The 65,927-nt window shown below is 44.3% G+C and overlaps 3 protein-coding genes across 9 annotated transcripts in view; 1 reads left to right on the plus strand and 2 right to left on the minus strand.

Annotated features, from left to right (window-relative positions):
• mtd (TLD domain-containing protein mustard) overlaps positions 1 to 11,104 on the minus strand; it is a 139,271-nt gene extending 128,167 nt beyond the window's left edge. For both annotated transcript variants that reach the window (XM_025303461.1, XM_025303459.1), the window contains exon 1: positions 9,714 to 11,104. In XM_025303461.1, the coding sequence (XP_025159246.1) occupies positions 9,714 to 9,733 (20 nt within the window). In that variant the 5' untranslated portion in view covers positions 9,734 to 11,104. The remainder of the gene's footprint in view (positions 1 to 9,713) is intronic.
• An 8,057-nt stretch (positions 11,105 to 19,161) lies between these two features.
• On the plus strand, positions 19,162 to 53,787 carry kay (transcription factor kayak). Of its 4 annotated transcripts, none has more exons than XM_011141970.3 (3): positions 19,162 to 19,692; positions 51,520 to 51,936; positions 52,111 to 53,787. In XM_011141970.3, the coding sequence occupies exons 1-3, from the start codon at positions 19,561 to 19,563 to the stop codon at positions 52,678 to 52,680; spliced, it is 1,119 nt and encodes a 372-aa protein (XP_011140272.1). In that variant the 5' UTR covers positions 19,162 to 19,560; the 3' UTR covers positions 52,681 to 53,787. The 4 variants fall into 4 exon arrangements, 3 of the variants coding, with proteins under 3 accessions (XP_011140272.1, XP_011140273.1, XP_011140274.1); XM_011141971.3 differs by lacking the exon at positions 19,162 to 19,692 and adding an exon at positions 27,521 to 27,899; XM_011141972.3 differs by lacking the exon at positions 19,162 to 19,692 and adding an exon at positions 44,875 to 45,405.
• A 250-nt stretch (positions 53,788 to 54,037) lies between these two features.
• mRRF2 (mitochondrial ribosome recycling factor 2) lies at positions 54,038 to 57,733 on the minus strand. Of its 3 annotated transcripts, XM_011141975.3 has the most exons (5): positions 57,605 to 57,733; positions 56,808 to 56,876; positions 54,946 to 56,720; positions 54,538 to 54,684; positions 54,038 to 54,452 (listed from the first exon to the last, which is right to left on the minus strand). In XM_011141975.3, the coding sequence occupies exons 3-5, from the start codon at positions 56,695 to 56,697 to the stop codon at positions 54,291 to 54,293; spliced, it is 2,061 nt and encodes a 686-aa protein (XP_011140277.1). In that variant the 5' UTR covers positions 56,698 to 56,720; positions 56,808 to 56,876; positions 57,605 to 57,733; the 3' UTR covers positions 54,038 to 54,290. The 3 variants fall into 3 exon arrangements, with proteins under 3 accessions (XP_011140277.1, XP_025159248.1, XP_025159249.1); XM_025303463.1 differs by lacking the exon at positions 57,605 to 57,733 and having other exon boundaries at positions 56,808 to 56,955; XM_025303464.1 differs by lacking the exon at positions 57,605 to 57,733 and having other exon boundaries at positions 54,318 to 54,474; positions 56,808 to 57,010.
• Positions 57,734 to 65,927: the final 8,194 nt, after the last annotated feature.

The raw sequence follows: 65,927 nt of genomic DNA on the forward strand, positions 1-65,927 counted from the left end.
TCGAAACACTGTAATGCAGAATCTCTCTATGCGATGCGCGCAGAAAGTAAATTCAATTTAGCGTCGCTAATTCTCCGTAACGTGCGATTACACGAGCAGGTTACCCAGACACGACTCCTCGCATTAGCAGATGCAACGGTCAATCGATAAAACCTCTCGCGCACTAATACAAACGTAAACAATGTACGCCCAAGAAGGCGTCGACGATAAGAACGGCGCCTCGTATCGCGAATGATGCAACGTGCATCGAGGTAAAGTCACTCGTTCCCGACGTGGGTGGTCTCTTATTTCGTTCCTGATAACGCGCAAATCGAGTATACGGATCATCATAACTTTCACGAAGACTGAAGAGGGTCAGACAGTGAGCAGGGAAGGAGACAGCAGAGAGAAGAAAAACGGGAAAGGGAAAACGAGGGAGAGAGGCAGACAGAGACAGAGACAGAGACAGAGACAGAGACAGAGAGAGAGAGAGAGAGAGAGAGAGAGAGAGAGAGAGAGAGAGAGAGGCAGTAAGAGGGCGTAGTAAACGGAGAAGCACTGTATAGACTCGAAAGCAGCAAGAGAAGAGCGGAGGGTTGGTCGATGTCGCAAGGTCGTTCGGTATCGACGGTCTCCCCGAGCCCCTCTCTCTCTCCGGATTTCCCTATCCAATCGACGTTTCGTTACTCCGCCACGATTCATTGAGGGCCGGCGTGTGACAGACGTTTCCAACCGTCGGCATAAATCACACGCGGCCTCCCAAAGTCGTGACTTCGCTCGATACTCGCCATTCGTTTCCAACCTGCCGGATCCGAGGTGTCAATACATTCGACGTCGGGTCAGCCGGGAGTAATCGTGACACCGAGATGTTTCCCGACGAAACGTCGCGACGTGGTATCGTAAGAACGAGCGATATTGATTTGTCAATTACACCGGAAAAACATCGCGACCGTGCATTAATTATTTTTCGTCATACGACTTTGAAAATTCCAATTAAAATATTAAATTGCACATTCCAATTTACTCTTTCAATTAAACGAATATTTGCGAAGAACGAACGAGGAAAGAGAGTGGTACAAGCGCTTACACGAAGAGAGAGAGAGAGAGAGAGAGAGAGAGAGAGAGAGAGAGAGAGAGAGAGAGAGAGAGAAAGGGAGAGAAAGACCGATATACGAATCGATAATTTTGTCCTAAAGCTCCGCGCGAACCTTCAAAATTTCCCTTCGTGTACGTAACGCGACGAATCCCAGTGCCGTAATTACTCTAATTACTCTGGCTCGCAGGAGTTTGCTGGAATCAATGTCAAATCTGTTGTTCCAAGGAGACTCGCTGTGGCGCTGAAAGGTCCATCAGCTGATCAACCGATCGATCAACGTTAAGGGAGAAACGAGAGAGGAGACTGTCGACGAGATGGCCACGCGTGGCTGGATAATCGCGATTAAAAAGTCACATTATCGCGATATCGCTGGCACCGGTACGCAGACGGCCGTCCCGTTACCTATTAATAGCGGAATCCATCGCGGGAATTATTACACTCGCATTATTACCGCGTTCGCGTGCATGCACCTCTGTCAATGTCAGCTTCTTATCCGTAACCTCTCACGAGCCACGAACGCGGAGCATTATTGACGCACAATAATCGGAAAACATGGCGGCGAAGGGGTGAACTGCTCGGTTAATCGAAATCGCACGGATATCTGCGCCTGAACGTAAGTTTATAAGTATATGTAATGCACGTCGGATATCGTATATGTATATATACGTGTATGTATTCATCCATATGGTGCCTATATTATAAATATTATGCTCGTGCGCACACAGATGTTCGTGCAGCGCAAGTGTCTGCGTCCAAACGCGTTTCTCACCAAGTACATATCTATACCTCTGTACCTGGTATCTATACCTACGCTACATGTAACGAAAATAAGCCAACAGATACAAACACGCACACACACACACTCACACATATACACACACCAACACCTGCATATTCCTTGCATCGCTGGCTAAAACGATACATATTTCGTCGTTCAGCGTTGCCGATTGAAAACAGCTGCGCACCGCTATCGATCCATTTATCGGTCTACCATTCGCCGGCGAACGCGACTAATTATAATCGTACTATTGAATATCGCTCATGTAAACGTGCGCCGGGCACTTTATAGAAGACCTTGGACATCGACGTAACTCGAGAATATAACGAAAACGAGAAGCCCCCGACGGACCGAAAAAGGAAAAAGAGAGAAGCGCGGCGCTCGCGGAGATATACGACAAGGCCGCTCTCTAATGAGAACTCAGACGATTTTATCCGTCGCTTTCCCGAGATTGTGCGACTAAGATTTCCAAATAAAACTCGACCCGAAGATACTCTATCGATTATTTTATTTTAAATGCTCCTGAAATCGCTTTTTAATTTCCTCAATAGATTCTACCTTAACGTCAGCCAGCGCCAACGCGATCCTTAAAGCTTTTGTTTCTTCGACGGTGTTTGGAACACAAACTTTCTATATTCTCGTTATCTGTTTGAAAGGCGGCGAAATAAAAATCCCGACAACTCTGACGATTGTTGAGAAACAGAGAGAGAGAGAGAGAGAGAGAGAGAGAGAGAGAGAGAGAGAGAGAGAGAGAGAGAGAGAGAGAGAGAGAGAGAGAGAGAGAGAGAGAGAGAGAGAGAGAGAGAGAGTTAACACACCCCGCCTACATATCCTGCGCCGCGTTTCATGCATTCGCCGCTAATTTATTTGCTCACTTTAACTCGTTTCATAGGATTTCGACTCGTTCACGGTGCGTGAGTTCCAAGTTAGAGTGGATCATACCGGCAATTTATGCGGTCTATCTCAATGTTTCCACGTTTAAAGCGGACCTTGCGAATTACGGACTTGATTCATAGCCTAGCTCCGAACGTCTCGTTCAACGTCGATCGAGCAGTTCCGCCATGAGTCGACCGCACGATGGAAAATCGCGGCTCGTCGCTGTCGTCCCGGTTGCGCGGGTCATTCACGAGATCACCGGATAAAAGAGCCACGGCGAAAAGAAAAAGAGCCCAATTTAGGATGAAAGGCGGACAAATGGTTTATCCGATTAAAAACACCCACTCACACGCAACACGCGCAACTCTTGCGGCTGCACCTAATCAGTGCAAACGCGCATATGTATCCGAGCAAATGAGCCGAGGTCCACTTAACCCGCGCGCGATGGATGTCAAGCAAAACACGTGTCTTATCTTGTTTTTCTTTCTGACTTCCCCCTTTGTCACGAACTTAGCAGCCCTATCACCGTGTTCCTAGCGATAATCTAGCGTTAAAGGCTTTTCAAGGACTGGCGGAGGACTCGCGAAATATAAAAACGGTGTCAATTGCCGAAAAAAGCAGAGAATCGAATTACAGCGGAGAAACGTCTCTAAACAGTCGACAAAAGTAGCGGTTAACTCGAAATGGCCGTCGCGGCGGTTTATCGCCGCGTTTTCATTTCACCACGGCTTCAGTCTTGCGATCCTCCCGCTTTGTTGCACGCTATTTTTATAACTCTAGCTTATCCTCGAAGCTCGAAGGGAGAAGTAAGAACTCCGCGGCAACGAATTTGCTCAGAAGACGAGCACATTTCCGACATATTTTGATAAAGTAAGCTGCCTATAAAACGACGTCAATTTATCGGACGTATATCTTATAGATCGAAAGTTTTAACCATAGAGCGAGCCTTGTTGACGCGAGATTGTTATTCTGGAAGACGAGTAACGTAACCTAGATCACTTTATCACGTTGCATATATCGCAATGACAAGCCCCAGTCTCGCTCGAAAGTCGGGATGGGTTGGCCATCGCTGTGGCCATTCGGGTTAGGTTAGTTCCAGTAACCTAGCATTAATAACTGTTACATGCCGTTGGTATTCGCCGTGCGAAGCACATATGCGATGCACGCCTGCATAAATCAAGCGGAATGGCGCGTAATGAAAAATCGCTTACGCTCGCTCCTACGTATCGATCCCACGTCACTCAGACGTGATAGAAAAAGGCATTTGTCCTCGGATCATTCGTTCATCAGATATGACATTAATCGTGCCGTAGAAAAACCGGCATAATTTCCCTCCCCTAATAACTTCAATTCTTCGACGCCGCGGATACGGAAAATTAAATCTTGTGCGAATTGTTGCGCAATTTTATAGTCGCAGATGAAACATAGATATTACTTTCGTACATTCAGAGCATTAAAACTTGGACTTGTCAAAACGAAAAATATTCACTTGACTTAATTATCACATATATGGTCATAATGATACACGTTAATGATCAGTTATTTTCCCGAGTCGAAATTTCGATACTATATTAATCTTACAAATTCCGACAAATTTGAACGGAAAATTTGTTCTCATGGAGCACTGCTTCACTTTGAACGCGACATGCATAAGAAAACAGATGCGTAGATAATTAAAGATTTAAATTTCGATTCAGGATATCTGCTTATTCTCAATTAGCTTGTCGAATGTCCATTAATATCATGTCTACTAAAGAATCTCACGTACCTGGAGATATTTCAAGTATCTCTGGCCTCGGCTCTGGCCTCCGTCGCAGCTTCCCGCCCCAGCATCGTGTACCTGGCTGCTCCGTACGTGGCATTGACACTAGCACTAACACTCACATCGATACGATTTGCCCGAAGAAACACGTTAAGAACGGGTTAAACGCATGTTAAAGAACCGACGATATCGACGATAGCGCCCGATTACACATCTCAAGAGCCGGCGGAACATTATAATCGCCCGACGGAAGTAATAACGCACCGACGTACGTACATCGTTGTGTACGGACCGCTTGCCGGCTCGAGACAATATGGAAAATCACGCGGAAAATCACGCGACGCACAAGAGTGTGTCCGAGCGCCTTGAAGGTTGCCGATGTTTTGATCAACCGGTCGTTCAATGGTGGGGTGACACACACACACACACAGTGCGCACTGACAGGAAATAACAGAGCCCTTTTTTCATTGTTTGATATACTCGTGCGTCGCGTGTAGACTTTCCTGTGATCGAATGTCGTATATTACGTTACGAGTTACACGCACCGTGGAGCGTACGTATCGGTGTATTGTAGTTGCGATTTCCGATGCGTGATTAAAATATTTCGTTGATTCTTGAAATATTGAGAATCCGACGATCTCGCCGGCATCGCATTAATTAACACGCGTTTTTTCGATCGAACCGTCGTATTTACGCGAGCGTCAGTGCCAGTGTCAATGTCATGAGCGAGTAACCGGAGCGCTACGAAGATGCAGTGGGAAACAGGATGCTGAATTGGGAAGCCAGAACGAAGGATATACGATGCCAGGACGAGGGCAGCGATATATCATGTATCAGCAGATACATAACATTATTTATTGCATATGATGCTTCCAATTTTAACGGACGTTTGACAAATTCACCGAGAACAAAGAGATACCGGAGCTGAAATTTAATATTCCGATAATATATCGAAGATATATGAAAAATAAGATTTAAATAAGTTCTCACATTAACATTCTCCAATATGAAGAAAAAGACACGAGGCGATTTTCTTTCCTTACATCAAATGCACGTTAAATAGACATTCTTAATATGCGCTCCTTTCATCACCGCTCCTAATTAAAAATTGCATAATTTAGACCGCGTTCAGACAAGTGTATGTATGTTATGTACATCATTTCGTTAGTACATACGTTGAAACAATTATTTCACTGGGCATAGCTAAGCGACAAAATATTCATTAGCATGTATCTTCGCTCGACGCATACGCGCGCAAGCAGTAGGCGCACTCGCGTGCTACAGATATATTTAAATATCCATAAAGTCTGTGTCTGTGCCTTCTGTTCACGCCGTGCACGCCGGAGCATGCAGACCGACATGTACGGACGGTGTAATAATTCAGATAAGAAATACAATGTACATCACACACCAGGACAACGTCAAAATTTCAAGATAGCGAATTCTCCGTTTGAATTCTTTTTTTTTCAGGATAGATTCGACTTGATGGAGAATTTTAATCATACTCCCACTAAAAATTATCGCACAATTAATGTCTGGTATAAAGAGTGAAGCACGGAAACGCATTGAAATACGTAACAAAAATCTGATTGCGCTTATTCGGGCCAGCGCTTTAATAATATGTTGTACATCGAATATATTTATTAGCGTGCCGTTATGCTTAAATCGAGTAACTTGTAAACCGAGCTGCCTCGATATCTCATACAAAGCGTGCCAAATTCGGTATTATCATTGGGAGAAGAATGGTGGCACATCCTAAAATTTACTGATAAATGATAGCGGGTATAAAACGGCACCCATAATTAATGTGCTTGCGTTAGCTGCACGCAAATAAGCGGCACGAGCAAAAAAGCTAAATTTGTCGGCGATCTTGACATATTTTCTTTCTGTGATATGCACGTGTAAAATTCTAGGAGAGAGACAACTTGATCTCGCGAACAAAGGCTTTGCTGATAAGGCGATGTCTGCGTAAATAAATATTCCACGAGTAAAACTCTTAAATAAGAAAATCTGAAACGAGAAAACTACTTAAATCTATCAATTAAAATTTACAAAGATAATATCAATAAAAACATGTAGAAAAAATGAAAATAAAAAATCGATTGATATTTAACTATTGATTCACAACAATATAAACGAGCGAAAGTTACAGGCAATTCGAAGATGCAATTCCCGATTAAATAGATCTCAAATTTTTTTTCTTGCATCTATATGAGCAAGTCAATGAAATTAAATGAATTAATATTTTAAAAATTGATATAGCTAAATATAGAAGTCACTACAAGATTACATAGCACATGAATTATGGAATACTAAAAAATATATCGCTAAAGAATTTACGAATATGATTATTCGAGAAATATAGGTTAAAAATGAATTTATATTAATTATGATGAGCCAAGCAAATAATATGTTCGCGATGACAGACTTCTAGATACTGTCCGACCTCTACGACGCAGGAATCGACCACGAAACATCTCTTTGCTTTCAATATTTCATCGTTAGACACTGTATAACACATGTCTTAGTTCCGTATACGTCTTCCGAGGAATCTAGCCCAAATATCGACCGCCGTACAAAATAAGGTCCACACTCGCCAAGTGCGATATGTAACGCAATTCGATACACATCGCAAGACATAACGGCCGTTTGGATACACGAGCAAAAAGTCAAATAAATAAACTAGTCACGCGTGCGGTACGAACAAAATACATATATCGTTCCACGAAAATTCTTATTGATTACCTTACGTCGGTTATTCATGGAGCGAAACGCACCGTTTTTAATCGAATCACTCGAGAAAGAAAAGAAAAAAAACAGGTCGAAATTGGTGGAGTTGTGATGAATGTCACTAATTTTATTCCACTCCTAGCTCAATAAGACATTTAAAGTCATGATATATTTATTGCACATACCTAAAATATATTTGACGGATATATCGCATCGCATCGAATATTTTGAAACATTGTCATGACACTTAATACGTTATGTGCATCACGAAAGAATGTATCAATAGATCCATTCTATATATTCATAGTCAAGCATGCAACATTCGCAAGTGTTAGGAATATTAAAAAAAAGAACTGAGCATTCGTAATGAGTATCGCTTTAGACGCGACATCATCGCGTACGTATGCGAAAATATGCATACATATGTGCCAGTAAAATGCGCATATGCAGTCATGACCGTAGTAAAGATTGGGGGTTTATAGCATGTATATATGCGTGTGTATGTGTGTGTGTGTATGTATGCATTGTATATTTGCGTTAAACTTTTCTATATAATTCTCTCTCTCTCTCTCTCTCTCTCTCTCTCTCTCTCTCTCTCTCTCTCTCTCTCTCTCTCTCTCTCTCTCTCTCTCTCTATATATATATATATATATATATATATATATATATATATATCTATTTCTTACCATTAATGTTATCATAAAATAAAAGAAATAAACCAAAAAAGAGATTACTTAAAAAATGTTTTTCACACTAGCGATAAGTTTGACGATTGTTAAACATATATTTTTTCTGTTTTGTGCATTATTGTCCGGGGCCCGAATTTTTCGCACTCGGCACTGGATACGAATAACTATAATTTCGCGCTCATTACGTAGGCGTAGGAAGACTGTGATCCTCGCGGAGGATCTGCTTCTAACTGGCTTTCAACGAGACGAGTTCTTGAAATCGGCAAATTCGTCATATTTTTATATCGACTTTGAATATACGCGTTCCGTATTTCATAAAAATATGTATGGTAATATCCCATCATCCTAAACTATTTCTAAGCTATTAATTATTACAGACATATGACGTTGTTATTTACGTTATCCGTGAATGAACCGTTACGATCGAACGCGTCTCTGTTTCTTCTGGAATCTATTTCGTTATGATGAATTATCGGACATTTCAAATCCCTTGACGCGGAATTTCACCTGTCTACGTTCGAACATCTCTGATCAGAAATTAGACTACGATATATAGCTATATAACCGACTCATTAATCCAATGACAACTTAACAGAGAATTTTGAAACGACAGGAAAATTTGGAATATACCGATGATATTTTCTACGTGATCGAAATTAAATAAGCGATTAATCTGACAATTAGTTTAATTCATTGGTTGTTTTAATTCCGCGTTATCGCAATCAATCCAATAAAAACCAAATTATCGGCATGAATTGGATTTATGCGTATTTTGCATATGTGAAACGGTCTTTGAAATAGACCAGAGTTTCCATTTTTATCATGGATACGTTAAATTAAAGGTGGTAAATTCATTAGGTCAGTACAGGTTATACAGTTTGTAATGTCAACTATAATATTTCGCACGCTATTCCCAAATGCCATTCCCTTCGCTGTCAAGAACAATGACGCGCGTCCCAAAGGATGTTTTGAGTTTCAAAGTCACCCGCTTCAAGACTGGTTTCAGCAATGTCGGCTAAATTTAATTTCAATTTTACTGAACCCTCCCCTCTCTCCCTCCCTCCCTTTCTATAATTAAAATGAAACGGGGACAAAGAATTAATTAACCCTCTTAGTGCTATTTTCTTCATTAACCGATACCGAATGTAGTCCTTCAAATCCCCACGGATCTTTCGATCGAATAACTCTTTTCATACGAAAATCTTTCTCGCGGTAGGAAAGCTTCAACATATTAATGACACTTAACGTTGCAAATAACGCTTGATTCATGAGGATAAGATAAATTAGTTAAAATTTGAGCAATATCACACCCGTATTCATAGTCAGGCCTTATATTTAAGACTTCCTTAAGTTTATCTTCAAATGGTCTATAGCCAATAAAATAATCCGTGCAGCATCTAATACGGATGGATATAAGGAGTCCTGACTATGAATATTAGTTCCTTCGATCTTACAATTATCTCATTATAAATAAAATACGATTAAAAAACAAAAGTAGACAGCACAGAAATGGGATCGGATGGTAGTTTCCGACGGTTGAATCGATCCGCGGATTTGATTGCGACTCAAACAACAGCTAATGCTGACCGACGTCGCCAACACCGACCATTAAGCGTCGACCGAGAGGAGGCCCCAGAGTAGTCGAGGTATTGAGCGCTAGGGCTCTCGCGATTTCCATTCAGATCGCGCTGCATTAACACGAGCATAGCTCTCCGCCAGGGCCAGCCGCCTCTCGGTTGTGCGCAACGCGCGTCATACAGCGAAGGGCAAAAAGAGCAAAGAGAAAGGCTGACACACACTCACATCTTGCCGTGGTCCGCCATCCCCGCGGTCGGCCGTGTCCGCGCTGCTGCTGCTGCTGCTGCTGCTGGTCGTCCTCTCGAGCCCTGTCGGTGGTGTCGAGTCTCCTCCGACGGTGCTTCGACGCCTTCCGGCGAACGCCCCGATGACGGAGCTTCCCCGGACGGCGACAGACAGATGATGGACGATCGTGGGGTGTCGAGGTGGCTCCTGCTCTCCCGACGACACGACGAAACTCCAGGACGATCACGCGGGAAGGTCGCGACGCGGTCGCATAGAGCCGGTTTGACACACACGGCGCTTCGCGGAGCGCCGTGCGACGAATAATGCGACGGAGACAGGAGGACGAAGGGAGAGGAGGGAAGGACGGGGGAAAAACGGGCGGCGGAAAGTGACAGGACGCACGCCGCGTGCGGAATTTCTCGCGACCGTTCGCCAACTTCTCGAAACGCGACGGTTTAGCAGCCGACGCCGTGACGGCCTCTACGTACGGCAACGACGACAACGATTACGACGACGATATCGAGGAACGATGCGACGATACGCAATGTAGCCACTACGATAAGATGGTCACGATAATTCGATGGGAAGCCGACAAACGTTTACGCACCGGTTAAAACGCGTTCACGAAGACTTCGCGACCGCGAGCGCGACTCGCGAACCATCATTGATTGTTGACGAGTGCTGCGACCGCCACGCTCCCGACATCTATCGGCCGCGACGAGAACGAATGGCGGCGAAATGTCTCTACGTCGATACCTAAGGAATTCTACTTGAGGCGAAGATTTTTCCTAACGGATATCGATGATGATTAACATCGCATATATCGCGAATGGAAATTATGATATTTACTTCGTAACGCGAAATCCTGATACGCTTAGCTCTCTGATAACGACTCAATGATAACCTGTGAGATGTTCAATATCGACGATTATTCAACGACGTTTTGCTCCGATAGACCGATTCACTTTCGATGCTACCAACGATATTTTGTGCGAGAAATTCCATTCTCAGTCCGGCGACTCGTTCGAGACCCCGAATCGTCCCGACTTTACGAACGCGTTATATCGTTCGGTATTCCCGGCGACCGACTCTTTTGGCGACTAATACGCGTGATATCTCACCGTGTCAACGCGCGTGAAACTTATTTCCGGCACTCATATCGACGAAAACTCACTCACGAGACTCTTCTTCGAGATCGCGTAAAATACGGGACGACTTTTCGAATCCGAGCTACACGCCATGTATACCTATGCTGACAACTGACCGCCATCTTGTAACGGTCACGATTGAGATAGAATTGCGCGGGATACCTCATCAATCGGACGAGTCATTGCGCGGGATATTCGCTTTCGACGACTATATATTTGCCACTTTATTGTCAAACATACGATATTCCCGGCGAAATCGCATACGAAATTCTTCTCATATTTCGACGACTTAAATTCTATATCATTATATCATGAATATACGACGCTGCTCGGTGCGCGCCGATTCAACGCCGATATACCGCGGATATGCATTTTCCGACCATTATTCCTGACCATATTTTATTACGACATGAACGCAAGACTTACTCTCAACATTGGGGATCATAATTCATATGCAAAACTCACCTCCGACCGGCCAAAATTCTGGAAAATACAGACCGGCTTTTCGAACATGATCCGCCGTGCTGCGCCCCTTGGCAAAATGGACGAGTTTCTAGAAGCATCGAAGCCTCGACACCATCGTTCGCGTCACGTGATATCAGCGCAACTGCACCGCGCACCCTTCGTTTCGCGGCTTCGCGCTTTCGAACATGGCTCGTGTCCACTTTGTTTCTCGTATCTATTGTAGCTGTCGAAGATGATTCCCCGCGTGCGATTGAATGTCAGTAGTATCGAATTTAGTGACGGGCAACCGTTTTAGCGCATCAATTGATCTGGGTGAGCACGATATCCTTTAATACTTACAATCGGTGTTCGTCGCGTCTTGTCAGAAACATGAAGCCGTACGAGTGAAATGCAGTCATATCCATTTGACGAACCAGTTTCAAGATCCGTTCTGTTTTCGTGCTTTGGTAAGCTTGTGACTTTTTGTTCATACCTGTGGACAGAATGGTACTGAGGATGTGGTATCGTGAAAAACCGTCGGTTTATGAAAGTGAGGTTATTTTGTAGAAAGACATCAGAATGACGAAACATGTAAAGATCTTAACAGGTCGATAAAAAACGTCTCTGCAGCCGGTAACTGCTTTCCACGTCAAGTTCCACAGTAACGATTACTTACTTACCGATTTGTAATAAACGTTTAGCGTAAGGAATATTTCGAACAATTAATTATTGTCATTTGATTTTCTATTTTTCTTGATTCTCCCCTATCATGAAATATGTTATAAATTTCCCTCATCTTTAAATTTTCCTGAATATACTTTCTGCGATCTAATTACAAGACCAAATGAATCAATATTGTGGATTATTATCAAGGTTATTATTAATACTTCATTTATCATAGAAACAAACTTAATCGAATTAATCTTTTTATTTACACTCTTTTTATTTCTTATTTCTTATTTTATTTATACTTATTTTATTTACTTATTTTTTTATTTTATTTACATAAAATTCTTGACCGCGATAATCAATGTTTGTACACAACGCATGATATATTTGTTATTTATAATATTCGGACAGATCATACGAGTGGATGCTAATGTGGAGTAAAATCATGTGATCATGTGACCTGAATGCTGACGTCGAGGTTTCGATGCTTCTAGAAACTCGTCCATTTTGCCAATGGACGCAGCGCGGCAGATCATGTTCGAAAAGTCGGCTTATATTTTCCAGGATTTTGACTAGTCAGAGGTGAGTTTTGCATACGAATTATGATCCCTAATATTGAAAATAAGTCTTGCGTTCATGTCGTAATAAAATATGGTCAGATAATTGCGGAAAATGTATATCCGCGGTATGTATCGTTGAGCGGACGTACGCCGAACAGGCGTCGTACATTCATGACGTCACGATGACATAGGATTTAATTATTATTGCGAAATTAACAAAGTACTGCAACGGAAATAGCAGATATATTTTTCTCTTTAAAAAGATTTGCATACAAATAACGTATTAAGAATAAATTCTACAAATAAATTTCAAAATTCTCTTCGGGTAAGAAATCTTGAGTAAAAATTAAATAGCTGTCGCCCGTAAACATTTTGCTATAAATGAGAATAAATAAAATTCAAAGTAAAAAACTGGCGTCGACACACTTGACAGATTTTATGCAAAAGCGAGTTCGTAACTACCGTTCGAGTTAACTGGTTTTTGCACCACATCGTTTATTTTTATCGTGTCAGCCGTTCAAAAGTTAATATCGCCCCGAGAACGTGCTCGACCAACACAAACACGCGATTGCACTCTAGTTCCATACACGCCTTCCTACTGTGCTTTTCAGTAATCGATCTTTTTTTGTCATCATGTCAGTCATGGTAAATGGGAAACAAATCTCAATATTGTCCCGGTTTGCAGTCGCGTCGTCAAGGCCTCAGGCGGAAGACAATAGAGCCGTCGAGTGGCCGGTGGAAAAAGGGAACAAAGACATTGTTTAAGCCTGGGAAAATGCTTCCTTTGAAAGTAAAGGCAGGAATGTAGATTTTTCAAGGTTTTCACGATTAACCTGACACCAAAGTGATTCCTCAGTGATAACGATCGTTTATCGCAAGGCACAAGATACTTATCTCATTTTCTCTCGTCAGATTTAATTTTATAGTTAACTGAAATCTCTCTTGAAATCATTCACGGAATATATTTAGCATATTATAATCATAAACCCTTGAACATTTTTTTCTTTTATAAAATCACCTTGGCGACTCGATTGCAATGTTACGTAGCCGTAGTTAATTACAAGTAATCTCTGATTATGTATCCATACGCGAACGCAGAGAGAACATGCTTCAACGCGGGATGATAAATTTAAGACGACACGTGTCCAAAGTTTCGTGGGTCCGCTTTTATTATTCAAGAAAGGCGAAGCCTGAGAAAACAATGGTCGTGGGTCTTTGTGCGGCCAGGGGTCTAGTTCAACAAGCCCCATTGTATGTAAAATACTTCTCGACAATAATTTAATATTCCTGTCTACGAGAAGCTGCGTCTATGTCCAATCCCGTTAATAAAGCATGCACGACGAACACGTGTCGGTTCATCAGATGCACAAAATTTGCGGAATTTGAAATAGGATGCCCGGACATTTTTTCTCCGAACTGTTTACGAGTAATTTTACCGGTAATATTACGCCGTGTGATAATTTACGCAATTTACAGTTTTTTTTCTACCAACGTCGTACTAAGATCCACGAACTTTGACTTTCGCGGACAGCATGTAAATATTGTGCACAACGAAGAACTTTAATCGTATGAATATCTCCAAATTATCTCACTTTTTTAAATAAGTCCCGACGTTATTCATAATATTCGCTGCCAGACGTTTACAAAGCGAGAATACGAGGCCGAAAATATCATTCGCTCAATCATTAAGTGGAAGTATACATAATCAGAAATTGGGATAATTACATGCGTCGTCTTATCTCCGTCTTATAATTGAATTAAACACGTTCTAAAAGCCAGTCGTGATTGATCCACACGTTCGTATTGCCGCGCGATAGACCGCGCGGCGACGACTATCGGCAAATAAGAAAGAAAACGTACGCATAAGTAATCTCCGAGCCGGTTTACTTTGTCTCTTTGCGGCGTTTGCCGCACAATGAACCTGCCATGCACGTGCGTGGCTTTTTCGGTCGCGGAGAGGAAGGCAGCATTGAAGTTGAGTCATTTCACGTGAGGTTCCGCAGTTGCGGCTAGGTACTAAGCTAACTCCCAGCAGCTGCGAGGGAGCAGAGTCCGCTCGGGGAGCTCGACTTTGCGAATCACTTTTAGCTTCCTCCTTTGTCTCGCTTTGTCCGAGAAAATATTGCAAGATCAGCGAGCACGTGACTCGATCGCGCGTTTCGCAGACGTGAACAGTAGAAAAACAGTAGTATGTTCTATCCGTATAGTATGACGTGAAGCACGATCGTGCGCAGTAAATGAAGAGCAGCGTGCACCGTAAAACAAAGACCGAGTAGTATCCAGCAAGGTTTACCACTTTGGTGCATTGCATATGCTAATCGCCCCCTTGCACCTTCCAATAATCATTATTTATTATCAATTCGTAATCATTAATCATTAATCATTAATTGATAAATTTAAATGAGTCTCTTTGAACGGGGAAATATATGTATTTCACAACTCGATTACATCTGCTCGATTAGATTTCATCAATTCATGAGCTATTAATTAGGCGAGCAAATTACGTATAATAGGCGAGTAAGAAATAAACAATCGTCTTTGAAATGATTCGTAATAGTGTAATTGTAGAATCGATTTATATCGCGGAATATACATATCATATAATAATATAACAGCGAAAAGAAGATATCGGCGTGGATTTCGCTTTGTCGTACTGTGCGGTTTCGTTATTCTCATTAGAAGGACTTGCAACGACAGAAATTCCTTTATCCGAATCAAATGTGTCGATAAGATAACGCCGCGAGTGTTACGCCATCATGCTCGTTGTTGGAACATTTCCATGTCGGTTTCTTTGTATCTGAATCTCGAGCGGACGACAGTTCCAGAATGTATCCGAGATAAAAGCGCTCGTTTAGAAATCTTCGTTCATGAAAGCACTCTTGAACAAACATACGACATTAACACTCACACACACATTCATACAGAGAGAGTTTCAGATACAAAAAAAATGTGGTATTCGTGTATATTCGCTAATAGAATATAATTAAGACCATTTTCCAGTCGCTCTATAGAAAACAAAAATTATAAAAAAAAATCCAGACAGTAGGTTCAATCATGAAAATATCATGCGATAATTGTTCGAGCAGGGTTTCGTATCGCGTAAATTGCGAGATGGATCGAAAGTTTTCCGAACACAAAGAACGGAGAGCTTTTGCTATCGGCGAGTGCGATCGCAATAATTCGCCGATTTCAATGTTTCCGGCGAGCGCGCGCGCTCGAGTCGGGAGCACAAAGTTTTCCCACTGAAATTTTAACGCAACACGCCACGCTTGTGTGTTTCGCAAATACGCTCGCGCTCGCGCTCGCGCTCTCTATTTTTGCAGCTGACTCCCTCGGCGGGAGTTCGCGTGTTTGCGATTGTGCTGTTGCACGGCGATGTGCGTACGATGTACGCCAAACGGCAATGACATTCCGTAGCGTCGTCATTTTTCCGATCGGCCGGCGTTTCAGGCTAAGTGCAGCGGCTAAGACGAGACCTTGATTACAAGCAGAAGCTAGCTCAAGGATGACGGCTGCCTGTCTATTCGAATTTCATCATGGTGCGAAGCTAAGCGGGTGAATGTCAGCCCTCTGTGAGCTTCGTTACATGCCCGTAACGAGATGTATGTATCTCTCTTTGTCGCATAATGCTGCTCGCCGCCGCTGCTTAGGTAGCCTTTATTTTTAGGTGGCTCGTTTCGTATCGCCGCGGCCTGCAAGCGAGCGCGCGGAATGTCGAGGGGAAAGCCGAAACTATCGCGCCAAAGAATCCAAAAGGTATATCGATACGTTCATCTGATCTCCCTGTTAACGAGGTCTTGAGTCTCGGCGGTACCTCGGCGATCGCTTCGGCGATGCACAATTGCGCATCTTTTTCCGCAGGAGGTGTCCTAGGGGAACAAGAATAACAGGACGCTTATGATTTATGGTTGTTTCCTTTTGAGGAAAAATACACAGATGCAGATTTTTATCAAGAAAAAAACTGATTAGCGAAAAAACCGATTTCCTGTCGATCAGCAACCATTCTCTTCTCACAAATAACTCCTGAAGAATCGGTCGGGTCTACTTCACTATGGTTAACTATGCGGTCAGAACGGTTCTTTTTGCTCAAAGATAAAGATAGCTATCTTTCAGAAGCCGTCTCTCGTTAGTGCTCTCCAGAATCGTACGAGACCTTGAACAGGTTGACAACCCGCGCTAGACGTTCTCCTCGACCTATCGTTTTCTTCTCTACCTTAATACTCTCAGGTGGCACCTGTGGCCGAGAGAGCCCATGATACGAGCACGAATACCTGTAGGAAGCTTTCGCGCGCTCGCGGTTACGGGAGACGGCTATCACGCCCTGTTTACACGCTTCAATTACTAAGCACAATATGTAGATGACGGCTCGTTATCAACAGCTGGCTGAATCTTTCCGGCGAATTTGAGAATCGCGATTACGCCGAAATGCACGACGCACGCACCTGCCGCGTGTGGCGCGCGACCGTGATGTGTCCAATTAAAGTGTATTATATCGTATCATATGCGCGATATTAAACAAAGCATCGCGCGACACGTGCATTTCTGCATCAGGTGTCTTTCACTTACGTCGAGAATATGGAAGGAAGTATCGGTAACTATGGTACGAACAGTGCGTGTGAAAAATAGTAAGATGAAATCCGAGATATCTTATGTGCGTGTTATTGGTTAATACTTTCGGTAACTTGATTGACGCGTTAGGCGTCCCGCTCCCTTTAACTTCTCGGCTTTTTATCTTTTTTATCCAGTGGCCATTTCATCAGGGTTACCTGGCGTGTCCCGAGGCGTTTTAGAGTCGTTCGCAGGTTTCCGCCACCCTGACGTCTAAGCGGCAGGTTAGCGGCGAATATTCGACATATCAGATCGATGAGTCACGCGTCTTGTTCGATGTGTTCCGGCTACCCCATTCGCGTCGCCAGCGCCCACGCGACCAGTCGTGTGACTCATCCGCACAATTCGCGGGAACGCGGGCCGCGTTGGGGATTTCGCTCGAGATTTTCGTTCAGTGACGTTCCAGTTTTACCGTTAATTAAAAATTCGAAGATAGATTGCGCTCGATCCGTTCGAGTCGTTCGGCTCGTCGTTGGACTGCGAATCTTTCACAATTTCTCGTCGAGTATAATGAACTTGGTGCAAATCGCTGCTTTTCCAATCGAAGACGTCCGAATAACGTGGAATACGCTAATAACTGGTCAGGTGGACATTGCAGATTCATCTAGGTAATTAAAAGCTAGTAATTAAAAGTAAAGGAATCATACACGATGCTCAGTCGTTGATAAATATAATATCACCGGTTAACGTTACGATGAAATGCCTCGCGTATCATATATTGATTGGTATCTAACTCGAGACAAAACCAACGCGCCGATAAACATCGAACAACTCTGTTCGATAAACATTGGACAAACACGCGGTGATATTATTTTGAGCGCACTCGTGCGTTGCGCTGGTTTAAAAAAGAAAACGCCGACGCAATTGTCGACTGGCGAGAACAAATCGCGATGCTCACGTGTGTACCCTCTTAACGCGTCCTTCGTAGGAATGCCGAGAGTACGATTATTTCGCGAGGTGACGCAAGTCTGATAACTATTGCAAATGCAGATTTGAGATCTCGACAGCTCATGCAGATATAAATCAAATCGGATAAAATATTAAATAAGACACAGCTCATCGTTCTCCCCCGTACAGAGTCCCTTTCCGCGAGGGAAAATTCACACGTTTTCATTTTCCTTAACTCTCATCTATTTCCAGTGAGAATGTACTTTTCGTAATTCTCAGAAAAATTCAGAAAGGCAGCAGATCTCGGAGCAAATATCGTAGGAGATGATTTGCAAAGTAATGAAGCGCGCAATGTGAGATAACAAAAATTCCCCGAATTTTCGGGCGTCCGAAAGAATGCAAAACGTTCGGTCACCGTTATATCGCGCAAACTCTGATGGGCAGCCCGTTCCACTTTTAGCTATCTTAGCTGACAAGCGAGAAAGTTAAAAATATGTTGTGATAGCTGGAGTACTATTTATAATATTTATCCTCAGAAGGTTGACGCGAGTTCCTCTTTTATAACCAACGAAGCGGCAATTTTACGTAAACACCTCTAAAGGAAATTTCACATCGAATTCGAATTATTCGAACGAGCACATCTTTTTAACCCTTTAACCCTTTAACTACGGTCGAGATAACTCGAATAAAATGATAAACTCGAAAAAAATGGCGGCCTTGCTACGATCGAGTTTACCCGATTTGGACTTTCAATGTGTGTGGTATTTTTAAAATTTAAAAATGTAAATTTGTGAAAATCTGGATCATCAGCAAATTATAAAATATTTTATAATTGTAAAAATAACTCAGCAAAGAGCGTCATACTGGTCATTTGATATATCAGCAGTTAAAGGGTTAATAAGCAAAATAAAGCAATGTCTGCTTGCAAAGATCAATGACTTGATTGATTTGCAGGTCACTTTAACTCTCTCATAGAGAATCATAAACATTGAGATGATTAAAACATCTGGTCGGGGCATAATGAATCCAGAGACTGACTCAATTATATTTCTGTTCTAATTATAGGTGTCGGGTATGTTGATAGCACGGGGACTTTCCTGATATCGTCAGCAATACCCCCGTTATCGAGCACTCATTGGCACGGCACTGGCACGACTGTCGGCTGCCTCGCAACGATTGGCTAGCCGGGAATAGCCCATGACGTCAGACGCGCTCGCGAGACCTCGACTCTCTCCGTAGTTCGAACGGTTGCCGAACGCGCACGAGGTATTCCCTCGCGCGGTATGAGTCATCGGGCGCAGTTTCACACAGTTTCGAGCAAAGGGATCTGCGATTCGTGCGCGCCGCCTTCTAGTTCTACGTACGATCATTGTGACCCCCCGGAACAATCTCTGCACTCGTCTTTGTCTCTCATCCCTGGCTGTGTCTGGGTTTACCTCGCGGAGGACTATCGAGCCCGGAGCCAAGACAGGTTATAACGCGGCTTTTGCTTCGACACACGACCACACGAGACAAACGGAACACGGCAGCATGAAGCTGGACGTCTCTGATGTGCTCTACGACAGCTCCAGCGTGTCCAGCGACAGCGGCACGTCGCAGAGCTCCCGTGTCAGCCATGATTTTCTCTCCAGCATCGCGAACCCGGCCATGCTGTCCAACAACGTAAGTACCAGCCAAGAAACAGCGCAGTCGCATTTCCTTTTTCCGTCGCGCCGCCCGAGGGGACGAGATATCGCACCTTGCTCCTCCGTAGTCGTTGCGTCTGGTGTATTCGAGAAACGAATATACTATTTGCGATTACGTCACACTGCGAATTGCGACAATCGGCGACTCATCGCGGATTGCGTTACGTAACGCACGTTTAGCGCGACAATAATGTGTTAATGTCCATGCGGTTATCCATGGTTACTGCAAGTGGCGAGCTGCCTCGTGGCAGACCGCCTCGTGTCTCGAGGAACGAATAAATCCGACGGGAGAACGCGATTGTTCTCCCTTAATTCTAGCGATTTGCAGCAGGCATGTACAGTGTAAAAAAGACAAGAAAGTGTAGAAAAAGACAAACGTAATGGGGTAGAGATTCTAATTTTGCTTCAGAAGAAGAGTATCATTTAAAACATCGGATAGACTGTACATAGTCATTTACATTCATGAGATTCGTAAAAATATACTCGTAAAATTGATATAATATACTTGGAAAATTGATGTGTCAAATCGACATGTACGTTTCTATTCTTTCTTTAATGTTACTATACTAAAAAATATACCAATACAAAGCTTGGGCGCGCGGGAAAAATTCAAGAGTCATTCGTCGGCGAATTGTTGGACTTCCATTGTGTGCATTAGGAATTTGTGTAGGAGCACGTAGATGGGCTGATGGGCGAGATGTCACGCAAAGTATAGCAAATAAATTCCTGCAGTGCAGTATGTTATCAATTCATGCTACCGTTTTCTAACACTCTACATAGATGCTCCGTTCTAGTTACGGAGCGTACAGAGAATGCATTGCAGCGCTTTCTTATCTCATTGGCAGACATGTAAAAGGCAATTTAATATCAAAACGAGACGCTCAAGCAGACACGTAGCGGTTAGATACAGTCATCGATAATTATGCTATTTTGCCAGTGCACTGAAGTCCACCAAGTCACCAAGTCTCAGTGAGACAAAACATTGGAGATATCGCAATCCCATATTGTGTGTCCGATTAATAAATCGAGTCGTCGTTGAGGTTCCGTGAAGAAATTTGAGCTCAGAATTCAAGCAATCGATCGAAACAGGTAGAGCGATAAAAAATTATCAATGATACCGATAATACGCGTTCTCCGAACACGCATTATGTTGTTCTCATTCGAGATACTATTATTGAGATTGAAAAGAAACAATAATGCGCGTCGAGCGCAGAGTTGATCGCGCGACATTAATTTTTCCGTAAATTCATCGTAAGGCGACTTTTAATAATTGCCCGGTCGCACATGCATACAATGTTTATCGGAATCGCTTAAAGAGTTACGTGGCCTCGCCACTTATATATCTATATTATGACGCATATCAATCGAGCTTCTGGAAAATGCACGCCACTTCGTGGCAACGTAAACTCCTAGGCGAAGTAGCGATATGCTAGTGCTGTTTGTCGTGTACCGCCCGCGATGACTCATTTTTTACCGTATAAAATATGCACGGTGCACGCTCCGTGGATCGATCGCTCTCATCGTACGGTTGTGTAGACAATTGAATATATGATCAATGATTAACATTTGTTACGTAATAAAAATACGGTGACACGCGTAGCCGATTGATCGTTGCAATTTTACGTCAGCGGATTCGATTGCTTATTCTCGGAGATCTCGGTTTCTCCATTATTTTTAAAGCCATTTAGACGACAGTCCGCGTAAAAATGATCGAATCGCAAATATGATCGTGTCGCATCGATAATACAATCCGCAAAGGAACAAATCATGCGCCTTGAGACAGGGCACTTGTCACAGCCGTGATGCGCCGGGGCACTTTGTTGAAGAGGAGCTCCTTTATTCGCGCATATCAGAAGCGGCGCGCTGCTAAATTTACAAAGCGCGTGCCGTCATCGCTATAAACTGAGCCGCTCGAGTTCGAAGTATGAAAAACACGATTTTCACTTACTGCGAATGACTCGAGCGAGAATATCATCCGCGTTATCGCCGATGATTTACGATGCAAATAACGTGGCAGCCGATCGCGCTCGCGTCACACTTGTCACGATTACCCGCGACACTCCTTATTGTCCGGATTCGTTTTATTGCTAGACAACACAATGACCAGAGTCTGCAGTTTGCGGGGATTCGATTCTTCAAAAACCAAGTCGGGATTACTCGGGTTGAAAGAAATATTGGTATTTTGCGACGGTACGGACACGTCGCGGACACAATCGCGAGCACGCTTTTTCAGCTATTAATAAAGACGAGCAACAATGCTTCTCGGTGCATTGTTACTTGTAACGCGGTGCATAACCAAAGCACGTATTTTAATAGGGCATGTTCTCCGATCCGTGCACAGCTCGCGGATAAACCAAACGCCTCCGCGTGCATAGATAAAAAGTAACAACTTTCATTCCGGTTCTGAATAGGTGTCCATTTAAGGTGCATGCCACACGCGCAGACGCGTGCCGCCAATAAAACTTGGAGTCACTACGGAACGATCCAATCGGGCGTTATCGTCCATACCGCATCCATTCACCGATCCGCAGAGAGATCAATAATCTCTAATCTCGCGTCGGGTGTGTGTTTGCGCGCTCACTCGGCCGAGGCTTCGCGCGAACTTTAAAACACGGATCGTTGTTAAGCGTTAACAGGCTGCTCCTTTCGCGCCTCATCTCGCGAATCATCGGCTCGCGGTTTATAAATGACTCGTCATCGACGCGTCGGTCCGACGATTAATCTCGCCGCCGCGCGAGCGAACGTGCGCGGCTTTGATCTTGACGCGAGCGAATTGTTTGCGTTTCTCGATCGTCTGGAACGTGCGAACGACCGAATCCTTTAAAAGCGTCATCGAGTACATTTAGTTGTTTAAACACGAACGCGTAGCGAACTCGATACGTTTGTAGCAACATTTCTATTCGGACACGTGGGTAGATTATCGTCTATTACGACTTATATTACTTATTCATACGCGCGAAGCCGAATATTTTTATGTCTTTTCTTGAGAAATATTTTATGAAGAACTACAGTCTACTGCAAAGTTTTCGTATATTTAACGCGAAGGATAGTTACAATTTAGTTTCAAATTACACTTCCGCGAAATTGAAGATGCGATCGTATCAAGCAGAGAACCGATTGTTAACTCTATGCATTTCTCCTTTCTGTCTTTTCCTCTTCTCTCTTTGTCCGCGGTTATTAACATATCTGTTATGTCGTAATAATCGCAATTCTACGTTTTACATAATTGCAATTGTATCGTTGTACCGCTGTGAACGTATACTCATTTAATAATAATAATATCCGAGTTTTCATTCGCATTGTAGCTTTATTCGTCGGCGTGACACGTATTTATAGATCCAGACAGGAAGGAGAAAATTCTCTTCGTCGCGAGGGACGATATCTCTGCGGCATCGGTTGGGGGTTGATGTTAGCCAGTCTTCCCTTTTGTACAGGGTGTCCCTCAGCCAACAGCAAATACCGTTATTTCTCGTGAAATACGGAATTGAGATTTATCAGCACAAATGTCCAAGCTCTTTCTATAGCTGTAAACCGACAAAAGCTGGACATTTTCGTGAATTGAAGTACAGACGTATAAATAAATAAAACATCACTCGTTGCACGAGATTATCGAGGAGCAAAGTTTACTTCGGAGGAATTTTATCTGCGCTTTTGTTATCGTTGTGTCGATGACTCGGAATCGAGAAGTTGCTAAGAACGGTGGATATCCTTCGGCGTTTTTCGAAGACGTGGGAAGAATCCTACTACTCAACGGGAGACAATTCCGCGCGTTTCTCTAATTCTGTCACACCGTGTATACTCCCTGCGTGTAAACAGGACGACGATGGTATTGATCTAGCATTTCGCTCGGCGTGGCTTCGGGACTGCCTCCAACAGCTGTTTTACAAAGAGCCGCCGCCGTGACGGCTCGTCCATTTAAAAACACGCGTGCACAGCGAGCACTCACGCAAGTACGCACGCACGCACGCACGCACGCACGCACGCACGTACACGCGTTTGACGCGCGACACGAATCACACGGGAGTGCTACGCAATAACGCTCACGCCAGATAGCAACTCCCGAGCCAGCTGTTGTCACCTAATTATCTCTCCTTCCATTAATGGTAGGGTTCGTACGGAGAAATCGGCCGATAAAATGCAAATAATATCTATACCGGTTAACGAAAATGCATCTGGCTGTTTAGACCCCCGGGTTAGGTTAGGGGCGTAGTATCCGCGTGCTGCAGCTGATAGATCGTAAAACGACGAGTATCATTAATAGAGCTATTAATGTCTCTCACAATGACTGATGTTTAATATATCCGTTATTGTCTGTTAATTGTTTTTATATAACAGACATTGTTATCTAATGTTTTGAGTAGGGAATTACCTATTGCATAAATGACTTCAAAAGTACATAATCATAATCATCATCTCTATATACAGGGTGCTAAATTTCAAACGTAACAGGCAAAAAGTCTCGAAAACTATGAAAGATATTAAAAAAAGCTAAAACACGTGTTCCATGATTTCGAAGGGGAGAAAGAATGACATTATCAGTTTTTTATTTAGAGGGCATTTTCAAGGTCAGTTGAAGGTCAACTTAATTTTTTAAAATAGAAAGCTCAATTTTTCTATCATATCTCCCTTTTCTATCAATTAATTTTAACAACTTTTGTCTGAAACATTTTTTTATTTGTCTAATATTTTTTTTAAATATTTAAGGAAAACTTGGTAACTTTTTCAACATTTAACTTACGATATCTCGCTAACTATTCGTCGAAAGAAAAAATAGTATTAGACTTTTTTACTTTATTTACCATCAAGAATATATTACTATAATAGTGCCTTAACTTCTGTTAATTTAATAATTTTGAAATTTCCAAAGGTCGATAAGTGACCTTGAAAATGCCCTCCAAATAAAAAACTGATAACGCCATTCTCTTTCCCCTTCAAAATCATGGAACACGTGTTTTAGCTTTTTTTTAAATATCTATCATAGTTTTCGAGATTTTTTATCTGTTACGTTTGAAATTTAACACCCTGTATATAGAAAGAAAGAGAAAGAGAAGAGGTAATATTTGAGCTCAAAGGTCGATCACCCATTTATCAAACAACTTTCCCGCTTGTCACATTGTCTCTTCTCGACGGAGTTACATGCTCATAATTTCGACGAGTCCACATAGATGTCTCTCTATTTCTTACTTCATTATATTTTTTATTCGCTCTTAGAGATGAAGTAAGTGTTCTTTTCTCGAGACATTCTCCCGTATGATATTCAGTGAACGAACGCACGCAATGTCACAAAAATCCAATCGTACGTTTTTCCCCATTTTTTGATTAGCGTTCAAAGTGGTGGCACGCGCGGCGCACAAAGAAAGCGCGGCTGATTCATGGCGTCCCAGCTGCATAATTTATTCCCCATTGTTCGCTCGTATATCGAAAATGTCCACGGTACTTTCCCGGGTGGCGGTCGATTAAAACTTCCGCCTTTTCCTGCGTACGAATTTCGGCGTCGTTTGTTATGCCGCGCGCGCACACGCAACGCGACACGCGCGCACCGCGACGGTCGTACTTTAGCCACGACGCAAGCTGCACCCTGCCGCCTCATTAAAATGTCTCTTTGTCGCGAGGACAAAGCCGATCTTTTGGTGCTCGCGAATCTTCGTTCTCGTTACCCCGTTGTGCTCGTTAAGGCGCGTCCCTCTTCGCCAAGTCGCTCGGAGACAATGAACTTTCCGGCGCACAAAACGATCCGGCCAGCGAGAGCAGCCCGCGCTACGCATATTTCAATAATGAACATGTAACAATATTAATACATCATTGTTGCAACGTCGCATTCAATGATGCATGTGTGTTTGTACATGTGGAATATTAAATGCATTCTCGAGTGACAATCAGGAGATCAAAGAGCATGTAACTTCTGTCGAGTAGTTTTACTATTTCAGAATGTATCGCATGTTAGAGTAATTGTTAAATCGTAAATATCTCTCTTACAGCGATAATTATTCAGAACAACTTTTATATTATACGTATCCTATACTAATACTAGGAACACAAAAAAGTTTTACGATATTCTGATAAAATAATTTAATTTCTGGAGATAAAATATCTGTCTATTTCCTTTTGTGTCTATATCTCTATTTCTAAAATAAGACTTTAACATCAACATGCGATAACGCAATCTGAAACAAATTTCGAGTATGTACTCCGATGGAACGGCGCAGTGATCGTTCGGAATAGACGATTAAAATACAATCAGAAAAAGCGAAACGATTCGTATAACCGCGGTAAGTAGGTCGACCGAGATCTTTCACGCCGCTATTGTTCGTTAAGGTCAATTAGACCAAGTATCGCAATGTTTGCCAGTTAAATGCATATTCGAGCGACCGAGTGCCATCGACCGACGGGACAATTTCTTACCGTTTGAAATTCAAAAATTCAACGGTACTCTCACGCATCCAGATATCGAAAGTATAAAATGCGCTGCGCGCCGAATACGCGCGCAATTATCGTCGTTATTAGTCCCCGCGCCGTAATCTCGCATTTCTCGGGGCGATAATTAAATCAACAATTCGTAGAACATGCGTAGCACTCCGATTGTTTCCAATGCGTCCCGCTGCGTCGCAAACATCAGGCGTTCCTCGGTTATATTGCAGCGTAAGAGCACTTGGTTGTTGCATAAACAGATCTGGCGATATGTGTTGCCCCCGGATAAATAATTTCTCGTCCATCCGCCGCCGTCTCTCCTCCTCCTCCTCCTCGTGTTCTGCGTTTGTGATTTTAAGAACGGAAGTGTATAATTCGTCGGCCAAATATCCGAACGAACGCGCGCAAACAACCTGTAAATTAAGTCGCATTCTGCCGTGCAACTGCATGCGCGTTTTTCGAGCCATTTCGCGCTCGTGGGAGTTCGTTTACACGCGAGGATGCAAACGCAATCTGCGCTCGCGAAACGCACCGCGGGACAAAGAGAAAAAAAAAGAGAGAAAGAGAAGCGGCGCGGCGCACGTGCGGGCGCCGGTAACGTTATTGTTCAGACGATGTCTGCGCGATATAGCGCGTTCGCACGCCTATTTTAAAAATTGCTGTCAGCATCAGTGAGTCATTGTTGCTCGTCTGCGTAATTAGTCGTTTGATGTCGGATGGTATCACGGGGTCAGAACACGTTCCCCGAACATGCACGAAGGTACCGAGCGAGCGAACGGACGATCGACGTCCGACGAAATTTTATACCCCGACCGTGAAACCGCGGGCCTCCTCGGCCCTCTGTTAAAAACGATAAGACTCGATCGACCCTAATGCCCGGTTACGGTTCCCTTGGAGCCGCCGAGACCTTAAACTTCCAATCACCCTCGCGCGGCCGCGCATCGATTCAACCAATTCCGCTAACTTCGGTGCACATCCTGAACGCCGAGGATCGCAATTTGCGCGCTTCCGGCGCGCCGACGAAAACTCCCCCCTCCTCCCCCCTCCCTCCCCCCGATCGCGCACCGTGCTCTCCCCTTCGTCATCGTCGTCGTCGCCGTCGCCGTAGTCGACGTCGTAGGGATCGATTTATATCGGATTATGCAAGTTAACGCGAGCGGCCGCTCTACCTGGAAAAGGGGATTCGCTTCTGCTTTACGTGCGCTCCTCGATTCCGTGAAGTTGCCGCGTCGGTGCGACGAGAGCGTGCGCGCGCGAGGCCGCGTTGATTGGACGCTCGCTATCGCACGAATCAGCAATCAAGATGGCGCTGACGTCACGTGTGGAGCGCGCCCGTACTCCACGCGGTGGGGGCGAACAGTCGGCTGTCTTTCTATATAGTTCGCTCGGTCACGTTGGCGGGTTCAGTCGAGATACATCAAGCACGCGCGCGACACTGGTGATAAGCGAGCGATTAGCTAGCTAGCTAGCGTCCATAGCGAACTCTGTGACAGTGTTGAGCGTGCCGTCGTCGCGTCGCGACGGTTCTCGCTCTTTGTTGCCTTCTTTTTACGCTCCCGCTCAATCCTAGCAAGAATCCCTCGCGAGTGTCGCGAACGCGGGGAGGGAACATTGATTCTGAGTGAGATCAGCTGAATCTCGAGATCACAAATGACGCAACGAGTGCCCAGCACCTGCTTCTACGAGAACATCGCCGAGGATCACACCTACACGGCGTTCTCCATGTATCCGCCGACTAACATCGACGAGTGGCTCGCGAAAGAGGAGAAGAGCATGGTAAGCGCATACTATCGATCGCGATAGAATTCGATTCCGAATGGGAAATTGAACGCCGCTCGTCGTGTCGCAACGAGACGACGTGTACGACAAAATTTATTTCCCGTGGATTCCTGTTGCTTCGGGAAACACGGTGCGTTATTGATATCTCGAGCCAAAATAGTACTTAGAGTATTTGATCAGATAATCGAACATCTCTCACTCATAGAAAGTTAACAAGTTATGCATTACATTGATGCAGATACTTTGGACATCTATGTTAACGTGACGTTTATTTTATACAGGCCACGATATTTTTTAATATTTTTCTAATATTGGAATCTTTGCTTTCTTTTCTTTTAGCATTTTTATCGCCTTTGTGATGTGAATAATTTTAGATTTTTATTTATGGGAACGTTACATTATATGATGGATATAATCCTGAAGTGTTTATTATTAGAATCTTAGCAACGTTTTTCAATGTTTTTCTTTTTTTCTTTTTAATCTTTAGTATCCTAGTATTGAGAGATATTACCACGATTGTATAAAAAATATGACGCTTGCAGCGTCGATGGGATTAACGTGTGTCGCGCATAAGCGGAAACTACAATTGACTTTTTAACGCGACTGGAATCATCGATTACTCCTGCCTCATGCAGGTGTCACGGTTCAAGGTTGGGATCGATAATGCTCCGAGGCTCTATGGCTGTGCACCGAAACCATTTAACCATGTTTAAGATCGCTCGACCGACGATCGCGTCGCGTTTTCTCCGAATGTCGTTATCTGAAACACGCTACTCACACTAATCGTCCGTCAAGCGTGTTTTAAAACGCATTAGCATAAGCGTTTCCCTCCCGTAGGCAGTTACTGCGAGACAATCTACGCCCAAGCACTGACAAAAATAACACGCTGATTAGATAAACGTGGTGTATTGTTAGCAGTGATACCGATGGACGCCGCTCGGCTGCGCTTTTAAGCAAAAACGCATGTTTACCCGCAGACGATTTGTCCTTTGCTCCGGAACTTCACGTATCGATAGAAGAGTTCGCTCTACACAGTAGAAGGCGGGAATACTTAAGTAAAACTTCGGAGAGTGGAACTCGGATAACAATTGAACGTCAAGAATAATGTATCCGCAGTTTTCTAAAGACGATTTTTTGACGTTGCACTCTCGACGAAATGCTGAAACAGTATGTCGATTTACATTTCGATCTGACAATCGTCGGACGATAAAATGATACATTTGACATGATTATCTGCGTGCGATTAATATCGTTTGTGACATAAGTGTAGCTCTATTCAAAGTACCGACGGTACATGTAATTAGTCACGACTTGTAATCTGTCGTCGTGTTCTTTGAATTTATTATTTAACTCGGCTCTCGACGGTTTCCACGAATGTCCTGCCGCTTACTATGCACAAGCGGACAATGTGCATAATCGAAACAGTCGATTTAATAATTACGTGCTTTTCATGTTGACGAACATGAACTACGAAAATAGTCGCAGAAAGAGAGAGAGAGAGAGGAGAGAGACGTGGAGAGACTTATATAATTAAGCTAATAATCGAGGTCATGATAACGTGTTTGCTTCCAATTTTCTGAGAAACAACCAAGTTATCATGTCTGATGTTCGAGATGACTTTCACCTGCCGATCCCACTAATTTCGTTCAACTTCGATTTCTACGAATCCCGATTCGATGTACACGCATCATTCGCTCGTTTGCTTTGTCACATTCTTATCCGCTTCGGAAATATATTCAGGGCAAGCTTGATAAGTAGCGCGCAAGCGTTGAAAATACACGAACAAAGTGAAAAGTCTTAAAATTCGATGCAGTTTTTATCTTTTTAATTATCTGAGAATAATATAAATTTAATTTAATATTTCATTTGATATCTTTATGTATTTGTTTAAGCGGCAATTTGTATTTCGTGTAATGAAAGGACTATCTCGATGAAGAAAAACGTGTGACATAACGCATATTGTGAATGCGAATTCCAACGAGTTTACGAGTAACATTAGAATTTATGTGTTGACTAAATTACACTCAGCTGATTTTTAAAACTTTCCACGTGATATAGAGTCAAAGGTCGGACTTAATCGTTGGGTTTACCGAAAGTTTTTGTAGTTCCAAGGATTCGGATTTTTTAAGCCGTTCCTTATCGCGAAACGCGTTTTTACGATATAGTATTTTCTACGGTTGAAGAAATATGCAAAAGTTTTCCTTGAAACCGATGTTTATCGGAGCCTGTTATGTAAAGGGACCTGCCGGGCTTTCAAAAGTGGTTATCTTTTCAAGAAAAAATAATCTTTAACCCTCGAACAGGAGAAAGCATTCGCCGATTTGCAAAGAAAAAATGACACGAAAGTTAATTATACCTGAAGTCGGTTAATGTTGCAAATTTACTTAACAAGTTAATACCGGTGGATCTTTCAACTTAAGCGAAAATTCGCAGCTCGTTATTGTTTTCTCTTCGTGGCCGACTGTATTGTCAAACATTAACAAGCGATACGATAAGATACGATTGAGGAAATCTAATACGTAAATGAGAGGAGAAAACTCGTCGGGCGCGCGCTCCTGAATATAGAACGATAGATCGAGAGAGAGAGAGAGAGAGAGAGAGAGAGAGAGAGAGAGAGAGAGAGAGAGAGAGAGAGGGGGGGGGGGAGAACATCTATGAATTCTCGGAGAATGTTTGTCCGCAAGAAACCGAAGGAAAACAGTTAAATCTGACAGGAAGCGAGGAGTTAACGCTCGTTAACCCGCCAATTAGAAGGTTTAGTTGGAGGCAGGGTTAAGTTTAGCGAGAGCAATACGCACGGGTCATGAGGCAAGAGGTGTCATCCTGCCCTCGGCGGATTAAGGAGGTTCTTGATATGTTTCCTCGTCTGCTACTTATTTATCTCTTCCGTAAGAAAGTCGGGCCGGCGTATAATTCCATACAGCAGTTCGCAGTACGAGTAAATTACCAGGTTGTCGGGCATGCGCGTTTTACTAGCGAGCAATTCTGCTCTTCTTCTGGAGATTCCGCGTCAACGAAAAAAATTTACGCAAATTGCTACAACGTGTTTGGGAAAACCAAAGCACGCGGGATCGCCCGAGAAAAAAAACCGCACGTGTCTCACGCTTGAATGAAGAAAAGTCGACGGCGCACGCGATGCGCCACGCGCCCGTCCGTTGTTCGTGTTCCCCTGCGGGGACAGCGGTCGTTTGTGTGTTCAACATCTTTTTTAACGCAGATCGTCACGAGTGCAAGCCTCGTATTCTACCGCCGGCGTCAACGTCTAGACGATGTCATGCGGAAATTTCCGGTCGTTCATTATTGCCATTTTTTATTTCTACCGTGCTTACCTCAGTTTTGTGCCTCACGATAGGCGGGGCGGGTGAGTCATCGCGCGTAGAGTCTCTCCGCTGGCGATTTATGAATGAAAATCCACGCACGTGTCGCGTGCACGTTGCCATGCTCGTAGCAACGTCATGCGACGCCCGCCGCGATTATATTTCGCGATCTCTCGTAAATACGTCGATTACGTTTCGCGCGAAATAAATCGATAGCGGCAGAAAAAAGAGATGCATCGGCGAGGTGCCGAGGCTCGCCTTCGCATTCCGGGAACTCGAACGCTTCGCTAGCCGATGAGGAAAACTTGCTCAAGGTTTTCCACCGCGCGAGAAGCAGCTTTTTTCTCCTTCTTTGAATCCCACTGTATGGCTGTATGCGTGATTTTTATTACTGATTAATTCTCATTGCCCCGACAGGTAATAAGAACGTGCTTACAGCATGCAGAACAGTTCAGAGCAATCTCGATCAAAAAGGCATGTATGATGTGTGTGTGAGCCCTGTTTCGGAGTTACGATAATAACAAAGATACTGTCGCATAGAGAAATGTTCTTGCTCGCAAATATTAGTTTCGCAATTTGATCTCAATGCGAAGTCGACCACTTTATAAGTCGCGCGCTCTCTTTTGTTTTACTCTTCTCGCTAAAACATTCGTATATAGAACTTGGCCGCGATGCTAGTCTCATGCGTATTGAGAATCCACGGTCGCTCGTTCAAGGGAAGAGATTTTCCAGCGTCTCGCGCCGATCCCGACGAGGATCGGCACGAGAAGCGCGTTCCTCGTTGCAACACTTGGCGCGCTCAATTTGTTTTACGGCGCCGATTGCGAAAGAGGAAATGGTGCGCGTACGTCGTACCTCTTCTAAGGCGGCAGAGCTATGAGGACTTTTTGCGGCGCAGTGTGGCGAACTGGCGATCCGGTGTGGTTGACCTCGAAAGGAGGTCGATTCTGCGGAAAGATATCTTGCGTACGAGTGACGTCAATGGACATAACACTTTCCCCCGGCCGAGAATGCCTCGAGCGAGCGGCGCGGACTTCTTCGTGGCTGCCTCGCGAACTTTCTTGCGTTTTCGAAACCCGCGCGGCGTTTATCGCCTTGTTGAAGTGCAGCCCGTAAACCGAGCGCGCCGCTGCGCAAATATTGTGTGTCGCGTTAAACGTACACACTTGACCATTTTCTTCATGTTTTTCCCCGATAAAACACTGTTCCGGGATGTGGTACGCTCACGCACACGTGACAAAGTACGGATCTCAGACTTTCACACTTTGACGTTCGATCAGCGCGATAGACTTAACATATCGTGTTCCGAAATAAGCCCTCTTTATCTTCTTCGAGAGGAACGTTCAATTCTCAAATGTCTCATTTTGCATCTCTCCTTAAATGAGGACATTTCAAAGACATTTTCACGCATTCAGTCGGACAACATCGGTTCCACCGACGCCGACGGTTCGACGGAACAAAAAGCCGCCGGTGCTTTTTTACGCGATATTACGCGAATCGCCGCTCACGGTTTCGCAACGAGCCAGTTCTCGTCGCATGCAAGGTCGTCGATAATACTGACCAACTTGGTGTGTTAAAACGTCACGATAATAACATTCGCTAACTGCGTCTCGATTCACCTGGGTCCGACGGAAAGACGGCGGTGACGACGGTAGCGGGCTACGATTAACGTAATAATATTATTAGCAGACCGCGCAGTACGCGCGCTCGTGCGCTCACGTACACACACGGGCGCATGTGCGCGCACAAACGCACCGGATTACGGTAAGCCGCGTTCATGCGTCATGCGTTCGGGATTATATCTACTTGCGCGAACTTACAATAACGTCAACCGAAACGACCCGCCGCCGGGTATCCCTCGACGTTTCTAGCACGAACGAGCACCGCTTTATATATACGCGAAACCACACGAGTCGCGATATTAGAGGATAAGGAAGTAAAAGGAACACGGGGGGGGATCTCAAAACGGAACTCGAGACATACCGGGATGTAAATTCCAAAGTGAATTCTGAGAAAATGTAAAAGTTTCGGACGCGTGACAGAGCAGCGACCACCGCGATGTGGTGGTGATGTTCCTCGCGGGAATTCTCCGAACGTTTAAAACGTAACGAGCGTGCTTCACGAAATGATACGTCCTATTCGATACGTCCTATTTCGGTTCTCTCGGCCGATCCTCCATTTGTTCGATACAAGATTTATGCCTTTTTTATAGACCTGATGAAATTTCGTGTCGTATGGCGAAATCTATGACTATCACATGGCGAAAGCATGGCTCAAGCTGACCGACATCGAACGCGCCCGCCGTATAGAACCGTGTAGAACGCTTTCCTACATTGTTCTGCACGATGTGGCGTTCTAAATTTTCCAGTATCATGCTTCCTGCTCGGACGGCGATTTACTAATGAATATCTAATGCGGTCTCGCATTCCGCGTCGTTTCCACATAATAATCCGTCGCGTAGGGGAACGACGGTCGGCCATTATTAGCCGTCTAATGGATTTTTCTTTGTGTGCTGCGAAGGAAAAAACGCATGGAATAGTCCGTGGAGATAAGATCTGGATCTTTTGAGAGAGTTGCGTCGTCGTCGGGGATCGGTTGACGTGTTCGTAACACTCGCAGAGAGAAATAGGTGAATCGGGAAGTCGGGGACTGCAGCGGGCCCCATAATTCAAAGCGCACTCTTACGCTCTTTCTCTTTTCATCTTTCTCCTCTCTCTCTCTCTCTCTCTCTCTCTCTCTCTCTCTCTCTCTCTCTCTCATTCTCCAGCATGATGGGATGATAAACTGGCCCGGCTATTCGAGGCGATGCGCTCGCGAGTTCGAGAGGTCGTAGAACCCTGCGGGCCCCTTTTTAAAGAGTGCGTTATGGTGCGTGGGATAAACGTATCCAATTTCGTGGAACTATTGTCCGCGCCTGCCACGCGAAGGCCACGAAGTCCATGAAGGCGACACAAAGGGCCGACCTGTCCGGATATCGTCAAATGGATTAGTATAAAGGTCGTATAACGTACGCGCACGGCGTGGGAGGGGATTACAATACGGTGGAAACTTAATTATTCCATTGTGTTTACGAGCATCTCTGGAAGCTATAAATTTCACGACACATCGTGCCTGTTGCGCCAACGGAATTGTGATATTAATCTGCCGTGAGCGGAGTGCAGGATATTTTTTTACAAAATTTCCCGAAGCGTCCATCTTCTTTTCCTCTAGTTTTTCTCCGCTCCTTCGCGTTCTTACGTGTACGATGGTTCTTTTCTCAGCGGAGGAAATGATGAAGGAGATAAAACTGCGTTCTAGCTCGCTGTAAAATGTTATCACGTGAACCATGTCTGACTTATTAATGGTGCTAGAATTAGTATATACACGAGGCACGATGGATTTGTTAGAGATCTTAGTGATTGCAATCGGTGGTAAGAGAGAATTTGCACGACATAAGTATTACTTATGATTTGAGTGGACGACGATCGAACCAAAAGGAGAGAAAATCAATCCTGACAAAAAAGAATATTAGACTTGTGACGTATATTCAAGTAAGAAGCAAACATTCAGAAGGAGACACAAAGAGAAACAGTTTAAGTCTCACGAACCTAATTCGTTCCGGACCGAGATTAGCCGTATTTGGAAAACTGAAAGTCAACACGTTCACTCGGGATAATATCGTGAAGAAACGACACAAACAACAAGCCGCCGCTTAGCAAGAAAATCATCACGGGAACGTAATTGCCCGGAACGCATTTTCCGCAACTACCTCACTACGTGATGCGTAGGCGGTGGTTTCTGGGAGACAAAGGCGATAAGGCCGATACGCGTGAGTGGAAACACGAGCGAATGTCGGCTCATAAGAAGGCAGCGGCGGCGGCGGCGGCTCGATAAAAGAAAAGACAAACACGTAGCACGTAGCAATCGAACACGGAATAGTTGGAAACGGGGGAGGATAAAGAAACGCGCGCGCGAGTGTGAGAAGATACGGAAACCCTTTAGATATGTGTATGTCTATGTCCGATGTTTAGCGCTAAGCGTGTGAGGCTCTGCGATTTCCGCGATAACTTATCAGACCGTCACCTGATCGAGGCGTACCCCTTAACGTCAGCGACTCAGGCGGCTCCGAGAAAGGGGCTGGCGAGTCGACCTCCCCGAGGTTCGTCGAATTATGTGCGCGATTATGTAGGTATTCCCACCCGAAGAGCAGAGCGGCTGTCGAAGAGTGCAACCAGTCGGAAATGCCTTTGTGGTTGCGTCACTGCTCAGGAATTCACGGACCGTTGTGCCCTCAAAGTATTTTCTCCTTTTACGTCGGAGGTCCTTTTTCTTTCTTTTTCTTTTTCGTTTTTTTTTTCTTTTTTGCCCGCACTTCGCCCCTCCGTCGTCCTCAATGCTTGTCCTCAGGATATTGCCGAGAGCCATCTTATACCAGATGGAAGATTCATAAGATTCTTGCTAAACGAATTGTCCACTGAGCGTAGTCGTCGCGATAAATGTCCTGTTTTTCCGAGTCTCTCATGTGCTATAAAAGTGTTGCTGTCTCGACAAGCGCAATTTTCCACGTTGTACATTCTACTTGCGAACGCGAGTGCGCTTGGCACTCGCTGTCTTTGTGCATATTCACCGCGATGGAAGCATTAAGTGCAAAATCACGCTCGTCGAAGTGCTACGACGATTTTAGCTTTCATGTTATTTCATGATTAGTCGCTGCCACAATACACTCGGGTCGGTAATTCTGTCGATGATTTTTACCTCGGTGTCTTCACGATCGCGGCAACATAGAAAATTGGATCGTGACGATCGAAGAATGTCGCGGAAAATAATGGACTCGCCATCTCGATGGATATTACGATAATTGTAGTATGATTTACGACCGGCAACCGGATTGCAATTGCTGCACGTAGCGCGACACGTCGGCGTCACCGAATCCATCCTAATCGATCATTCTCGGTGAAAAGTGGACGATCAGATGGCCTTGAGCTGAAACATTCGATTTCTTCAGACTCCCGTATCTTTGCATCGTAACGGATCGATTTCACGCTCGTTATATCTGCGACTGTGAAAAACACAAGGTGACCGTGAGACAGGAATCATCGCCTGGAAAAGCCGTGCCGACCTCTTACCGCTGAGTTTCTCGCGAATCGACTGTGCGCGATTAATATTGTTGGCTAACTTACCTAGGCTAGTTTTACCTAGAAACACAGTTAATAAATTTGAATGTCACGCAGTAAACGATTATATATATTTTTTTTTACATGCTTACAGGACTTCTCAATCGAGGAAAAGAATATTTGCTACTTTCTTCATCTAAATTAAAATAAAATTAAGTCACATATATATCACATTAACAAAATATCTTTATTTTTAAATCTTTTTACTCATAAATTGCGAGTTAAGAAATTAGGACAATTAGGTCTTCTCCTAGAGACCTCGGAGAAGACCTCGGTTGCAATTTTTTAACGGATATCTATTTAGCGGACTGGCGCGACGTTTGTAGCGAGATGATGAGAAATCTTGGCACAGGATCTCGTCGATGCGAACAAGGTCACGCCGCGCGGAATTTCCAAAATTACGCCGAGCAAGCGCGGCTCGTTCTTTCGTGTCGTTCACCTTCGATCGTGACTTCGCAGCATCGCGCACTGTGGCCGGCTTTTGTTCTCGGGCTTTGGTGCTAAAAACAGTCGACCGAACCATTCTGCTGCGGTCTTATCCCGGTGTTTATCGAGTATTCACCAGGGTTCAAAGTACTTTGTTCGGGATTACGTGAGTGCCGTACGAGATCGAATGCACACAGTATTTAAAGGGACAAAGGGAACGTCGATTGTTTCCGTCCTGACATTCCGATACTGATCTCTTGTATAATGTAGGCTACCTTTAGCAAACAACAGTTACGCGTAAGTAAGAATAGTAATTTTATAGCGGGAAATTATAGTGAAAGAGTTTTAAAGTATAACTTATCTATATTTTTTATATGAAAAATAATTTACACGATATACTTTATACAAAATCCTTGGCAGAAGTTTCTGTACGAATTTTCTCTCGCTTTTGATCCTCTTCCCTCGTCCAAAGTAATCGCATCTTTTCAAACATTCGCCGAATGCGCGCGGACGTTTCAAAAGCTTCCGAGTTACGTCGCTGCGACGGAAGGGCGGCGTGCGACCGACAACGAGCCACTGTTCTCAATGATAATCGTTAATCGAGGCCCAGGAAAGGCCAGAGACTTCAATTAGGTGCCCTAGACACGGTCTCAAGAACTCATTGCGTCGAGATGATTTAAATAAGATCTGTGAAAGAGAGGGACTGGCAGAGGATGGAGATCTAATATCCGTTGATTCTGACATAACAGGCGGCGCCTTTTTTACACACATTGTATCACTTGTCGATTCCCGTTTATGACTTAACACTGTGCTCGCATTTCGATACATACGCAGTATACACGTGGGAGTGTTCTCACGCGTCTTGCAATAGTCAGCTTATTATCGCGAAATCGCCTTCGTACGCCGTTTTCCTCGCGAACAACCATCCTTCACGCAAGAATCCAAAGCCCAGGCTCGCTCGCGAGAGACATTTTTTCTAAACGTCCATCGATTGTCTTCGCGGAATGTCAAGTCCCGACCGAGTCTACACCGGAAGTAGCGCGCGTGCGGTGCGGTGCGGTGCGGTGTATGTGACGCAACGTCTCGCGCTCAATTTTGCATTTCTCGGTACGATGATTCGTCGAGATACACGACACCACGTGTGTGCGTGCGTGTGCCATCGTGATTCATTCGCCAGCGGCGCCAATCGGATGCCGGATACGTACCGGGCTCTCTCCTCTCATCGTCGGCCGTTTATTGGAGCCAGTAGTCTACCAGCCATAGTCGCGCGCATGGTACGCGTCGGCACACGTTTTTCCACACATTTCGCAGAGCCACCTCGACCGAGCGGAGAGCGAGCGAGCGAGCGGCCGGCCGGCCGGCCGGCCGGCCATCCGCTCGCCCGACAAATAGGCTGTCATCGTGTCGCCTGGGTAGCTGCTCGGAGCGTGCGACATCGCGACTCCAATGAAGTCATCCCTCGTATTCCCCTACACCTACACCGACGCGACGCGACGCCGACGACGGTGCGCCTGCTGATTCCCCTCGCTCTTCGACCACCCGCCACGCTGCACGGTCGAGGACTTTCTGACGCCTGGACGTGCCGAAGTCCTCCCGAGCGCGAGCCGAGCGCGGCCGAGAACGGCCGAAGCGGCGAGGCCGCGCGCGCACGACCATGTGGCGATAGCGCTATGACAGAAGCGCGCTGTCAGTGTCACTGCGACTATCGTCCGACGTGGTTACGCGCGGCAGTTTCACCGTCGCGCACTCTTCTCGTCGCTCGTTTTTTCCTGTTATTTCCCTCCCCGTTGCCTTTGCCTGCCGCCGACTCCGCGTTCTTTCCGTATCTCCTCTCTCGAAGCGGCGTATCGAACTTCTCGAGCCCGCAAGGTCGACGACGGCGGCGACGTTTCCTAGCACGCGCTCACGCTCGCGCTCGCGCTCGCGCTCGCGTGTGACGTCAAGACGATTGTCAGAAACGCGCTTCGGAGCGTGGCTCGCTTGGTTTCTGTGAAAGGAAACGCGATCAGTTCGGGTTAGGTCACTGGAGCCCGCCGATAGTTTCACGAACGGGTGTACGAAGGCCGTCCGTCTGTCCGCCGCTCGTTGTCGAGGCGTTCTTCGCTCGAGGTGAGTCGAAAAATCATTCCCATTTTAGGCGATCGCGATGAAAAGAAGCGCGCCGCCTGTTCTTTCCTGCGCACGACTACCGACTATCGCGCACACTCTCGATGCGTTCTCTTCTCTTAGCGACACGCTGATAATGAATTTATTCGAAGGTCCCCAAGGTTGTTTAGCGACGTCCCTCGATAGCGATGTGAATTCGACTGTGAGATCGTCGTCGCCATTCGCGCATTGTCGCGTGCGTGGCTTCGTGCAGGTGGCAGTTTATTTTTAATCGCCGCCATTCGTTTACGATTGGTCTCTCGCAGTCGTTACCGCGGCGGAGAATCGCCATGAATCGCGTCGGGAAGTCCCAAAAGCTATCTTTGTTTGTGCATCAATGAGGAGCGAAAAAGAGACGAATGATCGATTATGATTGTTTACTTCTCGCCTCGTTGCTCCTGACTATTTTTTTTCATCGTTGTACTTTAGACTCATTCGGTTCAGTTTACCGCACGTTACTTTGCCTACATAAGCATGTTTTTGTAGACTAATTAGATAGTGCTCCTACATTTATCGCTTTGCCGCACATAGAATAGCACCGTGGAATTTTTGCGCAGTTATATTGGCGATCGTTGCAGTATTAACATACTGTGCGCGCGCGCGCGCGCGAGAGAGAGAGAGAGAGAGAGAGAGAGAGAGAGAGAGAGAGAGAGAGAGAGGATTTACACGATAAAATATTAATATTACATTACAGGAAATTTTGCAAATATATTCAAATGCGGAATATCTCGCATTGGAAGCTGTTGGGAAATATGCTTTGATATGTTTTTTACGAAAATTAATAAGATTTCACATTCGATTTGCCAAAATTTGTTTGTAATATAATTGTATATTTATAATTAACATCGAGCCATATACCGTATGAATATTCTAATTGATCAGTGATTATGTCTCATATATGTAATGAAGTGATTATGTCTCATATATGTAATAAAGTGATTATGTCTCATGTATGTAATAAATATTCGAAGCTATTACAGTGAATTATCGAAAACTTCTCATTAATTTCCAGAGGCAGATAAATTATATCGAATCGTGCGGCGTATTACAATATTTGTGGTGGTGTCCTCTTGAAATTCCACCATATAGTTTACCGGCGTTTCGAAAAATACGTGTATGACGACATCGTCGCGCCGATTGACGTCACATCACGCTAACAGCTAATAGCGTTATACAATAGCATATCTTACGTGCATCCATGCACGATGCAGCAATTCCTCTCGTCACGTTTTCAAAATCGTGAAACAAAAAAAAAGAGTAGAAAAAAGGTCGAAAGGACTCGTCGTGATCGACCGCCAGGAATCATCCCCGCAGTCGTCTTCTCTGATCACTCTGGATTGTGACGCCACTCCGACGATTATGTAGAACTCGAAACCACACAACAACGGCCCGTGGTTGCCTTCCGGGAAATCCCAATCGCATTGCATGTCTATATTTTTCTGTATAGCACGTAAACAGCGTACGAGCGCAGCTCGAAGGATAAAAAGCAGCTGAAGAGAAAGAGAGAGAGAGAGAGAGAGAGAGAGAGAGAGAGAGAGAGAGAGAGAGAGAGAGAGAGAGAGAGAGAGGAGAGAGAGAGAGAGAGACGTACACGACTCGACATTCGAGCGGTTGCATAATAACATTGCGAAATATTTTCTCGCGTTTTTCTCTCCTTCTAATATCCAAGTACCGCGTTCTCGCTGCCATGCGTATACCTCAAAAGAAAATTTCGATTCGCTCAAGCTTCTCTCGCCCGCTTGTAGTAGTGTATTATTGTCGTGTCCAGCGCGCAACTAGAGATAAATCCCGGTGAAATTGTGAGTCATCGGCTGAAGCTCGTCAAACATCTTGTCGAATTTACATCCTGCCCGTATAGAAAATGTTTTAGAATCTATTTGGGTTCTATCCCGATTTCCCAAAATATGTTTGGGTTCTAATTGATACAGATTCTAGTTAGAAGTGTAATGTCTTAAAAATGCGATTCTAAATGAGAAACACAAACAGATTCTGTTTGTCACTCCCAACGTTTTCCCAAAAATGTTTCTGGTTTTCATTTTACATTTTATGATAAGAATGAGATGTACAATACCTTAAATATTTACACTTCACATATATATATATATGCATACACACATATACTTGTAAAATGTAAATATTTAAAGCATAAATACTTGAAACAATATTTTGTGAGAAGTTTTTATAAAATAAATGAATAAATGAATATTTAAAACTATATATATTTTTTATTGTAAATATTAATATATAATAATTATCTCTTCTATTCTATTCTAATTGGTATCGTGATGGGATAATCTATTTTGAGACAATTTGGGTATTCTAGTTAAAATCTAAATTGTATCTGGGAAAATCCTGAGAAATTTCTATACGGGTGGTTGTATACTCCGGTTTTTTATTTTATTTTTTCCTTTTCGCTGCGGATTGTACAAGATTATGAGTCCTGCGCTAGTGACGTACTTTCCTCTTCTTTCTTTCTCTCTCTCTCTCTCTCTCTCTCTCTCTCTCTCTCGTTTCCCCCTCCCCCTCCTTGCATTTACATACACTCCGTACTCTGTCGCGTCGCGTTCGATACGCGACGCGTGCAACATGGGAAGCCGTTGCGACGCATTCGGAACACACACTCGCAGCCCGTTATCATGTTTACATTCTTTGTTCTCGACGTGCCACTGCCATCGACACGTTCGACGTCCATCGACGTCAAAGAGCCGTCCTTTCAACTCGCGGAAACGCGCCAATCTGCCGTAATGTATGCGCATGTATATTACGGCGATTATTATTCATCTGTATCTTAAAATTCGTCTCCCGAAATAATATTCTGGCGTGGACGCGGCGCGGCGGTTTGTTCACGATGGAATGGAGAAACAACAGCCCGATCGGTTAAAACATCTCCCGACTTTACACGAAATCTCGGATGCGTGGTACTCCTGCAAGCTCCGAACACACGCATACGCGACGCGCAACGGAATGAAGTGGAAAATAGTGCTGTATATTCTCGGCGCGCTTATCGTTTCTCGTTATCTCTACGAACGGGCCTAATGAACGAATTGCAAAATTGGGTATCAAGGAGACGAGGAATGTACCAAGGCTCCCGCGAGCGGAAGCGTTAAAAACGACAAAAATGGAAGTGAAGATAGAGGTTTCCTTTGTTATCCAAGGTTGCTCGTTCGCGGCGACGGCCGCGGCACGGCGGCTTTCAACCGCGCTTTTTCCGTCGAGCACACGACGCTCGCAAAGAGAGCACAACTACTACTACTATTGTTACTACTGCTGCTGCTGCCGCTGCTGCTGCTGCTGCTGACGTAATTACTTTATTATTTATCGCGTAATACCAAGTGGCACGATTAATCGGCTCACGCGCGCCCGCACGCGCAAGGGACGGTGAGAGGAGGGAGAGAGTGCGCTAAACGCGCAAATAAATATTGCGGAGCGACTATCTCGGCGCTCGATGCCGATCCGCTCGAATTTCTCGTTACGCAATCGAGAACTGTGTTGCACAAAAAGTAAGCGTCGTAATCTTCGAACACGATCCGATGAAAGGAGTCGATCCAGTGTAATGAGAACAGATCACAAGTTCTCTCGCGTGCAATCACCACTCGACGTCATTTGTGCTTGGATGAAAAAGCAAAATTCTAACACGCAAACAAGCGCATAGGAAGCTTTGGATGCACACACATACACATACACACACACACGCACACACACTCTGTAGAAGTTGTAGGAATAATTAACTGAGATGATGAAAGTGACACGAAAATATTCGCAAAAGTCGACAGTTGTTTTTACTTTGGGATTTTCGAGTCTCAAGCGACTCGACGAAAAATTTGAATATCGCTGAAAATTTGTTAGCGTGCGCGCCTCGGGTTAAGTTACACTGTTAACAACGAACATGGTGATCTTTTATACGTTATTATCGTTACATCAGAGAGTGTGTGCGTGTGTGACGTTGGCGAGAAATCCGCGACATGCTTGACTGGTCAAACATGCGGATTGTTTATCGTAACCTGGCTACCACGTGTTTTCATATCAAGGCGAGATAAGCCGGTCTTGGATGTCCGTCTCGTGTTCATAGTGCCTCGCTCCCCAAATGACACAAAAGCGAACAGGTTTTACCAGAGCGGTCGACGTATTGATTTCCTGACGGAAGGAATGCCAATACACATGGAAGGGGAAAACATTTCGGGAGTGAGACATGTTCTGATATATTTAATTTTTAGTACGTAGAGAAGAGCGACTCGCGTGAAATTTGCCGAGGAGGCGCGGCCCTCAAAATTCGGGAATACCTTTCAAACTTTACCGGTAATGTTTGAATTATGTATGCATGGTAGGGAGGTAGTCGGGTTTATCGAGCGCATTGAAATCTCTATCGACGTTTGCAGTAGCGTTAAACGGGTTTCCGACCGTAGAGGCTGTACAAAACGGTCCAAAATATTCCTAAAGTAAGGTCTGCTATCGGCCGTGGCGCCGCATCGGTTTCTTAACGACGCGATACGACGAGCCACATCCTGGAAATGTCCATGCGATAGATAAACAACTCCATCCAACGTGACTCGAGTGTTTCAAGCCTTCGCTTCTCCTGATTTCGTCGGAACGTTAAAATAGAGCTTAAATTATTATAGAGAGAACACAGAGTGAGACGTCGGAGAAAGAAAACAGGAATTTTATACGCGTCTCTCACTTCAAACATAAAATGTATATTTTTTCGCGACAACATGCGTATTTCTTCTAAAGCGAACCATTTCTTCAGGATACTTCAGGATACCAAGATGGACAAATCGAAAACGCAATTTGAGTTGCTTTGTTCACAAGATCGGCTGGATATATGAACGAAGCTAAGCGCAAATTTCGTTTTCACCCGAGCAATTCTTTTTCTTTTTTTTTTCTTTTCTTCTCTTTTCTTTTCTTTTGTGTTTATTATCGCGTATAGACGCGCGGCGACGGTCATTACTTCGCGATTCCGATCTCTCGAGATTGAAGCGTTTCACGCTTGAGATCGCCGATGGCGAGAGATCTGGCGCAAACCCAAGTCGCCAAATCGCGGGTACCGGCGTCGACGACAAACGACCCTACACAGATGTTAAACTTAGAACTCGAACTAATTAAGAGCCTCCAGACGGCCGCGTAATAGGAAATTTCGCGCGTACTGGGAAAACCGCTGATCGGAGAGACAGTCAGCAGAAACGCCGTCTGTTTTCCCAAATTTTCGCAGCTCGCAGTCGTAAATAGTTGATACCTGTTTATCGTTATACAAAACCGCGGATTTTAGAACGCGATTCGAGCCTGCAGCACCGACACGCGTGTGAAGTTTTAGGTATGTGTGTTATTTCGCTCCGACGAAATGATTGCCGCCATCATTTCTAGATTAAAGGCGCAATGGTTTCTCGTATCGGCATATCGTCGTCCGTAAGCGCAAAATTTAAATCGCCACTGAACATTTCATCTTTCACGTCGTCATCTCTTCATTGACTTCCGTCCAGTTCGGACTTACGCGTTTGCGGATTGAACAAACGCATCACGTCCAAATATTCGCATCGTGACTCAGAGCCGTATCTGACAGTTTAACAGTTAATTCAGGCGTTTGACGCGCGCACGCAAGACGGTGCGCGTAATATTGAAGGATGAATATACCAGGTGACGCGTGATATTCGATGCGAACGGTGGAAGAAAATGACTGCGATTAGACGAACACTGGACGAACACGTGTAATGTATAGACGGAATAGTCAAGAGCTTTTAACGAACACGACGGTCTTTTTTAAGCGGTCAATGTTCCATGTGAGATCGACGAAGCTGGGAGATGTGTTATTCTCCCCCGCCCCCACTCTTCTCTCTCTCTCTCTCTCCCTCTCCCTCTCTCTCCCTCCCTCCCTCCCTCCCTCCCTCCCCCTCATCACGCGTTCATCGCGGAGCGCGCACATACTCGAAATTCGAAGGTTATTTTTAGGATAGGTTTCCTCGTCGCGTAAGGCTACGCGACGAGCAGCGTCGGCATCGGCCGCTCAGTATTAAAGAGGCGTCGGTGGAGGACGCAGTGGTGACGACGGATTCTACGACAAGTGAGAAGAAACGAGCGCATGAGGAGGGGGGTGGTGCGGACGCCGCGAGATAGGGGCTTCCGAAGGGAGTTAGAGATTGAAGAAGGTGGAACGAAGCGCTCACCGACGCCCGAACGATCTTCTCACGAACGAACGATCGACTGAGATATATCATTTTCTCCTTTTCCTCACATCGCTCTCGATTCCCACTTTTCTCACCCCTTTTCTCCTTGACCTACGTCCTTGGGCACATTTGACCTCTCCTCCTGTATCCTCTCCTCTCCTTCACTGTCCTTCACTATCTCACCGTCATACCTTCGACGACGAAACGAACACTGAACGAATAACCGACCCCTCGAGCAATGGCAGCAACCGCCATGGATCCTGTCGACATCGCGAATATACTCGCGCAGGAACTGCTATATCAGCAGGTAATCGTAGAGAACATCATCCCCTCCGGAACGTGAAGCATCGCGATTCTCGCGGTTTTCGCTAGTGTCCGAAGGCTGTGCGGAAATCCTTAGATCATCGATTCGTCGTAACGTTAACATGTTGAATTCGAGTTCTACGTCGCTCAGGATCTTAGCAGGAACCTTACCTTTAACAAATAAAACGAACATTTTAATCAATCTCGCGAACAATCTGCTCTTCTGATCGGAGATCGGCTACGACGGCTTCGAACTCGCGTTTAACTGTCGCACCAATTATTAGATCAGAGGCGGCGGATCCCTCGATTATTATCGACGAATTATCTCACGCGTTTCGCCGCCGGTCCGCCGAGAGATCCGTCGGCGATCTTGATCGCCGGGTGAAAAATAAGCCTGGTAAAAATATTTATCGAGCGTATTGACGGGCCGCGTAAACTCCGACATGAGGAGACGCGTTCGACATTCGATCTCGTTGCGATGGCGCGGCGCGAATAAAGTGGTTCTTTGTCGACTCGCGGAGAGAAAGAAGGAGGGAGAGGGAGAAAGAGAGAAAGAGAGAGAGAGGGAGAAAGATCCTCGAAAAGAGACGGCGATGTGTGTGTAGTATCTTGGTGTGGCGATCCGTTTCTGATCTAAAATAAACGCGGCGGCTGGCACGCGCGCGCGCGGGCGTGCTTCATTCACGGCGCTTCTCGATTAAGACCCGTCGATCGCGGCGGATCGTCGTCCGAGAGACGACGACGACGGACCGCGACTCGTCGTCACGGGTCGTTTGATCGCGCGAGTAGCGAACCGGAGAGAATCGTTCGCGCAACTCTCGCGAACTTGACGAGAGGGAAAGCTTCGCGAAGCGCGGCCGAAGCGAAGCGAGCGGGCCGCCAAGTCCGGATTATGCGGGATGATGATTGCGGTGCGGACGAACGCGGGGAATTGTGCAACATTGTGCAATATCGTTGGAGGTTCCACACGTCTCGGTGAAAACCAGCGCGCGAGCGCAGTCGAGTAATCGTTTACGCGATCATGCATTCGATAGGGAGCTCTGTGGGAGCGGGAGAGGTGGTGAGCGGATATTTGGCGAAGCACGAATTCGGACGGAATTAACGATTTGTTCTTTTTGCAACGCGATATTCGCGTGTCGGACTCGTAGAAGTTCGTTCCGAGTAGAAGCTCCCCGGACGTGGCGCGGCCGAAAGTATCAGCTGATCGCGCGCCGACCTGTAACTCTCTTTCTCTCTCTCTCTCTCTCTCTCTCTCTCTCTCTCTCTCTCCTCTCCCTCTCTCTCTCCCTCTCTCTCTCTCTCTCTCTTTCTCGGGCCAATCGAACCGCACAAAACAGCAATCTGAATTGTACGGAACTTTTCTTCTTTGGAGGATCCAATTGTATACGACGGTAATACATCGCGGGGGACGAAATTACAGGACGCTTCGATTATTATTAGAGCGCGCAAGTGCGGACTCCATTAATCTGCGCGCCGGGGGGACGTCCGTAACGAACGAATCGCCAATTAATCCGCGACGCTGGCACCGTTGCAAATGATAACACAGTCTCTCTCAACGGACGCGCACGGATCGTCGTGTGTTCGTAAAAATGGCGCGAATCGTGCACGATAGACTCGACTCGCCAACGAACCAAGCGCGCGTACTCGACACATGATCGAGCACTTTGACGAAGAAGGAAGAGTCACGATTGCAAAATCTTACACAACGTGCTCTCGCGACAGAGCTCCCGACGAATGTACCAAACAAGCCAGCCGCCGCCGCCGCCGCGATCGCCGTGCAATCGCGCGATGTCGCGTGCGGCTGAGTGCTTTTCGACTTCGATCGCAATTAGTCTATCGTCCTCGTTCTGGAAGCGACGCCCTCTCTAACCGACGGGATCTATTTTCCGCGGTATAGAATTACGCCGGCGATGCGATGTGATACGGTGCGATGTGGGCGCTCTCGTTCGCTCACTCGCTCGCCTGCTTTTGCGTGTTTCTCGAGTCGAGTTTCGGAGCAAATCAACGCGGTGGCGGCGGCGGCGGCAGCGGCGACAGCGACGGCCGTCACGACTATTATCTGGACACGCGGCGTTTCGCAATGATTTTCTGGTGGCTGATATCGCCCTTTGTCCGCCGGCTCGCAGCGCTCGGCTCAGGGCAGATTAGAACAGCGAACACATATTTATTTATAGAATCGTCCGCCGTGCGTGCTCGGCATACGTGTGCGTGTCCCGTCGCCGTCGTAGCGCACGTGCGTGTGTCTCTGCTGTGCGCACATATGCGCTCGCTACGCGCGACGAAGAGGGAGGGGGAGGGCGAGAGAGGGACGGAGATGAGGGGTGGCGGCAACGACGCGACGACGACGCGACGAGCGCGAGACCGCATCGCGAAACGGAAGACGCGTGTGCATGCCAACAGAGCCGACGGCTTTGTGAAAAAAAGCGCGCGCCTTGCGCATCGTACTCGTCTCTCGGAGGAAGAAATTCCGCTGAAACGCGAACAGATAGCGATGCGCGCGAGATTTCTGCGTAGTTTCCGCGCCAACTCGGACGTAGTTCGTGTTGTAGATTTCGCTCGGTTTTTGCGCAGCGCTGATGATAACGACACGCGGCATTGTTCCACGTTGGCGGCACATACATCTCGGGATTCCTCGAACCGATTTGGAAGTCGATTTTATCTCTTAGCTTAGAAGTCCGAGCGAACGTGATTGTTCCTCTTTCTGTGGCCTCCTTTCTGTGCTCGTCTTTCGACATTCGAAGATTTCCGGACTCGGAATTATCGAGCGATTTTTTATTATTATCAAAATGTATGGCACATGGAGCTGCCAGTTGCCATTCCAGCAATTTTCATTTGCAGTCTTTAGCGTAGAGAAGTCTCCAGAAAGGAAATTGTGACATCCCTTTATCTTATTTACACCGCAAATACAATGTCATGCTATATCGCGTAACGCGGCCGTGTATCGAACAAAGCTCTCTCGGCGAAGCTCCATGCCAAAGCGGGGTCGTCGCGCGCAACAGCGAGTGATTCACGCGGGCGAAGACTTGTCGACGTTGATGTATGCACGTATAATGACTTGTTCGAACGAGTGAAGTTCGAGTAGTCGACGCGACGAACAATGCGGAGCAAGGTGAACGGCCTGAAGGCCGTCAAGAATGGCCGGAAACCGTCGGTCCGGCGACAGTCGCAAATGAAAAGCTGTTTTCTTCTTTTCGCTGGCAAAATGATCGTCCGCTAATCTTCCCTCGAAGCTTATTTTTCCGATGACATTTTTCACAGAGAGGAGGAATGAATTAAATTGACTTCTCTAAAAATTATGTTCACCTTATCTGTTGTCGACACATTCCACGTCGCATCTTATCGATCCTCGTCGCGTTTCCCTTCTCTCGTTTTCGGCGACTGCAGAGAGCAAACAGAGCGCGCCCGATAAGCCGGTTTGTGCTGGTGGAATCTCTCGAAATTTATCTGTCGATAATAACTGCGCCGGGATGCAATACAGGACGGAACCGCCCCTGCGAGAGACCGTAAATTCTTCGCTGTGCCAAATCGTAAGGTGCCCGCGCGCCGAAGGACACCGCAATAAATTAAGATTGAGACTCGCCGCGGAGGTCGAGACAATTGATCAAGATCCGAGAAGGAAAGAGGGAGAAAGAGAGAGAGAGAGAGAGAGAGAGAGAGAGAGAGAGAGAGAGAGAGAGAGAGAGAGAGAGAGAGAGAGAGAGAGAGAGAGAGAGAGAGAGAGAGAGAGAGTCAGACGGCTGAAAAACAAGTGATCGACGCTCTTCGTCTAAGGTGTTCCGTTTCGCCTTGTGATGATCGATGTCTTGAAAAATTACACATGCGAATTTTTTGGCATACCGCGTCGCGCGCATCTTGGCGAGAAGCGAAGTCGAAGAAAGGTCAACCCGCGAAACTTGTCAAACTCTGTCGGACTTGTAAAGTTATAATCAACGAGCGAAGTTCCACTGTGTAACATCACGACGCGAAATCGACCTACGAAGGGAAAGCGCGATCTAAATGACAATCTGTAGATTTCATTTTTATATCTCTTTTTTGTCTCGTTTTCATCGTTCGTTACAGTGCTTTTAGAAATCAACTGGTTGCGACATTCGTTTTGTCAAGGCACGATATCGGGCGGTTGTACATTGTCGCGGGCATCGACAATATCGGCAACGAATCGATAAAGATATCAGCGATATTTCTAGTTCGTAGCTTCGCAGTCACACGACGCTCCTCGGGTGGTTTTCTCTGCGTTCACCTGCGGTCACTTTCTCACTAGTTATGCCGAAATTCCAATGGACGTGACGCTACACACACGGACATGATTTGGTAACGCCTAAGTTTAACGCTCCGGACATTCCTGAGGTTCCCGCGCGCGCGATGCTTTGCGATGGGTGAGAAAACGAACGGTGGGTGGCCAGTCGCGACGGCTGAAATCGCCATTCGGAGCTACTCTAAGTAATTTTAGCGATGACACTTAAAGCGCCTACGGTGCGTTCCTCCGTCATGGATTGTGATCTCGCCGAGGGAGATGCATCAATCGATAGCGCTGCATGCGCGTCGAGTGGGGAACGATAATGATTCTTCACCTTCGACACGGTCGACATTTTCGCGCACGACTTCGCATTAGATCGGGCTGATTGTACTTCCGTCGAGAGAACGGAGATGTGATTGATGAGACGCATCAAGACGCAAATTAATCATTATCTCAGTTGCTGCATAATTGTAATAATAAAGAAATAGAAAAATTATCCTCCCTTCTTTGCGACCACACAATTTTTTTTATAAATAAAAGACGTGACTCTAAATTCGGGTTCCATCCGCGGGCAATTCTCGAGTGTTTCCCATCGCGACGACGATCGCGGCCTTCGTTAGCCGCCAGGATGACCATTCGTAATTTTAGAAATGATAGCGAACCGCGTGTCTTCTCACAAGAAAGAGAAAAAGATAGAGAGAGAGAGAGAGAGAGAGAGAGAGAGAGAGAGAGAGAGAGAGAGAGAGAGAGAGAGAGAGAGAGAGAGGGAGAGAGGGAGCGAAGGACGCGCTTCTCCTTCCTGCGTCCTTTTGTGCTTTCTGGGAAACGCGCACCGCGTATAGATTACGTCCCCGACTGGCGATTGGACGGTGCGATAATGATGCCGCGAGGTTGTCGCTACGTGAGCTGCGATTCGAGCTGCACGTTAATATCGTCGCAGTTAGAGACGACGGATTCGAGAAGCCTCTTTTCTCTCTCTCTCTCTCTCTCTCTCTCTCTCTCTCTCTCTCTCTGTCTCTGCCTACGTTTTCATGAAATCGCGAGCGACCGCGAATTTTTTATCCCACCGTCACGGATCGCCACGGCGCGGCGGCATGGAAACGACGCTTTTAATTCGACGCGAATTACGACATTGCGCAATGTCAGTGTATACATGCGCCGCGCGATGTTTGTAAATTGTAGCTCTCGAGACAGACGAAGAACACGGAGAGAAGGCGTGATACGCAAAAAATACCGCGCGTGCGAGAGAACGTTCGTCGTTGCAATTTCAACGACGACGCTCCTCGCTGGTATCTCGAAGAGAGTCTAACGATCTATCCGACCGGCCGCGGCGCGGCGATACGTTATCGGCTATTGGATCACGGATATTTTTACCGAATCATCTTCGTGAGATTAAGCGGCTGATATCGGCGCGGCAAGGCGAAGATAACGCGCCGCGGCAGCGCCATGCTCTTCTACATTAGTTCCAATTTCCTTAACGCGAACGAAATCACGCCACCGAGAGTCCTCGGAATATCGAGTGATTCGTCATTCCCACTTCTCGCATAAGAATAAAACGAAGGAGTGAAATCTCCAATTGACCTTTCTATCGATATTCTCATATTAGTGCGACTTGAACTTTTATCACTTTGTGGTTCTCTATTAAAACGTGCAAAAGTGAAAAGGAATTTACGACTGTTCTCATTTATCTCGCCGTCGACGCGCTCTTGACGTAACAACAATAATAATAATTTATTAATATTTGTTTTTAGTTACATATATATAATAAGAAGATATTGCAAGGTCGTAAAGAATCACGCTTTATTCTCGAATCGATCTTCAAGACTACGATGCATTCTCGACTAACATTCTCTAACTAACGTCTCCGTCGTTCTCATGTTACAGCTGGTATCTCTGGACGGGTTGCACAGTGGAGTTCCGACCAGGACGACGCCGACGCTGACGCCGACCACGCTCCGCAGCATCGAACAGACCTTCTTGGAGTTGACGAGCGAATCAGCGTCGCACAGTCGCGAGGCCGGTTTCGTGCCGCCGCTGGTTGAGCCGTCGCAGCCGACCCCGGCACAAACGCAAAACACTGCGGCGCACCATCTCCCGCCGACGACCACCCTCATCGAGAGCCAGCAGACGCAACCGCAGCAGCAGTCGGCTAGACGCAATATGGGCGGCAGGAGGCCCAACAGAACGGTCGGGATGACCCCCGAGGAGGAGGCGAGACGACAGATCCGGCGCGAGAGGAACAAGATGGCAGCGGCCAGATGCCGCAAACGAAGGATGGATCACACCAACGCCCTTATTGAAGTAAGTGACGACGATGTAGTTGCTTGTAGATTAAGATGTAAATGTTGATGTTATAAATCACGAAAGCTATGATCAGTTTTGCATTGCGCGATGTTTCACAAGAAGTCAGTTTCTGAAAGCAGTGTGATGGTTCAGCAGGGCGCGTCGTATTAATGCGTTGTTGTTCTCTTGCAGGAGACCAAGGGCTTGGAAGAGAAGAAGCAGAGCTTACAGGAGGAGATCAGTAACCTGCAGCAACTGAAGAACGAGCTTGAATTGCTGCTGGACGCTCATAGAGCGGTCTGCCGGCTGCGATCCACGTCCCCGCCGGATGTGAAACCCGTGATAAAGCCCGATCTTCCGGTCGACGATCAATTCGCCGAGCCCACGAAGGGCGGCGGCGACGCCATGGTGGCCGCTGCGAGACCGAACAGACCCAATTCACTGCCGGTCGGGTTCGACAACAACAACAGACTGAATTCCCTGTCGCTGTTCGCGGAGCCTAAGGACAGACCGGACACGTTGGCCTTTAAGACGGTAGAGGCGCCGTCCTTCATGAAGACCTCGATGGATGTGACCGGTATGCCGATCACCACCCCAACGAGCGGTATACCGTTCAACTTCGACTCTCTCATGGAGGGCGGCACCGGTCTCACACCAGTCACGACGCCCTTGATACCGTCGTGCTCCACGCAACAGAGGAGCAACCTATCCGCCGTGGACCTTAGCTCGCCGGACGCGAATCCCAAGCTCGTCAGCTTGTGACGCCACGACGATGTGGAGCACGGATCGAACGAGGAGGATAATCCCGAATGAGAACGGGAATACCATGACGCGGAAGAAGCTAGAGTTTCTTTTTTTCTCTGAGGGAGGGAATAACCGAAGTATTACGCGAGCGCTTTGCAACGAAAACTTTGATCGCTGTTAAAAGCTCTTTCATTGCGATTTTGCTTACTAGCGCGATCCATGATGCATTTTTTTCTGTAAAAAACTTAGGCCGTTGTTGTCGACGATGTTTTAGTGTGTGAACAGATGGGTGGTCTTTTTTAAGCGAGAAAGCAACAGAGTGAAGATAGTGTCGTTGACGTTGTTTGTTTCTGTGCAACGTGCTATACGCATTGATCTTGAGGTAAATAATAAAAGTCGCCGGAAACGAAGGAAAACGATTTTATTGTATTTAGATTTTAACGATTTTGTAGATTCGCGTATTAACGGCCTCAGTATTTCGAGCCATACGTAGACACAATCACGACACCAACACGCGAATCTGAAATTTTTGAATTGTAAATCTTGTATTGTGAGATCCATGAACGAATTGTTCTATATCTTGTTGTTCGTTGCATATGTAAAAATCGTAATAAGAAAGGAGAAAGAGAGAAATACGTTTAAACGAGAAGGATAAAGCGCCAACTGTCTGCGCCTTATAGTAAAATGATCGGCAGACTGATGCAATAAATGTCTGCACACAAGTGATACGAATATATTTAACGTTTAAAGTAACAAATTAGGATTAATGAAAGTAAGATTTGTCATTTTTTAAGTGATGCAACGAAAGAGATGAAGGAAATTTTATACTTATAATTCTACATTTTGAGGAGGATACGAGCATCTAGAAGTTAAGACAAATCATGTTTAGCTCAAAACTTCTAAGGTACATTAAGGAACAGTAAGAGCTCTTTGAATTGCGCGCTTAGAACATCGATCAATACACATATTACCCACAATTACAAAACAGTTCGCATAATTCAAAGAAATATTTAAGAATTTTGCAGATCGCGAATAAAGAATAAAGAAAATTGCACGAACGCAAATTCTCGTCGTACGATCTCGCATGTTGAAGATAGAAAGATTAAATTGTGTGCCTCGCTTTTGTAATACCCGCGAGGACGTAAATAAGTTTTTATACGCGACTGTCATTTTTTCCAGTCTCATTCGACATTATAACATTTAATCCCTCCGTACGATTATAATATATACATATATATATATATATATATATATATATATAAATATTATATATATATATACATATACACATACATATATTTTACGATGTATGACATTTTTGCATGATCTTAAGCAATATTAATATATTCATGCGCGACTACTGGAGTATGATGTACGGAAGCGATAAACTTTTTTTTTTTTTTTTTTGATAGTATGCGCTAGCGACTCTTTCATGTTCTGCGGCTAATCTACCAAGAACTTTCTGGCGTCATACTTGGTGGTCGTTGTTGAGGAACGTATATGGAGATTGTAACGCACCATCAATAATGTTGCAATATATTTTGATTAGATTGAGTCAATAAAACGAGATCAAATTATACTCTCTGTATAACTTTACTCGTCTATTACCGATAATATTGTTATATATATTAGAATCCTTTGGATTTTCTAATTACTTCCTCTTCATCGCCGATAGTCATTAGTTGATGATGACTAAATTCCAGTGAAAACGTCGCGTTGCCCGACGAGACGATTCTTAATGTCGTCGAGTATCCTAGCAATTCTGATAACGGCACGAAGGCACTAATCACCTGTGTAACACGAAATCTAAGCCTATTTAAGGAATTAGGCAGCTGGAATTTGTTACCAACACGAACATAAAACGGATTCACTTGCCTTATTGTTGCCACGTTGATCGATCTGTTGCATTTCAGCTCGCCTGCGAGAGAGATCCGCGGTGATGCTCGAGGAATATTCCTGCGGTGCAACAATGTCTAATCGCATGATGGGTTCCAATAACATACTATGACCGTTTTTGAGCATCTACGCACAGAATACACGGTATCGTTAAATATTCTGTCAAAAAATCCAAATCAATAACTCTTCAGCAATTTCGTCCGAGTTAATAATTCTTTCTTGTTGAAAATGACAGGTAAACAATAATTGAATAATTCGTTAAACATTTCCAAGTATGTCTAACATGTGATATAGGAGCAAATAACGAAAGCTCAATCCGACGAGTAAATCGAACGAGTTATCGAACGACAGAATTGATCGTGCGTGTAACTTGAAACGCGGACCAACCTTTCGAATGCATTGCGAGGCTGCGGCAGAGACCATGGTATCAGATGTACCGCGTCCCACTTCCAGCCAATGCAGCTTAACGCCGACATTGATAACCGGACAACTCAACTTGGTACCGCGCAACAGCGCAGCATTTACGCCATTCTTGACCGCGTTCATCATTCGCGGATGAATATTGTCGATGTTCGATGAGTTGTCCGGGCAAGATCTGTCCAGAAGCAGCTTCCCCATGCCCTGATAATTGGGTATCAAGGACATCGTGATGGTAACCTGATGATTCGTATTACCCACTTTGTGCTCGGTAATCAACGTGTCCTTAACGGCGTCCTGAATCGTCTCTTTGTAAGCTATCTGCAGAGGACCCAAATCCGCATCGATCTTATATTCCCTCTTGATCCTTTCCTTAATGATTTCGATGTGTAGCTCGCCCATACCCGCGAGAACGATCTGCTCGGTCTCAGGATCGTTATTCACGCGTAGACTGGGGTCTTCTCTTTGCAGTTCTTGAAGAGCAATCTCGAGAGGCGTCTGTGCCGATAGAGAGGGTGGCTCTATGGAACAGAAGAATACAGGATCCAACAGTTTCATACCAGACGCGAAAAAATTATTCACGTCCTCCGTGTGGTCCGAGTTCTCCTTCAGCATGGCCTGTTTGGCACGATTGGCTATGTTCGCACTTATCGTTACCAAATCGCCGGTGACGGTGTTTTTCAATCCAGCCACTGCCGCGATATTACCATAACTCACCTCGGTCACCTCCTCGTAATCATTGGCGCAAGCGATATATAAATAAGTACATTGCTCACTCTGCTGGCGCGTCACGTTGTACAACTTTTGACCCTTCTTCATACTGCCGGAATAGATTCTGAAGAAGGTAACCGGGCCCTTGTGCTTGTCGTGAACAATCTTGAAGACTCGCGCTGCCAAACTGTCTCCGAAGTGTCGATACGAGCTTAATTTTTTCAAGTTTCCTGGGGATGGTAGATAAAGAATGACATTGTCCATCAAAGGTTGCACTCCCACGTTCTTGTAAGAGCTGCCCAACATTACGGGAACGCCTCTCCTGCTTATTGTGACATTGCGCAAGGATTCGGCTAACGCCTGTGCCGTCACGTCCTCCAGAGATTCTTGTTCTATGATGATGTCGGCTAGCTTGTCGTCTAAGCCCGACAACTTATCGGTTAATGCTCGTCGCTTCTCACTGGCTATTTCCCAAAGTTTCCCGTCGTCGTTTTCAGTGATTTTTCTTCTTGTCATATTCATACCCTGACATTTTTCATCGAACATTAACTTTTCCATGGTTATCACATCCACAATATCCTCTAAAACTCCTGCTGTCTTTACAGGAATCTGCGTAGCTAGTGTTTCTACATTCAACTTGGATTCAATGGATTGTAAACACATATCAAAATCAGCATCTGCCCTGTCCATTTTGTTAACATAGACTATTCGGGGAATATTATACCTATCCGCCTGCCTTGAGACTGTCAATGTCTGTGCCTCCACACCAGCAGAACCATCCAAAACTACAATTGCACCATCCAGTATATGTAGAGTTTGCTCTACCTGCATAGTGAAATCTATATGACCTGGAGTATCTATTAAATTGAACCGATGATTTTTCCAGTTAAATGTAACAGCAGCTGAAGTGATGGTTATTCCACGTTGACGTTCTTGTTCCATGTAATCAGTAACTGTGTTTCCATGGTGTACTTCTCCCATGCTCCTGATCAAACCCGAATAGAATAACATTCTTTCTGTTGTAGTGGTTTTTCCTAAAGAGGAGTATTTGCGTTTAATAGAAGTAGGCAGAATATATTTTACAATTTACAATCAATATAAGAGGAGCAATTATTACTAACCAGCATCAATATGTGCCAAAATGCCGATATTGCGTATCTTTGCAATCTCCAATTCTTTACTTTTTGTTTCTGGGAGAGAGGCACTTTTATGTATATATCGTATGTGCAGTTTGCACCACAAAATCCTTATAAGATTATGTTTCAACATTTTGTTCAAACTTATAGAATCATGTATATAACACACAAGTTATTATTCAAACTAGTTCCTTGATACAAACATAAATATAACATAAATACATATATTTATGTTCAGAATGTTATATATTTCATCTCTTCACAATCACATATTTAAATAATAGACATTTTACTACGAATTTAGAAAAAGATAAATATGACTATCATAATAATTTTATAAAGTTGACCACACTCATATTTTACATCGCTCGAGCAGCAAAAACCCATTAACTATATTCATGTTAATTTTGTTAAATGATTAAAAAGTGTTGCATTTTTGTTGCAGTGTTTTATAGAAAATTTATTGATCTGATAAAAATTCAATTATATGATAACTTTAATATAACAAACAGTATTTCAAAAAGCAAAGATCAGACTGTGTTTTTGGAGTTATATTACTTAAATTTTTCTACATTTAAAATAAAAATGAATTTTTGCTGTGTAATTACTCAACATTAAATCAAAGTTTTACTTTTTAATATTAAACAAAAACAAAAATTTAAATCACTTTACGGTCTTGCTACCAACAATAAACACCCTATTTACTTCACCTATGATTCATATTATTTGAAAATTATTCAATTTATTAAAACTATTCAATTTATTATTGAGTTGACGCGAACCTCAAATCCTTTCGGTATGTATAGTGGCGGCTCGTAGCGAAGACTCCGGCATTAAAAATCGACATCTTTTCAAAGGGTAAGGCAACAATTTCCCGAGAAGTAGAGGGGATAACGTTGGTACCAACGAAAATCTCTGCACGATATAATTTTAATTTCTATAGATTAGTACCACTGTTGAAGTAGTAAGGTCCAGTTACACAACTTGCTTTAAACGGAGTTTAAAGCTAAACCGATGGTTAAAAGCAATAGTATATGCGCATATACTATTGCCAGAGAGGAAGCGCTGAAAGCGGCTAACACGGCGTTTTCGGCGACACCGATTTTTCGCACTGGAAATGGACGCCATCTGCATCCATTTTGAGAAGAGAACTACGATGCTACATCCACTTTTAGGTCTTGGTAGTAAAATCTGCACGTGGTGGAAGTCTGTGCTACATCCACTTTCAGGCGGTTTATGTTCGTGCTGCAACCACAGTTACTATCTCTATGCCAGACTATGCCCGAAGGTCTAGAAAGAACGAGGGGGGGGGGAGCAGGAAAAATAAAAGTACATATTAAATATTAAATCCTCTACATACATGTTGCCGTATCAAAGTCTCCTGTATAATAAACGATTTGATACGTCTGGAGACGCATGATGTATTGTTGCCCGCGTCCCGTTCCCTTCGTCCTGCTTCTCAATTCAGCATCCCGTCCGCTCCGGACATTCGCTCGTGGCACTGACAGTGGCCGTCGGTGAGCATTCGATCCGTTCGGAGGAGCACATGTTAATTAACGCGACGAGACTCCGATTATAAATATCCCGCAAGTCGACGAAATATTTGAACTTTTAAAAAAAGCATCAAAGAAAATCACGTTGATGTTGTCATGGGTGAAATCTCACCCTGGTATATATTTTTTTATTTTCGAAATGAAAAAGCCAAACGAATGCAATTAAATGTTATTTATCATCATTGAATATTAGATGAAAAGTAGAAGAGTTATTGTCCGCAGCGGATAATCTAACATTTAATAAGAACGAGACAAAATTCGCATGAGATGAAATTCCACTCTTTAACGCTACCATGACCTTTAATTATTCTCCGAAAACGGTGTTTTGACATTCTGTACAATTAGTTGCTAACATATTTTCTAATCGTACACATTCCTCTTTAATTAACATAAAGCTAACAAATATTCGATGCTTCGACAGAATAATTTTCTTTATTTTCAGTAATCAATAAGTAGTAAATCAATGTCGCGTACAGTTGAAAGGCCTCCTCGCATTCCCCTCGTTGTCCCGGAACCTTCGAGAAAAGAAAAGATGCCCAAGGGCAAGTCTCTCTTGCTTCACCGCCGAGGCCCGCAATGTTTACATCGCGCCGATTGTGTTGATCGGCTCGCGAGCGACGACACTTTTTGCCCTTCGTTTGACGTTTAACGAATTTTCCGGGAATAAGAAGTCGGAATTTCGCGTTCGGCATTCACGATCCGTCATCATCCGACTAGTAATTATAGATACTTTATGAATCTGCAATTACTCTCGTATATATAATAATAATAAATTATAATTATAATATTATGTAATTATAATAAAATGTACTTGTAAATTCTCTCTATATACGGTGTAATGTTTTATTTAAGTTTATATAGTATTATAATAAATGATAAACCTTCACTAGCATAGAATACTACATGTATAGAATATACATATCGAATGTGCATATATTCTACATATTTTGATATTTTTTTATTCAAAGATGTTATTCTTATTATAATTGACGAAATGTCAATGATATCTAATTTGACTTTAAAAAACTATATCGAACTAAAACTTGATTAATACATACATGCCAGCATTTTTATTATAATAAGCTGTGCTTGTAAATCCTCTTTATAAATATACGGTATAATGTTTTATTTAAATTTATATAATATTATAATAAATAAATTATAAACCTTCATTATAGAATATATTATAATAAAAATGCTGTCATATATGTATTAAGCAGGTTTTAGTTCGATACAGTTTTTGGTGCAGCCGCGCCAAGATTTTTTGTATCAAATATTTTTTATTGCATTGTTATAATAATTAATTTGTTACAATAACAAGTAAAATAACCATATAACTCAGTGTTCTAATAAATAATGATAAATTTTACTTGTAAAAATTGATGTTATGAACATTTTTTGTAGCTAGGTTTTCTTGAATATTTTGAATAACATAACCTTTAAAAAGATATTTTTTTTTAATATTGAACACTATTAACAAACGTGTTAAATTTTTATAACACGATATAATTTTTAAAAGTTTATATACATATATTATAAAAACTTATGTTATGTACATAATATATATCTTAAAAAAGAAAATAATTTGAATTTGAGATTTCTAAAAATAAGTTAAGTATACAATAATCACATATATATGTTAGGTTTCTCAGTTGACGCTACTGTTCTAATATATCACTTCTTTCGTACAGTAGAAAAGTGTTGCAGAGTTTTATTATAGTTATAAGTTTTACTTGTAAAAACTTATGTACACATATATACAATAAAAAGAATAATTTGAGTTTGATACTTCTAAAAATAACACAATACATATTACGCTTGTACTTGGCGCCTTTTTTTTACCTTTTTGTTTAAAAAGGTAAGTTTTATATAACATTAAATATACGTACGTTTCACGTATAACGTGATTGAATTGGAGTACTCCGTGTGTGTTATTCATAGCGACGCATTCATACTTCCCCTGATCTGTTACATCGGATTCGATAATCTGCAAGGCACCAGAAACCATAAAATGTGATATTCTCGAACAGGCCTGTATCTCTAACCGCTTAGGAGATATCGAAGATTAAAGTTTTCTAAACTTTCTCCGTTGATATCTCCGCTTCTACTAGGAGTAGAGACTCGTCCTTGTAGTCTAAAATGTAGGGTTTTGAGAGGACTTTATTTTGGTGCCAGACCCAGGCATGTATCTCTAACCGTTTAGGAGATATCGAAGATTAAAGTTTACCAACGTTTCTCCGTTGATTTCTCCGCTTCTACTGGGAGTAGAGAGTCGTCCATGTAGTCGAAAATATAGGGTTTTGAGAGGACTTTATTTTGGTGCAAGAACCAGACCTATATCTCTAACCGTTTAGGAGATATCGAAGATTAAAGTTTTCTAACCTTTCTCCGTTGATATCTCCGCTTCTACTGGGAATAGAGAGTCGTCCTTGTAGTCTAAAATGTGGAATTTTGAGAGAACTTTATTTTGGTGCCAGACCCAGGCCTGTATCTCTAACCGTGTAGGAGATATCGAAGATTAAAGTTTACCAACATTTCTCCGTTGATATCACCGCTTCTACTGGGAGTAGAGAGTCGTCCATGTAGGCCAAAATGTAGGGTTTTGAAAGGGCTTTAATTTGGTACCTGTTCGAATCCTGTATCTCTAACCGTTTAGGAGATATCGAAGGTTAAAGTTTTCCAACCTTTCTCCGTTGATATCTCCGCTTCTACTGGGAGTAGAGAGTCGCCATTTACGGCAAAATGTAGGGTTTTGAAAGGACTTTAATTTGGTACCAGAGCCAGGCCTGTATATCTAACCGTTTAGGAGATATCGAAGGTTAAAGTTTTCCAGCCATTCTCCGTCGATATCCAGCCTTCCTCCGTCGATATCTCCGCTTATACTGGGAGTAGAGAGTCGTCCAGGTAGTCGAAAAAGTAGGGTTTTGAGAGAACTTTAATTTGGCGACGGAGAATGGCTGGAAAACTTTAACCTTCGATATCTCCTAAACGGTTAGAGATACAAGCCTGGTTCTGGTACCAAATTAAAGTCCACTCAAAACCCTACATTTTCGACTATATGGACGACTCTCTACTCCCAGTAGAAGCGGAGATATCGACGGAGGAAGGCTGGATATCGACGGAGAATGGCTGGAAAACTTTAAGCTTCGATATCTCCTAAACGGTTAGAGATACAGGCCTGGTTCTGGTACCAAATTAAAGTCCTTCAAAACCCTACATTTCCGACTACATGGCAAACTCTCTACTCCCAGTAGAAGCGGAGATATCGACGGAGGAAGGCTGGATATCGACGGAGAAATGCTGGAAAACTTTAACCTTCGATATCTTCTAAACGGTTAGAGATACAGACCTGGTTCTGGCACCAAATTAAAGTGCTCTCAAAACCCTACATTTTGCCGTAAGTGGCGACTCTCTACTCCCAGTAGAAGCGGCGATATCAAAGGAGAAAGCTTGGAAAACTTTAACCTTCGATATCTCCTAAACGGTTAGAGATACAGGCCTTGTTCTGGCACCAAATTAAAGTGCTCTCAAAACCCCACATTTTGCCGTAAGTGGCGACTCTCTACTCCCAGTAGAAGCAGAGATATCAAAGGAGAAAGCTTGGAAATCTTTAACCTTCGATATCTCCTAAACGGTTAGAGATACAGGCTTGGTTCTGGCACCAAATTAAAGTCCTCTCAAAACCCTACATTTTCGACTACATGGGCGACTCTCTACTCCCAGTAGAAGCGGAGATATCGACGGAGGATGGCTGGATATCGACGGAGAAAGGCTGGAAATCTTTAACCTTCGATATCTCCTAAACGGTTAGAGATACAGACCTGGTTCTGGCACCAAATTAAAGTGCTCTCAAAACCCTACATTTTGCCGTAAGTGGCGACTCTCTACTCCCAGTAGAAGTGGAGATATCAAAGGAGAAAGGTTGGAAAACTTTAACCTTCGATATCTCCTAAACGGTTAGAGATACAGGATTCGAACAGGTACCAAATTAAAGCCCTTTCAAAACCCTACATTTTGGCCTACATGGACGACTCTCTACTCCCAGTAGAAGCGGAGATATCGTCGGAGAAAGGTTGGAAAACTTTAAACTTCGATATCTCCTAAACGGTTAGAGATACAGGCTTCGAACAGGTACCAAATTAAAGCCCATTCAAAACCCTACATTTTGGACTACATGGACGACTCTCTACTCCCAGTAGAAGCGGAGATATCGACGGATGAAGGCTGGATATCGACGGAGAAAGGTTGGAAAATTTTAACCTCCGATATCTCCTAAACGGTTAGAGATACAGGCTTCGGACTGGTACCAAATCAAAGCCCTTTCAAAACCCTACATTTTGGACTACATGGACGACTCTCTACTCCCAGTAGAAACGGAGATATCGTCGGAGAAATGTTGGAAAACTTTAAACTTCGATATCTCCTAAACGGTTAGAGATACAGGCTTCGGACAGGTACCAAATTAAAGCCCTTTCAAAACCCTACATTTTGGACTACAATGACGACCCTCTACTCCCAATAGAAGCGGAGATATCGACGGATGAAGGCTGGATATCGACGGAGAAAGGTTAGAAAACTTTAACCTTCGATATCTCCTAAACGGTTAGAGATACAGGCTTCGGACAGGTACCAAATTAAAGCCCTTTCAAAACCCTACATTTTGGACTACATGGACGACCCTCTACTCCCAATAGAAGCGGAGATATCGACGAATGAAGGCTGGATATCGACGGAGAAAGGTTAGAAAACTTTAACCTTCGATATCTCCTAAACGGTTAGAGATACAGGCTTCGGACAGGTACCAAATTAAAGCCCTTTCAAAACCCTACATTTTGGACTACAATGACGACCTTCTACTCCCAATAGAAGCGGAGATATCGACGGATGAAGGCTGGATATCGACGGAGAAAGGTTAGAAAACTTTAACCTTCGATATCTCCTAAACGGTTAGAGATACAGGCTTCGGACAGGTACCAAATTAAAGCCCTTTCAAAACCCTACATTTTGGACTACAATGACGACCCTCTACTCCCAATAGAAGCGGAGATATCGACGGATGAAGGCTGGATATCGACGGAGAAAGGTTAGAAAACTTTAACCTTCGATATCTCCTAAACGGTTAGAGATACAGGCTTCGGACAGGTACCAAATTAAAGCCCTTTCAAAACCCTACATTTTGGACTACATGGACGACCCTCTACTCCCAATAGAAGCGGAGATATCGACGAATGAAGGCTGGATATCGACGGAGAAAGGTTAGAAAACTTTAACCTTCGATATTTCCTAAAGGTTAGAGATACAGGCTTCGGACAGGTACCAATTAAAGCCCTTTCAAAACCCTACATTTGGACTACATGGACGACCCTCTACTCCCAATAGAAGCGGAGATATCGACGGAAGGAAGAAAGGTTGGAAAACTTTAACCTTCGATATCTCCTAAACGGTTAGAGATACAGGCTTCGGACAGGTACCAAATTAAAGCCCTTTCAAAACCCTACATTTTGGACTACATGGACGACCCTCTACTCCCAATAGAAGCGGAGATATCGACGGATGAAGGCTGGATATCGACGGAGAAAGGTTAGAAAACTTTAACCTTCGATATCTCCTAAACGGTTAGAGATACAGGCTTCGGACAGGTACCAAATTAAAGCCCTTTCAAAACCCTACATTTTGGACTACAATGACGACCCTCTACTCCCAATAGAAGCGGAGATATCGACGGATGAAGGCTGGATATCGACGGAGAAAGGTTAGAAAACTTTAACCTTCGATATCTCCTAAACGGTTAGAGATACAGGCTTCGGACAGGTACCAAATTAAAGCCCTTTCAAAACCCTACATTTTGGACTACATGGACGACCCTCTACTCCCAATAGAAGCGGAGATATCGACGAATGAAGGCTGGATATCGACGGAGAAAGGTTAGAAAATTTTAACCTTCGATATCTCCTAAACGTTAGAGATACAGGCTTCGGACAGGTACCAAATTAAAGCCCTTTCAAAACCCTACATTTTGGACTACATGGACGACCCTCTACTCCCAATAGAAGCGGAGATATCGACGATGAAGGCTGGATATCGACGGAGAAAGGTTAGAAAACTTTAACCTTCGATATCTCCTAAACGGTTAGAGATACAGGCTTCGGACAGGTACCAAATTAAAGCCCTTTCAAACCCTACATTTTGGACTACAATGACGACCCTCTACTCCCAATAGAAGCGGAGATATCGACGGATGAAGGCTGGATATCGACGGAGAAAGGTTAGAAAACTTTAACCTTCGATATCTCCTAAACGGTTAGAGATACAGGCTTCGGACAGGTACCAAATTAAAGCCCTTTCAAAACCCTACATTTTGGACTACAATGACGACCCTCTACTCCCAATAGAAGCGGAGATATCGACGGATGAAGGCTGGATATCGACGGAGAAAGGTTAGAAAACTTTAACCTTCGATATCTCCTAAACGGTTAGAGATACAGGCTTCGGACAGGTACCAAATTAAAGCCCTTTCAAAACCCTACATTTTGGGACTACATGGACGACCCTCTACTCCCAATAGAAGCGGAGATATCGACGAATGAAGGCTGGATATCGACGGAGAAAGGTTAGAAAACTTTAACCTTCGATATCTCCTAAACGGTTAGAGATACAGGCTTCGGACAGGTACCAAATTAAAGCCTTTCAAAACCCTACATTTTGGACTACAATGACGACCCTCTACTCCCAATAGAAGCGGAGATATCGACGGATGAAGGCTGGATATCGACGGAGAAAGGTTAGAAAACTTTAACCTTCGATATCTCCTAAACGGTTAGAGATACAGGCTTCGGACAGGTACCAAATTAAAGCCCTTTCAAAACCCTACATTTTGGACTACAATGGACGACCCTCTACTCCCAATAGAAGCGGAGATATCGACGGATGAAGGCTGGATATCGACGGAGAAAGGTTAGAAAACTTTAACCTTCGATATCTCCTAAACGGTTAGAGATACAGGCTTCGGACAGGTACCAAATTAAAGCCCTTTCAAAACCCTACATTTTGGACTACAATGACGACCCTCTACTCCCAATAGAAGCGGAGATATCGACGGATGAAGGCTGGATATCGACGGAGAAAGGTTAGAAAACTTTAACCTTCGATATCTCCTAAACGGTTAGAGATACAGGCTTCGGACAGGTACCAAATTAAAGCCCTTTCAAAACCCTACATTTTGGACTACAATGACGACCCTCTACTCCCAATAGAAGCGGAGATATCGACGATGAAGGCTGGATATCGACGGAGAAAGGTTAGAAAACTTTAACCTTCGATATCTCCTAAACGGTTAGAGATACAGGCTTCGGACAGGTACCAAATTAAAGCCCTTTCAAAACCCTACATTTTGGACTACAATGACGACCCTCTACTCCCAATAGAAGCGGAGATATCGACGGATGAAGGCTGGATATCGACGGAGAAAGGTTAGAAAACTTTAACCTTCGATATCTCCTAAACGGTTAGAGATACAGGCTTCGGACAGGTACCAAATTAAAGCCCTTTCAAA

Source organism: Harpegnathos saltator, unplaced genomic scaffold, assembly GCF_003227715.2.
Source record: "Harpegnathos saltator strain DR-91 unplaced genomic scaffold, Hsal_v8.6 scaffold547, whole genome shotgun sequence".
NCBI lineage: Eukaryota > Metazoa > Arthropoda > Insecta > Hymenoptera > Formicidae > Harpegnathos > Harpegnathos saltator.

Coding starts and splice junctions, on each gene's coding strand:
- mRRF2 (XM_025303463.1), bottom strand. CDS start 56,955: ATGTTGAAACATAATCTTATAAGGATTTTGTGGTGCAAACTGCACATA. Junction 56,721..56,807: donor TTTGGCACATATTGATGCTG/GTTAGTAATAAT, acceptor ACTCCTCTTTAG/GAAAAACCACTACAACAGAA. Junction 54,453..54,537: donor ATCAACGTGGCAACAATAAG/GCAAGTGAATCC, acceptor CGTGTTACACAG/GTGATTAGTGCCTTCGTGCC.
- kay (XM_011141970.3), top strand. CDS start 19,561: ATGAAGCTGGACGTCTCTGATGTGCTCTACGACAGCTCCAGCGTGTCC. Junction 19,693..51,519: donor CGGCCATGCTGTCCAACAAC/GTAAGTACCAGC, acceptor CTCATGTTACAG/CTGGTATCTCTGGACGGGTT. Junction 51,937..52,110: donor ACACCAACGCCCTTATTGAA/GTAAGTGACGAC, acceptor GTTCTCTTGCAG/GAGACCAAGGGCTTGGAAGA.